At 45.7% G+C, this 72,089-nt stretch overlaps 2 protein-coding genes and 1 long non-coding RNA gene across 3 annotated transcripts; all 3 read left to right on the top strand.

Annotated features, from left to right (window-relative positions):
• The first annotated feature begins 10,131 nt into the window (after positions 1-10,131).
• On the top strand, positions 10,132-18,070 carry LOC140213224 (uncharacterized). The gene is made up of 3 exons (XR_011890168.1): positions 10,132-10,337; positions 15,292-15,434; positions 17,612-18,070. It is a non-coding gene; the product is annotated as an uncharacterized lncRNA (long non-coding RNA).
• Positions 18,071-27,666: 9,596 nt separating this feature from the next.
• LOC140213326 (uncharacterized) lies at positions 27,667-33,143 on the top strand. Its single transcript, XM_072284563.1, has 2 exons — positions 27,667-29,208; positions 32,629-33,143. Exons 1-2 carry the CDS (start codon positions 27,667-27,669, stop codon positions 32,968-32,970), a joined length of 1,884 nt encoding a protein of 627 aa, XP_072140664.1. The 3' UTR covers positions 32,971-33,143.
• Positions 33,144-45,018: 11,875 nt separating this feature from the next.
• LOC126528351 (uncharacterized) lies at positions 45,019-57,155 on the top strand. Its single transcript, XM_050176253.3, has 3 exons — positions 45,019-45,894; positions 49,973-50,138; positions 56,362-57,155. Exons 2-3 carry the CDS (start codon positions 49,973-49,975, stop codon positions 56,694-56,696), a joined length of 501 nt encoding a protein of 166 aa, XP_050032210.1. The 5' UTR covers positions 45,019-45,894; the 3' UTR covers positions 56,697-57,155.
• The last annotated feature ends 14,934 nt before the right edge of the window (positions 57,156-72,089 follow it).

Genomic DNA, 72,089 nt, shown 5'->3' with positions numbered 1-72,089 from the left:
TCTGCGGATATGAAGTAAAAGCAGCGGGCGCGTGGCTGCTGCACATGTGTTACCGTTCCAAGTAGTCCGCCAGCATTTCACAGTGCTTGTGGTTGCTCGGAACAGACGCTGAATCTACGCAGCTTCCACGTGTGACGGTTTCGCATTTGCCCAGACGCAGAAGAAAAAAGCCGCAAAAATAGTAGACCTTTACACTCAGTGGTGTGCTCTGTCTTACTCAACTGTTGCTAATAAGGTGTTTATTTGTTGTCATCCCCTCACAAAACTCACTTGAATTAACATACGGGGCTCTATTAAGAAGCGCTCTCATTCTTGCGCGCTTTGCATCCATAGCTTTCCCTTCATAGCTACAGAAAGTTGTCCGCGAGTATAACTAAATTAACGACCATGGTGTCATGAGCGCGAAAGCCAACATGAAAAGATTTCCCTCGATGACCGCGGAAACTCGCTGTCGAAACGCTGCAGTGAGGAAACGCGGCAGCAGCAGCGAGCGAATTGACCTTCGTGCAGCTGCTCGCATCAACGCGAACTGCGCCTTGGAAACACAGCGCAGCGCGGACTCTGTACCCGTCAAAGATGGCTCTCAAGATACAGCGGCCCAGGCGGACGCACGTGGCCGCCTGGGCCACCCGGAGTAATGCGATGAGCATTCGAGCAACGCAGGTTCGTTTATTTAACATCTGCAGTAGTCATTCTGAGACTTCCGTTGCTTCGGCTATTGCAACATACGGCGGTATCGTCCCACTTTACTATTTCACTCGCTTGTAAAGTTCGCCGGTTAAGAGGAAACATTAGCTCGGGTGCTCCTACCTAAATACATGTAAAAGGGAAATTCGTTTTTCTCGGCAACCACTGCACCAAATTTGACGAGGTTTGTTGCATTCAAAAGAAAAGCTTAAAATCTAGTGACCGTTGGTTCCAAATTTTTATTTAGGTTGTCAATTTTTAATTAAAAATTGGCAAAAATCAAAAATATTCAGAAAGCGAAACTACCCAGTTTACTACTCTCTAGCTCAGCAAGAAAACATGACACCTCAGTTCTGTAAATCACGTTTAATAGTACATTTAAAGCGGACAAAATTGATATCTTACAAATGAATCTTAAAAAATCAGTAATATGGAAATACACCTTTTGGAGAACCCTTGTACACGACGTAACAAATTCACGTAAAATATAAATTGACATATGGAATTTGTCCACTGTCAACGATCTAACGGTAGCCGTTTACAGAACCGCGATATATGTTTTTGATGCAGAGCGATTAATTTGTAAACTATGTGCGTCTCTCTTTGTCGAACTTTCGGATTTTCGAAAATCCTTTTAACAAAATTCACGCCCTAAATCAAAATTCCGCTTGCAACAGTCACTAGGACTTAACTTTCTCTCTCAAATGCAACAAATTTCATTAAAGTCGGTCCAGGGGTTATCTCAGAAAAACGTTTTTGCGTTTCACATGTATTTGAATAGGCCGCGTCGGAGTTTGGCCCGAGCTAAAGCTTCCTCTTAACATAGTGGCATGGCGAATACTATATGGCCCCGACGTAGTGACCGCGATGGAATAAAAAAGAAGAAATAACGTCGATGGAACCACGAAGGCGGTACGACGACGACTGCTTGACGACAATGGGATAACGATTCTTAAAGCATAACCGTTGTTTAACAATGACAGCGTAAGAACTACGACATCATGATGATTGGATGAAGAGGAGGGTATACAACGGCGGCGTGACGACGACGGCACGACAACCCGATTGCGAAGCTGGAATGACCATGACGGCATGACCACGGTGGCATGATGACGATGGTATGGTGGGGGCGTCATAGTGACTGTCTGATGATGACGCAATGGCGCCACAATGATGACGATGACATGACGACGGCGACGTAATCACGATTGAATGACGAATGCATGATTGCGCTGAAGGACGAAAGAGTGACGTCGATGGATCGAAAATGTCGGTATGACACCTAAGGCATGACGGCAATAGGAGTACGACATGAGGAAGCTGCTGTGATGACTGTGAGCCAGTGACATGTTACTGGCTATGAGTCAGCGACATAGCAAAGTTGGACGAGGTCGGAGTATGTGGCATATAGCGAAGGCAAGGAAAGTCTCACAGCTACCCCTACACGTGTTAAATAAACGTGACTTCAGGAACTTGATCTGTTGCCAAATCGCTCAATTCCTATTCACATTACGGTCCACAGTCATCGGGAGAGGAGCTCTGCCGTAATTTTTTGTCAACTACGTATTTACGAAGTCCCAATGTACCAACTCTCCCGAACTCCCACTCATGTGTAAGCTCTGCGTGCTGTAGCGAGAACAACGACATCGAATGCGTTCGATTATTTCCCCGCTAGCGAGTAGTCACAACCGTCACTGTGACCGCGCACCCAACCTGAACATTCTCAAACGGGGTGACTGTTCTTTGCCAACTGTAGCGTAGTTTATCGCTTACTACTGCGTTTGACTCTCGTAGCGTGAAGTAAACGATGCAAACCGACTAAGCTAGTGCAACTGGACGTATTTTATTCACACAACAAATATAGGAAAGTATAAAACAAATAAATCCAAAGTAAACACATATTCAGCGGGATGACGACTACTCGCGTTAAAGTACCTACAAACGAACGTGAAACAAAACGCACCGATTTTGTGCCGACGTTTTGCATAGTGAGTCGAGAGACTCGAACTAAGTACCACGCCCGTAGAGTTGTACGAACGTAACACTTGAAACTCGTTGCAGAACTGGCAGCACATGGCCGGTCCTCATTGTCATGGGACTAGCGATGTTGGTCAGCTGCGTGGAAAACTACACTATGCAATATCCAGCGGGACATCTGTTCTTCGTGCCCCTGACAAGGTGAGGCAGATGTCGCGTACCTTCTGCTGTGACAGCATGTCATGTATTGTTCGCTGGTTTTCGTGTCAGGTCACTTCGCAAGCGACTAGCTCTTGAACATTTATACACTGTGGCTGTTTGCTTCTGATTAACTGCGTATAAATAGGACGGCACGCTTCCGTTAGGCAACCCGCTACACCATTGAAAACTTACGGCTACCCCTTAGCTGATATAACGTACAGACACATACCACATCTGCTCATACCATAGACACGCATAATAAATGCTATAGAAAAGGCAAATACAAATAAGACGAGAAGCTAATTGCAGAGACGTTCTATATGCAGTTGTAGTACATAATAGAACTTTGCGCCCACTGTGCAGTAAAAATAGTACACGCACAAAAGTGAATGTCATAATGCTGGAATAGTCTTTGAAGCAATTACACTAAATGTAAGCAAAGTTTCTGAGAACGTACAAATCTAATTAAACTTAAATACTTTTCTGCACACGAAAAGTACCCGACCTTCGTAGATAAAGAAACCTTTGTTCTAAATGTTCAACTGTTCGCGCAAATTGACTGGTTGTTCATTATAACGCCCGTAATAGACAGATATGAAATATATATGAAACAGAAAAGGAGGTCCCATTGTCAGAGACTGTATTGGGATCTCTGATCTAGGTTATATAGTGAGAGGAATTACTGCATGAAAGCAAAGTAAAGCAAATATCTTGACATTAACATACAGGCCAAGAAGTGGAACAAATATAAGAGAACAAGTTGAGCGGAAATACACAAAAAAATTGAAAAGGAAAGTAAAGGAAAGACAAGTGCCCGAGTATATGCAGATATATATCAAAAGCGAACTACACGCAAATGACAACCACAGCAAGAAAAACACATATATGTATTTCAATACAAAGACGCATCAATTGCAAAAAATACATAAAAATAGGAGCAATACACGTGAAAATATGCTATGGCGCCAACCTATGAAAATCTTCCCAAACAATATTATACACAGTGGCCGAAAACAATAAAAAAGGCACACAGCAACTACAGGAAATTCATGGAAAACCTGTTAACACCATTTTTAATTTTGTATTTGGTGTTACGCTCTTTTATAACTAAAGGCGACGAGTTCCACAATGAAATGGAAAAAAGGAATGTGCATTTACTATAAGTAGTGCGCACATTGGTCAAGATAAATGTTTTTTTAGATGCAAATCTCATAATTTTAGCATTCAGTAAAGATGATCCAGAAATTAGGTCCACTGGGAACTCACTCCTTATCAGCTTATAGAACGATATGCCCAAATCCATCCTTTTCGGCCGACTCAGTGGCTCAACGTGTCTGTACCAGCTTGAGTCACTCGGTATGTCCTCGTGGTCATGATGCTGTCGGAGTTAAACAGGTTTCTCCACTAAGCCGAGTTTTTCGACACCCGGGTGTCATTATATAGCATTATATTATATAACATTATATTATAGCATTATATTAGACTTCGTTAAATGACTTTTCTTGTGTTCAGCACTTCATACTACTGACCCGATAGATCCTCCCCCCCCCCTGTCTCGTAGGATGGGACGCAAGGCAATTGTTACACTCAGAATTGGTCTTCGTTTTTGTTTGCTGCTTTTAGTCACAGCGCTGGAGACCATGTCTATTACATGCCGCACAGCCACATCCCCAGTTATTGCCTCGGAATCCTTGCTGGCTTCTGGTACACCACAAAGGCGCCAAGTCGACTGCCTAGGGTAAGCAACAGCGTTTTTATCTTATCATTGTTTACGCTACTAGATTCATCATAACGCAGAGAAGTGCTACTTATGGCAAATTTTATAAAGGTCGAAGTGCAGAACGTATACTTGCAATGCAGCACTAAATGTAATGAAGCCCTAAAATTTCATTCTCGTTATAAAATGATTGTGCGTTACAAATTAGTACGCGCCACACTACTTTATTGCGAGGACGATTATGCGCACGCTGTAGGATAATTTTGCCGCTGTTGTGCGCTTGCGAATAATGTCGGAAGTTCGAGGAGAATGGGCGGCCTGCACTCCTTATATTGGTGGTCACGTGATGTGCTCAGGGTGCGCTTGCCCTCGTACTTGCTGTCGTCGTTACGTCGCCCAAGATTAAAGGTCAAGTGACCAAGCTCACACTGCCCCAAACCAGGCTACAGCGAAGCAGGTCAAAAGCAGTTGACATCGAAAGAAGACAACGTCTTATTTTCAAGTCTCACCTTTATTTCTTTACCCATACTTTACGTCATACAAAATATGCAAAAAAAATTGTCAAAGGCTAGTAAGCGTCCAATGAAGAAAATATATATATCACTGAATATGACATAGCCACTTTTAATGAATACTATGCAATTTTCCAGTAAGCACATGGTTTATGTGTAACCAAAAGTTCGAATAACAATTTAAGAGCATACATAACTAAGCTTGAGGTTTGCACACAAAGAGTGCATACGACAAAAGCGATAAGCAATAGTATCCTAGAAACATCGAGTTATTTTCTCGTTTAACAAGAAGAATAAATACCTTTTAATCATGGCATCACATGATCACTTTAAAGTGGCACGGTACGTAAATTGATTATAAGGTAACAATTAGAACAGATATGTGAGAAAAAATTGGAATGCAGTAAAATCCATCATAACATTAAAAGAAAATACTGTTGAAATTTGCCAGCAGCTACACCTGATCATCTTAGTTCTGATGGTAAACTATTCTCTATTTTACCTGCTATAAATTGGTCCTGCAGCTGCCCGTAAATACAATTTAGAGAGCTTAGGTCAAAGTTACTTCGCATAAGGTTCCTTGTGGAACGGGAGGAGGCAGAAAAGATGGAAGAGTTGGATGGGCGTTTACGGTTCACTATGTTGCTGACAGAAACGGCTCTTTTCAATTGGGCAAATAATGAAAAAGCATGATTCGCGAGGCACAAAACAGCGACTTGCTTGGTTCATAGGGCTTAGGAAGCGTTATAATTCTAAGTGCGCATTTCTGAAGTCATCGGGTTGGTTCGAGATAGACATTTTACGTGCAGGGCCAGGCTGCCCGCATATCCGCACGTATATACCATACAATATATGAAACGGGTATGCAGAGGGGAAAGGTACAAGATACACAAAAAAATGCCACTGTCGAAATCCTCTCGCACTTGTAGCAGTGCGCAACACCCGGGTGCGAGCTTCGCCTAGACAGAGTTGATGTGGCAGCTGCAGTGTACATGTTTGTCTAAAGCAACGACAAGGTATTTAAATGAACTAGTGTGATCGAGCACGATGTCGTTAATGAGACGTGTGACATTATCATCGCAGAGTCTTTTTCTGTGTGATTGAAATGTAGTATATTTGGTCTTCTTCTTGTTCACAGATAGACTGTTCCCTATAACCAGCTATCTATTTTTATCTGATGCATACTTTTCTATACGTTGTAATTCTGAGACGTCAGCAGTAATCACAATGGGGGTGTCGTCGGCGTACATTACATTTACGGACTTCTAACAAGACTTGTTGCATGGCCAGTTGGTTCATGACTTAAGAACAAAAGTTACGGCGCTAAGCAGACGACGACGTGGTAAGCTTGAGTATATGTCGTATATGTCGTTCGTGTCTCACTTCATCCTCAACTGCTTAGCGCCTTAAATTTTGTCCTAAAGTACTTAACTTCTTTGACAAGTCGTTGACGTCGAAGAGAAAAGGAGTGCTCCAAGTGCGGATCCTCGTGGTATTCCTGTGGTTGTAAATTGTAGTGAGAACGCAATATTGCTGACTGCTGCTACTTGTTGGCGACCGTTATTGTAATTTAGTAACTTTGGCTTTTTTCGCTCCAAGATTCATTTTAACGCTTTCTATCGTCCTGCCGCGTGCACCAAAAGGTGCCTCGAACTGTCTAATTTGACGAGGCGAAAATGGCCCGATAACTAAATACCATCAGCCGGAAATCATTTCGAAGTCTCCGACGAAGACCTGGTCTTAAAAAAAATGAGAACGCGCGTCTCCTCCTCCTAGACCAGCCATGGCTGTCCTCGAAGCCGAGCGCATTGTTACGCGGCCCTTGCGTCCTGTGCCGCAGCTTATCTGGTACGGGTGCCAAGGCCAAACGTGAGCCTTTCATGAGCAAGCCAAGATGGCTGGTGGTTTCACGCGCGCTATCTTCCCGTGCACCTAGTGTCAGAGGCCGAGTGATGTTAGCTTTAGTGAAGCGGCACAGTTGAAATTACGAAGCTAGCGGCAGCACGAAGTGCTTCTTTTTGGGACAAGCGCGCGCGCTCCAAGCTGTTGAACAGTGTTAGTCTAGGCTTGTCAGCAGTGACTCAGAGGACCAGCTCTGAATCGGACGGATGGCCGCTGACGCCGCTAGACTACAAGGAATGGCCGCCGTCTAAGGGAGGGGGCGAGAAGGACTGACTCCAACCCCTCTGGCTACCTTTCACCCCATCAAGGATTCAGTAGAAGTTGTTTCTCTCTCTCGCTGCCACGGCTCTTCAGCACGCCAGCTTTGGGACAGTGGGTACTCGCGGTCATCGAGGCAGATCTCTTCAGGTCGGCGTGCGCACGTCTCAAATTATGCTTGCCTAATTAGTAAGCGAATGTTTAATGGGATTCATACGGCCTATGAGACTACAGACCCTATATCGTGCAATTTATACTTTGCTAAAGCCATCAATGACTCACGTGTTCGGCGAAATGGCAACATTTTGGGTTGTGATCCTGAAATCATTATTAATGAAATTGCATAGGCTCAGAAAAATGGGGCTGGTTCTATCGTAGCCGACATTATCAGACAATTAGCAAAACATTAAAGAAAGTCGCTTTATCTTAATCCTATTACTCCCGCACTTGAAAACTTTTAACTTATGTCTGCGTCATGAAGTCTATTATTATCGTCTTTTGAACGCGGAGATCATATTTGCTTCTAGTATCATTCAATACTCATTAGCCATGATAATAAAACTCGGTGTGCGTATTGAGCTCACCTGCCCGACACTGGAATCACCTTCCGACTTACGTTCTTTTTATCTCGGATCAACGTTTCTTCAAGCAGTCTTGTTCGGGTTTTCCCAATTCAATTGATCGTATCACAGAATCGAATCTGATTTGGTGTTTATTGTGTTATTTTCTAGCTTTTTCACCCTTCCTATGTTTTCATTCTCTAATGTCTATTTTTCTTTCACAATACGCTGTATTTTCGTAGTTCTTCAAGAACTTCGAATGCACTTATCTAAACAATAATCTTGCGTTTGAGTTACATTCTATATATTTAAGATACTAAAGTAACGAAATGCCTGACAAAAGGTAACATAGTTAGTTTGTACAATTTAAATTGACACTCTTGACGGATGTATTGTCAAACCTCTCTCGAACGCTAGCGCGCCTCCACAAGTCTGTGATCTCTTCCTATAAGTCATTTCCCAAATAGATATCGAGCCAACATTTAAATATATTATTATCTCGTGTTGGTTCTGCTTCAGTATAAACTGTTTTCTGCAGACAGATTGAGGTAGGAAATGCCTCGTTTGCTCAATTTCTATCTGTTTACAGAAAAAAAAATAAGGACACTAAAAAGGTCAATGCTCCATGACGAAGCGTTAATTCAACGTCGTCTACGTTCTCGTCAGCATGTTCTTGTGGAGGGAACGTTTAATGAGTAGAATATGCAAAAATACGTATAGGAGCTGTGTGTGTGTGTTTTTTTTTTTTTTTTTTTTTACAAATTGACAACATGCGAGTGAGGTGCTGCTTTTCTATAGCGACGATATTTACTACACTAAAATCATGGGAGTTCCATAGGCCCACAAAACGGGGCACTTATTAAGGAAATGTGAGGTGAAGCATCCGGGCTGCAGCTGTATTGAGTCCCCTCCTGCTCTGACGCACACTTAACTATACCCATGCGCAGGGAGGAGCGGTACGCTTGCCTAACGAAAGAGTTTTCTCAAGGCACTACCTCTCTGTTATATTAGGGCAATAGGGAACGCCGTCCAAAAGGAGCTCTTCGAGGTAGGCCGTCCGAGAATATCTAAATAATGCACATGAGCTGGCTGCATGATCGCTGTGGTTTCGAAAGTCCTGGGAAACAAACAGCCCGTCCCAGGAGCCTGTTCAGTTAGCCTTCGGTGAAATTCTCGGAGCAGCCAACCGCAAACTCACATGTAGTATACTGTCTCCAGACTCGCCGAATATCTGGGTCTTTTTTGTGCACAAGCAGGTAACTCTCCCTTACTGAAAAATGTGTTCCCTCACAGCTTTTGTAATTGGAATCATTAGGCTGAGAACTATGGTGCGCTTCTCAGAAGTTAACGCAATTCTAACCCCCGTATTCAGAAATGCGCCTTAGTTTGGAGACCATGCTTGACTTTGTCAAGTGGTCGGCTTGCACAAACGAGCCGAAGGAACGGCTATGAACAACTTGTGCACGTTCACGCCTGGCGTTATATTGACCAAGTCAAGCATGAGCATCAGTTTAGGCGGATCTCTGAATAGGGGGGTTAGACACCTGCTATACGCGATAAATTAAAGTAATTTGCAGAGCGCGGCCTTCTCATATATAGCAACACGGGAATGGTTCATGAGAATAGGTAACCACTGCATTAGCAATGAAATAAACTTGGGGTATATTTTCTCGAAGGCGTTTCGGAACATGATTCGTACGTTCGATCGCCGAGCAGGAAGAAACAATTGCAAAATAGAGAACAGCATACCAAAGCAACATGCTAATATGTTCTTTGAAACAATGCTGGTATTTATTTATTTTTAGCCATGTCTCTCGATAATTTAATCAAAACACACTTTTGTCAAATCTTTTCTCGACTTAGCATGGATAACCATCGCTTACGCAGACGTAATGAATGTGTTATAGATGACTGCCATAAACCAGGAAATCAAATATACAGAATACACGTTTACTTTGAAAGCTTTTTCTCACATGCATACACACTGAATCATGGTTTGTGTCTCGTTGTTTGACTTGAGCCGGTCGCCATATTATACGAATTGCATTGCTTTTACCGTGTAGCGCCGCGTGGCACATAACAAAGTTTCTGTCATTGGCCGAGGACATAGCACGAACGGCCCAAGACAAAGTGTTTCGTTGAAGAACGCCTTGGCGCGTGACAGTTGTAGTGCTCTCAAGAGCCTTCTGCCGAATTCCCTCTCGACGATACCCTCAACGACCCAGAATCCGCTGAAAGATGCTAATATAGATGTGTCGGACCATCTGGTACATGCTACAGTCTCCTAGGGTCTGCGACCCTCGTAACGATGCATACCATTTTCGATACCGTCGCAGCTCAAGGTCGCTATCTTGTGGGTGACAGCGCTCTGCGGTATCTGCATCGCCCAATTCGGAAGTGTCCTGTGGACAGGACACGAACAACCTTCCAGGCTTATCACGGCTCTGTACGCCGCCACACACCGCGGGCTCTTCAGCGCCGGGATCGCGTGGATAATCTACGCCTGCCTCGCGGACAGAGCAGGTGAGTGCAATGGGGGTGGTTCAGAACGTGAGCACTGAAGCCGCTTCCCGTAGCATTCGTCGAGGGCAATGCAAAAAAAAAAACGCCCCACGCCCCTAAAACTGTCTGCTTTCGCTACCGTTTCAGCACGAAATTGCAACATTAACAATTTCTCGAGCAGTTGTTTCATTCCTTCAACGTTTGATATAATTTCGCTTCTGCGGCTGCAACGTGACCAAGATTCAGAATAATGTTGACAATGTACCTAACCACCGCGGTCATATACCAGGCACTTGCGGTAGATGGGTTCATCTATCGCTTAGTCTCAGGCCTCTTCTATAAAAAAAAAAGTATAAAGCGTGTCTGATGGTAACATCCCGGCTCGGATGCGGAGGAGAGAGCGTGGAGTGCCTTGATCAAGACCCGCGCTATGCAAGGAGGGGGGGGCGGGGGCCCCTAGTACAGCCGTGCGCCGCTGCGCGCAATACTGTAGGTAATCTGCAGCGGAAAGCTGAGCGAATGTAGACGGCTGGTCGCTGCGCATGCGATGTCGTCGCGAGCACCTAGTGCTGGAGAACGCATAATCTCGAGTGTCAGAGATGCGCTGGATGGAAAGGCAGGAGAAGCATTCGCTCCCCTCGATAAAGCGCTTCACCGCGCCAGCGTTGCCACGGAGTGTCTGCTCTTATCGATTGAGACCGGTTCACGCATGCTTGTGCACGCGTGGCACGATGTTTGCCAAATTTACTTAGCAAGCTAACGTTTACTGCAGATATGAGGCAAACAAAACTACGAAGCTTATGTCGAGCGGTTATGTAATACATTGCTATCGCCATCAATGCTTCGCCTTCCGTACGAAACTGCGACTGTTTTTTTTTTCTTTACCGCCTCTTTGTACAACCAGACAAGATGCAATATTAGAAAACAAATCTTTAACCGTGCATGGGCTGCAACAAAAGGAGTACGATTTTTTCACGAGAACCAAATCTTCATGAAACTGAGCAACACAGTTTGCTCAGGTGGTACAGCCTTCTCGCCAGTCCCACGCTTCTTATAAAGATTTATCGAAGTGATCAAGCATTTGTATCTAAGAGTCAAACGCTCATATGTTATGATTTCTATGAACTGTTCGTACACCGCAACATCACTGTAGTATGCGACACTCTACCCGTGCTCTCAGCAGGCAGGAATGAAATTCCATAGTGACCAATGAAAAACTATTTTGTTAGTTTTACACAGCCGGGAGTCACATTGGAAAACCGGGTACCAACAGTCTACAAATACGTGTTACAGCGTGTCAGGCTCTTTTACAGAACAACCATGTTGTCGTGTTGTCGTTCATGGTAGGTGCTAATGGAAGGAATGTAAGTGTGCCTCTTATAGAAGATGGGACGGATGAAAAATGGTAGGCAACCATTTTTAAACTCTGAGTGCTGTAATATTAAAAAAATACACGTATAACGCAAGAAGTGGCGCCTTCATAAACTCCTGAAACGATCTTGACAAAACTCACTATACATCAGAGATAAATGAAAATTCTAGTGGCTTTAAGGACAATAATGGCAATTTAGAGTATTAAATAGTGTACAAAGCTTGCTGAAAATCGAAAATTTTTGAAAATATTTAGCCACCAAGTCCTCTACGACACAATTATGAACGAAAACACACCTGTTAGAAGATAAAGCGGTAAGATATGCTGTATTCGTCTACAGTTTGTGTGAAATTGATCTACCAATTTATAAATCATGTGCACAGCTACATTGTTTACGTGCGCTACGGTACAGTTCTTTACAAATTATTTAGATACATTAGTGAAGCCTGTAATATGTCTTTCTTTTTTCTCTGTATACATTGCAGTAGGTGCCGTTCAAACAATTGCACTATCATCTTAAATTCATTGTTCAGTTGGAAAGTTGGAAAGTTGGAAAGTTGTAAGCTTCGTGCCTAATTCGGTTTTCTGTAATTTCAGTTTCCAGCAATGTTACTGAATAAAATATATTACCTAAATCAAAGCTCGTCTCCCTAAAATCTATATATTCCAACTTTCACTTAAATGCAGCAAATCTCATCATACCTGACAAAGTGAAATGAAAGGTAAACTACCTCTGTTTCCAAGTAGCCATAGCTTGTACTGGCGTCTTTTTTCTTCACTTGAATTAAAGCCTGCAGCGCTTCATTACTGCACGATCTAAGTAACCGACAGTTGTTCACGCTGTGGGCTTCATAAAAGTCAAGGCGAAGTAGGCATGGCACGAGACACAGATCAACCTTAAGGGTATTGCATAAACACTCTTGTGCACCTAGATCTCGAGCAGTTAGTTCCTTTCGCAAATCCAAAATATATTTTGTTTCTGTGTGCGTCCTACTTTAACTTTCGCGCTCCAGTTTCTCTCTGTTTCCATCTGATTATTTATTGTCTCCCCTGCAGGTCCCCAATCCATATTTGTGCAAAGTTGACCCTCTCGGTCCGCTGAAGTGGAGTGGAAGTTCAATATAACAGATAGTATTATAACTGTAGTACAGCACAAATACACGTATTCACTAGCAGATTACAGTTTTTACTGTAATCGCGTACAGTTCATGACGCACTGATTTGTTACAGAATGTGTCGAGTTCCCGGTACTGACTACATGCTCATCTTCAACTCAGCCTGATATAGAATTTCTTGTTTAACCCATTAGGGACTGGTTTCTTTTTTTTCTTGCTATGTTGAAATAAATCTAATATATTAACTTACCTTTGTACTAATAATTCACATGCCAAAAATTATTACTCTTGCCTAATTAGATTTTGAAATATAGCCCGTGACCATATGGTCACACTGGGCCCTTACGCTACAGCAAAATACGCGAATTGAAAAACATTTATTTCAAGCTATGAAATATCACAAAACACATACATTGCGAATAGTCGAGCACTTATTTAGTGTGATATGGTTTAAATCATGGAATACACATGGCTCGTCATACTTTGTGCATTACTTCTTCTGAACACGAGAGTACCTGTCTGCAGATGACATTAACTCTGCGCCGTGAATGGCGCTTACGATCGTTACTACAGAATTGTCCATCCAGCAAACAGCAATTACCCCATTGTCGCTCAGCACGGGCTCTTCGTGCCCGCGAGGTTGGCGCTTGACGAATCGTGGTCGAGCGATAGGGCACTCTTTGGGAACACGGTTCTGCTTCACTGTGCCCGGTGCCTTCATACCCCTGTGCCTTGCGATGCCTGAGTAGCGGCATGCCTGTGAATAAATTATCCAAATAGAAAAAGAAAGGAAGGTCGTGCGTCTCTGCTGCGAGTTCATTCACCATTTGAAGAAGTGGCGCCGCTGCTTTTCCGAAGTTGTTTTCATATTTTTTAGATGTTCCGGGATCCCCTGCTTGCCTTGATAAACTTTGAAGTTTACAAGGTATCCGTTCTTGGCATCTAGGCACCATACTTTATACCCTAAGCGGATAGGCTTTCCGCGTATAAACTGTTTACAGCCATTACGACCATAATACTCAATCATACTTTCGTCATAGCTCACGTGACGCACAGGTTGAAAGTGCTCCAGAAACCTTGCTTTCAATAGTGCCATCAATAGTGCCATCGCATTATCTGTACGAAGCGATTTCTTCGCATAGCTTTGTGTTGCTCATATCCAAGCCGCTGTCCCAGTGGCACTTTTTCCCTGGCAAGCGGTTTTAGCCGGACAAAACGAGCACTCCAAGAAAACCTAATTCTTCTTTGGTAACCTCCGGATCGGGCATATTTAAAAATAAGCATACTTCCTTGTTTGTTCGTCGAGCAGCTCCACGACGGCTTCGTCAAAAAATATTTCGAACAACTCAACCGGTGAAAAGCTCCTGTAAGCAGCAAAGTTTGGGTAGGGAAATATGCCAAGGCTTTTCTGGAGATCCCCGTTCGTCCACTTAGAAGCAGTGGATAATTTCGCAGGAATGGCCACATCAACTATACAGCAGAAGACACCTCTCATGTTCCGTCACCTAGCCCGCCTGGGTTGTCATCGTCCGAGTCGGATCCACCAATGCGGCGTCCTTCAGAGAAAACAGTTTCAGCGCCGGCTAATAGCTGCCGCCCGATTAGATTGTCAATGAGCCCGCCAGAGTCTTTATCGGCCGAGCCATCATCCAAATAGGTGCTAGCGTCTCGCGGTCGATATAAATCACTGACACGTCGTCATCGTCTTCTTCGAGTATCTTCGCTATTTATTCCAACGCCAACCTATTCACACAATAAAATAAGAAATAACTACTGCGGGAACATGCCAGCAGCCGTGCAAGAAATGAGAATGCAGTTTTTTAAAAAAATAAGAAGTTAGGTAGCCTAAAGGCCCAGTGTGACCATATGGCAACGCGCAAGATAACACGCTCGTTCATGGATAAACCAAACATTAATCTTTCACAAATGCTCATCGAAGGTCACATATTCAAAGAGCAATATGGAGGTAAGGATATCCGACTATTGCTCAAACAAGTAGTGAAAAAAAAAAAAACATTATCCCTTGGAGTGATGCATGGCGACGCTACTCGCAGAGCAACACTTATTCCCGCCCTTGCGAGGGGCTCCCACAAAACGACGGACACCTGCTGCCACTTGGTATCCGTAAAGGGAACCCTAATCTGTGTAACGGCACGTCAAAGGCGAGTTTGGGGCCGTTTTGCTAATCTTAATTAATTGAAATCCATTGTGTAGACTAACGTGACCATATGGTCACGCTGGTCTTTAATGGGTTAATGTTCACGTTCGAATACCTTGCAAAAAAAAAAAAGACATCCATTATATTCGCCTGACCAGCATGGTCATGCACAGCACCGCGAGCCATTTAAGTTGAGTACATTAGCCCGCTTCGTTAAGCCCGGATCACTCAATTATTACCTATGATAATTCAAACGCACTATGTGGGTGTATTTACACCCTTCATATTTTTGCCAATGAAGCTTTTCTTCTTGTCCCTCCTAATGTGCAGGCTTTCTCGGCAGTCTACTAGCATGGCCTGGATGGGCACCGTTGAGCAGGCTTTCCTTCTCCACATACATGATTCACGACATTATGATCCAGTACCAGTGGACCACTTTTACTAGTAGAGTAGACGGAGGCTATTATTTCATGGTAAGTGTTACTGTCTTCCTTTAATGTCATTCAGTATGCCACCAATAATGTTTAGTGTGTCCATTTCCTATATAACTCCAGCTTTCGCTTTTTCGAATGCGGATTAGGTTTGTCTCTATGCAACGGTACTATACTTCCTTGAAGATCACGTGCCGTCTTCGATGGCTATGATAGACACCTGCGCCGCGCTGGATAATCGAAATATGCCGTCGTAACACATAATTCCGTTTTTTAAATGAATTTTTCAGAAGGTGATTGACTATAAAAACGTAACACGACAATATAAACACCTGAACACTTATGGTAATTAGAAAGCAGAATTGTCAACTGGTTATATTTGGGGTGTACTTTTCCACACACAAATAGCACTTTATACTTATAATATCCTTGCTCATCAGTAAAATGTCAACACCAGCGATATGTTTGGCCTCTTGACAGAAGTTATGATATTAAATTTCTATGGAACCTAATTTACGCGTAACGGAATGCAATTCGTAAAGGAATGCATAAATAGCATTAATAAAGAAAGAACACCACATTGAAACCAACACTGCAACTAGCAGCTTTGTGAGCTGCTTATCGTGACGTCAGTAATGACGGTAATGACGTATTGGTCAGGAAGAAGAGCTATAATAGCCACATACGCGGGAAATTTGTTCCCCGCTGCTGAATAAACGCCTTCTAAGACGAACTCAAACTGTTAAATTTTTTTGTGTTATCACAAGTTCGTAACAGAAGTGATCTAAAAGAAATCAATATGTATTTTTCTTTGGGTGCCTAAATATTTCCTTCGAAAACTCTATATAGATAATTGCATTAAATCCAAGTGGATGTTACAAAAGTATGTCTTTGTAGCCTGATGCAATGCGTTGCTTTTTGCATATTTAACCTAATAATTCCTAGCCCATACTGTACAAACCTCTGCGCCGTTGCAAATACTTGAATATAACCTAGCTGGCTAAAAATTTATTCAGCATCCTCAGTTTGTTCGAAAATAATGCGCTATAGCATTCAGAACATTATCAGCTGCATCATGTGCGAACACTCCTGGGCAATGTCCTTGCCTCGATTGTACGAATTTTGATGTCAACCCTGGGGACTCGAATCTTCATCGACGCTGGGGTAACGGTTTGTGTCCACAAAAAAGCATTTTGCTTCTAGCGCCCAGAGTCGCCTTCTCCAATTCTGCTGATCCGACTTCTTCGTTCATTGAGCAATAGAGGCGTCAGTGGCTGCCGCGCAAGTTCGCCTCAACAGAATTAGTGGTTCGTCGTAGGCGAATTGCTGCTGCATTGGACCGATGGTAAACCAATCATAAGTTGCGCTGCGCGACCTGAGCTGCACGACTCTTCTTCGCGAAAGGATAAATTAACAAGGCTACTTGATGAAGGTCGCGTTGCTACCCGAAGCAGCAAAGGGCATAGTCGCGATGGTCTCTCATTCAATGCAGTTTTGCTAGGTGCCGCCACCAGGGCTGTCATATGTGTCCCTGAGGTGACGTCACAAGCGGAGAAAAAAGGATGGCCAGTACAAACCATTCGTTTGAGGCGCGAATCACGAATATGCTGTGCGTGCTTAAGGTCTACAGTAGGAGCGTCAGCTGCGGTCCCTCCCTGAACCTACTGGCCTCTTCTAGTACACTGTACGTTGGTGCTGACGCCGTCCTGCAGCGAGCGCACCAACTCGCCTTGGCGCCTTAGGTGCTGGAAGCATCTGCATGTGCGGGGCTAATCGTTTGTGGGCATATCGATCACATCGCATCCTAAAGCAGCCAAAACAATACTGAATTTTTACTACGTCACAGGAACCGAAATACCACGATACACTTTGAAATCCGTCACTCTGACATACGCCACTGAGGTTCGGGCGCGCAATTCAGAAAATGAAAGTTCCGCCTATAGCTTTTTTTTTCTTTTTCAGTAATAAACCTCTCGCGACAAAATGTAATGACAATAGACTATTTAAGCAAATTATCAAAGTGTCTATGAGATATTACTATGCAAATTTTGTTCAGATCCGTATGCCTAAGAAGACGGTTTGTCTGCGGGTCACATATCATTCAATTTCTTTTAAGTCGAGGTTCAGACATTTTCGAATAGCAGTAATACTACACTTTTTCTTTTGGGTTTTGAACTGTCTGCAGTCTTTACTTCCTGCATCTTTTCGTTTATGCTCAGGCCATCCTGACGGCTGGGAACTGCGTCGCTTCACTTGCGGCCGCATTCATGCTGCACACGCTGTTTGAAAAGCCCCTGGCTTTGATCGCCGCTTTACTCGAAGAGCACTTCCTGCCACGACGACGGCCAGTGTCCAATGGGCTCGCCATGGGAACTGGAAAGGACGAAGATGTCACCGGAGGGTTCACCACCAATGATGACGGCGACCGCATCAAGTTATTGTGACAAAGCATGTATCTTGACAAGTAAATTAACAGCAGCCCCGCGCCAAACCACGTGTTTTTGTGCCTTCCGACCTGCGCCCTGTCAAACTTTTTGCAACAAAAAGTTTCCTTCCATTGCGAAACATCACCGGTCAATGTGCGCGTGCCTGTGGAAATAAAGTCACACACTACCTCAACTTGCACACTGACACATGCTACTTTACCTTTACTTCCTTCATGGTTGTCGTCTATACACTTGACCACGTCAGGTTGAATTGAAGGCTACAAAGTGACTGCGTACTTCTTTCGTCACAGAATACTGGGTTTTTTTTTTATTGGTCACTTTCACAGAATGTTTGTTCTTACGCGAAAATGTATGTATAGAGAAAGAAAGCAAGGAGAGGAGAGGCAGGGAGGTCAACTAGTCGAGTGGGAAAAAAGTAGAAATAAAAAAATCCATGTCCATTCAGCCAGGCAGGATGTTTCCTTGTTTCAACAAATGATAGCTTCATTCGTGTTTACTTCCATCTTCATTTGAAAACAATTTTTCACACAGAATTACTGGTGGTTCGCTTAAAGGAAGCATAAGTATTTAAACTGGAGTTGGTTCAAATAGTGAATCGTTATTTGTTTTTCTATTTGGTATAACAGTTTCTTTTCGCATACCGAGTTGGGGACCATATATCCTCATGCAAGATAAGCAGCAAAATTGAGGATTCCCTCTCATATTTACCAAAGTCTTAGCAGGCATACTCTTCAGTAATTTTTTTTCCATACTAACAATCAGCAAACTAAGCGTTCTAACATCGGACAAATCTGCGAAGGCCGTGTCTGCGAGAAAATTCGTGCGTTCTCATCGCGCTTGCTTCAGTCATGCTGCGCTGTTCCTTCTTTGTTCTCGCGTAAGTACGACAGTAATTTTTTTATTCATTACAACGTGTGATACGCTCAATATTACCTTATAGTAGAAGAGTAAAAAGGTGACAGAGTTGATTGCTGTTCAATTTGTAATAACTGCGCAGGGCACGACAACAAGGAAACCAGCGAAAACATGGAGAAGGCGGGAGAAGAAAATTCAAGGCGATGAGCAAAACGAGAACAAGGTGAAAGCAGGAGCCAACGTTTCGACAAGTGGACTTGCCTTCTTCAAGGCGACATATGGCATTCCTCGCAACAGTATATATAGGTTGGGTTCTTTTGAAGGGGAGAGGGCGTAAGGCGGGTGGGTGCGGCAACGAGCGAAGGTGCGTTAGCATTCTCGTTTTGTTAGCTTTCTTGTTCTCGTTTTGCAATAAGAAGAAAAGGCACATAACTGATCGCTTTATTGAAGAATACGAAACACTTATAAAATGAATCCCTGGGCTACTGCATTACGCGCTCCTTCATTTCACTTGTGAATGTTTTTGTAGCCTTTTATTCCCGTGACGCGACCCGATTCTTGATCTATCCTTTAGAGTGAGTTTGTGCGGTTGCATCATAAACGTTTAAAGGTCCTCAAAATTACCTCTGACATCATGAACCTATTTTTTTTTTTCAATGTCGTTCGCAATCATCGCAGCGCAATTGGCCGCGAAGAAGTCACAAATACAAGAGTTACGCAGGTCCAACGCTCTCCGGGATTCTATTTTATGCGAAGCGTTTTGCAGTTACGTGGCAATCCAGCATCGCTTGGGGTCCGTGAAACGTTGCCAGGCGGATGAACACGCTTCTGTGCCACTGAAAGTTTAGAGCGGTGAACGTCTTCTATTGAAAGGCAGGCGTGCAAACAAGGACACATAAATGGATGGCAAGGCGTCTGTGCCGTTCTTCTCGTTCTTTGTGAGCGTGCTTGCATGTTTGCCTTTTGAGTGAAATATGTCTGTGTACAGGACAGCATTCATTTGGGCTAGATGGTGCATACTTGAATTAGGAAGGAACAGCGCCAACTAAGACGATCACAAGATGGAGAACGACATGGCGCTTGTCCTGTGTCGTTCTCCCTCTCGTGATCGTCTTAGTTGGCGCTGTTCCTTACTAATTCAATGTATGTGTAGGCGAGCAATTTTCCGCGTGACGCAGGCGAGTGCATAACAGTGTCAATGCGACAGCGAGGACGATAGCATGACGGCGGTCGCATAACCATTTATTTGTTACACTCTGTAGAAGAACGTTATGGTGTCGTGCCTATAACAGACTATTATATCCCTATCACGCGAAGTTAACTTTTTCGCAATGCACTGTCCACATGCTACGCCAAATTCGAGCACGAAATTAGGCGGATGCAGAATGTGAGACGAGGACGAAGCGATGTCGCGAAGAATAAGCCAATATGAGATGCTTGTAGACAAAAGGATGGTGATAAAGTATGCCACATAGATTAATATAGCTAGGTATTCTCTACCTCTTGTGTTACGTGGCATATACCGTGTGGCACATCGCCAATGGCGCATGCCTAGAGATATATGCACCCTGTGATGCTTACCTAGGCTGACAGCAAAAAAAAAATACAAAATTCACCGTCTATTACGATACTCCCCAATGCGAAATCTGAGCGCTGCTCTATACGTGTCTTCATTTCGCGTGTAAATATTTTGTGTTATGAGTATGTAGGTACACGGTTAATATTAAGAAGAGAACGCTGTCAGTAGCGTAGTTGGCGCGGACAATCTGTCTTGTGCGGCACATTGCAAACGGAGCGAAGTATGGCCCAACCGCCACGCTTATCGGGAGATAGCGAGATGCGGCGCGTGGGCGACGCGTGGTCGCGTATTGGCGCGTATTGGCGCGTACAGTGGAAGTGTCCTTCGATTGTTTGTGGTACTACAGATTTGTCATAACATTTATTATCAATTTTCCCCATACATAACTGTCTTACAAGAAACCTGGCTTTCTAATGGTCGAAATGTTTTACTAAAAAATTACCGATTATTTCGTGTGGATCGACTTGACAGAGATGGCGGCGTTGCTTTCTCGATTTCAACTAAATTTAGTCAGAAGGCCGCGATATCGTATCAACGTATGTCTACTGAATGCGAAATTTTATCATTAGACATAACCCTCTAAGAGAGCTCTCCTTTTACTTTAGTTATTTCTTACTTTCCAGCAGGAGTACAGGACACCCGATCTCTAGAGAGGGCATTAGCTTCCTGCAGAAAATCCGTAGTACTCGCTGGTGACTAATTCTCATCATGTGTCTTGGGGTTTTAATACTGATTTCGGTGTAAAACGCCTGTGGGACTCGACTCTTCATAATAATCCATCCTGTCTAAATTCAAGAGATGCTACGTTTGTTCGCGGCCGGTCTCAATCGGTCATAGATCTCACTTTCTGCAGCTCGTCTCTAAATATATCCTCGTGGAATACTATAGACTGCGCTACAAACAGCGATCACCTTCCGATTATCGTTGATATCGATTTCCCTGTGAATTCTTTGAGAAGAAAAAAATGCCACGTTTGTAAACTATGGCAAATTTCAAAAGAACTTGAAGTCCACGATGCTTTCACGTACGGATATGCAAGGGAATACTAGGGCTATGAGGCTCTGTGCAGGTTTAAAACGTTCCTTAAAGAATGCAGCGCTTAATTTAAGCCCCGACACAGGTAAATCTTTCAGTCCGTGGTGGAATTCAGAATCCACGTGTGCTCACCGAGAACTAAAAGCTGCTTGGAAGAAATTTCTTTGTAAACAATGTCCAAAGAATTGGAGTGATTACCAATTTATTGTTGCATCTTTGAAGCATACGATAGCTAAAGCAAAAGATTAGTATGATATGAATATAATTCACTTATCTGTCTAAATCTAAAAACAATAAAGCCCTCTTTAGATTTTTACGCCCTCGAAAAATGATTCTGATTCCAGCGAAAATTTACACTTTTGTCCTTTCGCCACGTAAATCGTCCAAATTATTGCGAAATATTGGAAATTGACTCGAAAACGCATTCCCCTCAATAGTTCCACCACACTTATTGAAACTATTACCGCTGGAGTAATTTAGGGAAGTCACATTACAAGAACTTGCGAATGTTGTTCGCTCTTTGCCTTCTTCAGCGCCAGGTCCAGTTGGAGTTACCACGGCTGAAATGAAAATTCTGCATGAATTATCCCCGCAACAAATTTTGAATATGGTAAATTACTGTTTAAAGAATGCCTCTATACCTCCAGAATGGAAAATTGCTAAGGTATTTCCCATACTTCAAAAACGGGGAGATGGATATATTTTAGATAATATTACACCTATTTCTCTCACATCCAATTTGGTTAATCTAATAGAAAGAATTTTGAATGGCCGAATTACAATGTACATTTCTGAAAACTCAATACTTATCCCCAGTGAAATTGGCTTTAGATCTGTGTGCCCCATATGTTGTGCGCACGTAGACATAGATAGTAGCATACAGCTAGGTTGTCGCCGAAGAGAATATTTAGCATTAGTGACCCTAGATCTAGCTAAAGCTTATGATTCTGTGGAGCATAGCATACTGATAAAGCAACTAGAGAATTACAGGTTTCCGAAATACATCACGACATGGGTTTCATAATTTTTAAGGGAAAGAGAATTCTACTGTTTTCAAAGCGGATGTTCATCGTCTAGGTATAAGCAGAAACGAAGGGTACCACAAGGGTCAGTATATTGTCTTCTGCTGTATTTAATGTGTATTTAAGCTCCATCCCTTTGCTTCAGGAAAATCACGTATACGCTTATGCCGATGACATCGCTTACTTTTCGCATCGAATGATGATATACCTTCACTTTATCAATCGTTACAAAATTACTCATGTACTTTCGAAACTTCGATTGAGAACATACGAACGTCTCTGAGTGTCACTAAACGCGCACTTCTTTTCTTTTCTTTAGACATTTACGTTCACATTTCACTCATCTATCGTCAAGAGTTCATTTCCCAGTTGTATTCTCTTAAATACCTGGGAATCACTACGATATTGCCCTAAACTGGAAATGCCACATTGAAAAAGTTGCGTTTAAGGCAACTCCTGCCGTAGGATGATTGCGTAAGATCACTAACTGACGATATTGGTCGCGAGGACGTACATTAATTATGATATATATTATGTATATCCGACCCATCATAGAATTTGGGTGTGTCTTGTTTTCCGGTGGCCCAGCTTACAAAATGCAGCCTCTGATTTTATCAGAAAAAGAAGCTGCGCGATTGTGCCTTGGAATCATTAAGTTTGTTGCAAACAGCGTGCTCTATATGGAAATGTGAATACCTTGTTTAAACAGAAGATTCACGATCCTTACAGTTCAAACGTATTTAAATATTTACAATTCTTCTCAACGAAAATCAAAGTGTGTTTTCATTAATGAACCAAGTTAATTTTTAATAATGATTGGTCACGATTACGCACAGCTCAAGTTGTATTTATACAGGCACAGTTAAAACCATTCAATGAGCAAATTCAACGTATTCAACCAACAGGTCAATCCAAGATAGAATTTGACGATATTTCCCCCTCAAGTTCTAATGTCATACCAATATTTAAATGACCAATTACTGGATTACCTTCCTCGCCTAGAAACAAACAATATAACAGCCACTGATAGTTCACTGTCTTAAGAGAAGGATGGCGTAGGCATTTTCTCTCCGTCTCTTTTTTTGGTCTTTTTCTATTTACCTTCCTGGGTACACGCCTATTTTCGTAGCAGAATCATTGGTGATTGTCCTAGCACTGCGCAAACTTCCCGCTAATCAATCGTCAGCTGTCGTAGTTACAGACTCTCTATCGGAATGTCTGTCGCTTTCCACGGCAACGAATACAGCTATCTTAAGTATGATTCAAAATTTATTCCCTACAACGTTACAAAAAATTTATTTAATGTGGGTTCCTGGCCACCGCAGTTTATACTAAAGCGAAATATGGTCTATTTATTAGCCACAACGACTTCGAGTGGACCTTTCATTCCGGTTTTACCGGATACAGCTTACACCACTGCATCGAGGTGCCAAAAATTTTGTTCGCAAAATGATTTAGTGTAGTTATCGCTGATACCATCTTCAGACGTTCAGCATTTCGGTTTTTTGCTGGAATAAACAAGGGTGTCCTTCTCGGCAATTGTAAGTTGCATACACAACATTACGCTGTAGCATCCCGCATTTGAATTTTTATTTACATAGAGTTGGTCTGACGCTGTCCCCTCTATACTACAATTGTAAGGAAATTGAATCAAGAGACCACTAACTTTTTGTCACGTAGACGATATTCACGCCAGAGAAATACATTATTGGAAGCTCCACTGTGCAGAATTAGATTAGGGTTGAGTATACCAGCATTATTATCATCTGGGGCCTCGACACTGGACTATAGTTACAGAGACGGGTGTTCCGCAGTATTTCATTATATAACTGAAACAAAACGCTTGCACTGCTAATTATTGTATCTTTATTGTAAACACCAAATCTGCATTAATTTCACCTAAATTGATTTCTCTATATTCCTTATTAACATTAATTTCTCCTTGGTTGTAGCTTCCTTTAACATTCCCCTTTTGGTCAGTCTGACTGCTGACTCGCATGCTAGTCTAGTTATTACAACATTTCTTTATTTGAGCGCGTTACTTTTACTTTGCGTTTATCGTTTTCAAATAAGAATTTCCTTTAGCTACATCCAGCCGCCCGATTCTTGGCCTATTATTCCTAGTGGGTACGAGCCATGGGAAAGGTCTGTCATCATCATCATTGATACTAAAAGCCTGTCGCTCTATCTCGGGCTACACTTCCTCGCCATCAGTGACCACTTTTACATGTCATTAGTACTCCACTTGCTGCACTGATTTCTTTTCTATGTAACTAGTTGTTTTTTTTTTTTTGCCTTTGACTTCACGGGGTCGCAGGCAACGTCCTCACGGTTAAATAACAATGAAATAACAACTTCCCCTTAAAATGGTGCTTAGCCGGTGCTATTATCACGCGCTGGCCCCGGGAAAAGATGAAGATATGTCATTTCTACCCTTGGCCAGTTACTGCAAGCACGATTTACGCGTTAGCAAGTGCGGCATGGCCCGCATCTTGGTTCGGACCACCTCCGAGTTTCACGGTTTGCCGTTAGCCTGAACGGTAAGCGTTTTCCTCCCGGGTTTCTATTCCGCGAGTTTGCTTTTTCAAGGTTAGGGAACGCGTTCACGGTGGGACAGGATCGATATATTCCGTCAGTACTGAACTACGGAACGAGAACTTGGGTGGATAAAGAAAGGAAGACAGGAAACGAGGACCACACAACGAGCGATGGAGCAAAAAAAAAAGGAATGACAAAAAAAAAACTGATTATATGTGCATACGCTAGCCGATTGCAAGGGGGCAGTCTGAATAAAGGGGTTTTGAAAAACTTTTCATCGAAGTCGAGAAATGCATTTGAAGTTAAAATAGACTCTTTCAGAAATATCTTGCCTCAAAAAAGTACTTAGATGCATTAAGCATAAGGCGGAGTTATTGGCAATCGAACGTCCAGGCCTACGCGGTTCTTCCGCTCCTTCTTCAAAGTCTTGCACAGCGAAGGCTACGGCTCGAGCGAGGCGCACCTACAACGCTCCGCCCGCCGTGGCGCGAAGTTCAAATGTGATTTTCAATGTTCACGTAGACGCCACTACTTCCGATTTAGGCACCTACGACACGCCAAACGTATGCAAAACGCGGTTGTAGTCAGGGAGCCGCAGTGAGCTCGGCCTGAGGACTTGTCTTGGCACCCGATAGAGGCCGCGGTATCTACGCTACGTAGCAGACGGCAGCTGCGTCCAATTTTAGTGCGCATGCGCAGTGTTTACTTTCTACACGACAGGGATTGAGTGCACGCTCGTGCTCATGTACCCCATTCTGGCCATGCTACGTGGTGCGGACCGGCTTTTGTCCAGCACAAGCTTGCCTGACGGACATCACCCACATCCACCTTGCGCATTTCGAAGCGCTATCAATAATAGCACGATACGAAGCGAAGTCTGCCAAGAAGTCTAACCATGGTGTGGCAAAGGTTGAGAACGCGCTGGCAAGCGTGTGTGTGGTCTTACCTCAAATTCCCGTATTTCGGGGCTAATTGAGCGTACGAAACTAGTCAAAAATTGTCGAAACCCGACGGCTATGCGACACCGATACGCAGGATGGCCAGAGTTTTAACTCCTACGCGGGCGGCCGCAACCAATTGCGTGAGGAGACGACAGTCGGGTTCTTCCGGAAGTACGTAATTATTATCGAAATTCGAAAGCAGATTTTCGCTTAATTACTTCACCCAGTTTATTAAACTGCTTCAATAATTGTACGCGGTAGCAGCAGGAAGAATAAGCGCACTGATTCAAACACCCTTCTTGATTGTTGTCGGCTGTTGGTCAATATAGCAGCCACGTATGCGAATTAACTTATTGTCAAGAAAACAGTGGCTTCTGTAGAAAAGAGAGCGTTCTAGAAAAAGGTGACTTCGCGCTCCGCTTGCGAACTACACGCGCCGTGTACGACTGCAAAATATGGCTGAAATGTTCACAGCTGTGTACGCTATCGGCGGACAGAGTTTTTTTTTTTTTTTTTTTTTTTTCACCAAAGCCGAGGGATCGTTCGGGACCCGTTTAAAAAAGCCGCGTAGCTGATGTCACTGAGATTAAAAGGACGGAGTGCGGTCTCATGGGAAAGTCGTAAAATTCTTAGACGTGGTAGACAGCAGCCCGTATTTGATATTGGAGTACCAGAACCATGAACCGAGGGAAATATAGCGAAATGCGCTACGACATGAAGTTGAAATATTGAAAAGTGCATGCGAAAGTCAGTGACAACTGCATATCGATGCAAAAGGCTCTTATTCGGCAATTGACATCAATATAGTGATTATGATGATGACCGTTCATCAGAAAAATGTTTCAAGCCAACAGCTTTGTATATAGGATGTCGTGGGTTGAATATGTGCCAAAACTTTTTTCGGTGCGAGTTCCGAACGCTACAAGTAATATTTTTCGCGTTTAAAGTTACCAATGCTATAAGTTCCCTAAAGCAAGCGCCCTCGTGTTTGGTGTACCGCACACAGGCTTTGACAACGAAGAAATACATCATCTATTGTTTTACGATTTACGTTAAATTATTTACCTACGTTTGTTGGTGCTGCACAATGTTTAATCACACAAAAAAAAACGTCGTTATGTTTGTTCTGATCTATATGCTTTGGCATACGATATTTAAGAATTTGCTATAATGCCTGTTTTCACTGAGTACTTCTTATTCCATAATATATTATGGTTGTCGCAAATTTTCAGTCATTACATTTGTACCAACTCTATGGAATAAGCTAAGATGAGTTTGTTTCTATATTGCTTAGCCAGACACCTTCTACCTTCCACGCATCTTTAAGAATCGAAGTTAAAGTGGGGACAGAGCTGCACTTCTCTCTCATGACACTGGCGCACGTTCCGATTCCTACCTTTCACCGATTGTTGATGCCAGAAAATTGACCTAGTTGAAATGTAACGTCACTACGTTTTCTTCTTTTTCTTTATTTTTTTTTTTTGGGGGGGGGGGGGGGGGGGGGGAGGAGCACACGCACAAAGGGCTTGTGGCCTATAAGTGAGATGAATAATTACGTCTAGTCCAGCAACGACAACTTTGATTTGCAAAAGTGAGGCAATTCTACGGTTACTGACCCACACCTCAAAGCAAAGGTTCGGTAGCCTAATGACACTAGAGTTTTCGAAGTTCAGTTCCCGACGCTTGAAAACAGTCACTATGTTTCATTTTCTGCAGTATAGACCCTCCTTTGCGAATCCAGGAACAATGCAGCAAAGAAAACAGTGACCGTGTCAGCGGCTTCAACAAAAACACCTAGTTTGCTGCAAAAGTCCAGCACTGGATAGCCAGCGCTTCCGCTCGCGCAGTCACGGCGCCATGGACTCGGCGTGCGGCAGCCACACCATGGAAGCTGAGGTGATCCATGACGGTTCGCCGAGCTTTCTGCGGTCAGCCGTTTTGCCGCACGATGACTACCTTCCAGAACGAAACCAGTCTGGAATCCCCATCGACGCCAGCTGGTGCTGTTACAATATCAAGCGAGATGCGAACAACAATGACAACTGGGTCAGCCCACGGAAACCGTACTCAGACGTTTGTGCATGCGGCATTCGTTCGTGTTACCTGGAACAGAGCGAAATAACTTTTCTAACTCGTGATCCCGTCAGCGAAAACATTTCGTATCCGTCGGAACAACTTCACTATGGCCCCGAGCGCTTTCGACCAGGCGCCTCAAGAGCAACGACGCCGTACCAGGACATTGCGCCAATCTTGCCGGAACACAACTACGCCCTGAATCCAGAAAAACTGCGGAGGGCGTGGAGCCTGTTCACGAAGCGCAATTTCAGCAGCTGGCAGTTGTCAAGTCCACCTTTCATTCATTCTTTAGAGACAAGGGACGCATGCTTTCCATCGAGGCTTTCGACAGATTCACCCCCAATATGGGCGCCTATAATTCACGATCACGATGGAAACGACCTTACTTCACTGGTCCACACTGGCCAGCACTGGTCCGACAGGCATCAGCATGACTTTCATGACTGGCCAACATCACAAGTGGGCACGCGACAGACCAATGTCGCACCTTACGGCCTATTGGATACTAGAGAACTGTATCAGACACTAGAGACAGCTGGATGTGACAAAAGCCTGGAGGAGCAAGGAGGCGTAAGATCTACGCCTGTCATCGAAGGCTTTTTACCGAGTGATGTCGAGTTGGGCCAAGAGCCCGAGGCGATTCTTCCAGACATCAGTGACCGCGACGGTCAGAGTTGGCATTTGAGACATATCAAGACCGAATCTGACAGCGTCGACTCTTCACCAACGCCGGAATGGTATCAACGCCGGAATCAATGTTTGGTCAAGTCCGCACCCACCACCGAGGAGCTGCTACGGAGACATGATGAACTGGGCCAGGAACCTGAGGCCATTCTTCCATACATCAGTGACGACGGTGACCAGAATAGGCAACTGCGTCACATCAAGATCGAACCTATGAGCGACGACCCTTCGCCGGCCCGAGCTGAGCCCGAACAGCCGGAATGCCCTCCGGTTGTCGACGAAGCATCGGCGGGAGCAGTGGAAGACGCTCAGTCCGAACAGCGTGAAAAGCTCTTCCGGTGCCCGTTGTGTGAGACCATGTTTCGTGCCAAGCGCTCCTTGGTCGTCCACATGAGGCGCCACACAGGCGAGCGCCCCTTCAAGTGCCATCTGTGTCCCACTGCGTTCATGTCGCAGCAGGGGCTCAAGGGCCACCTGCTACGCCACTCGAACGCTCGTCCGTGGAAGTGCGACATCTGCTCGAAGGGCTACATCAAAAAGCATTTCTTGAACGTCCACAAGCGCCTCCAGCACCAGGGCGCAGGGCTGTTCAAGTGCGACCTCTGTCCGCAGGTGTTCGTCGTATCGGCAAGTCTCCAGGTAAACTTAAAGTTGAGGCGCCTGACGTGCGAAAGGAGAGTGGTCGTGGAGGGAAGGGCGAGTTAATTTTCCCCTGCAGCTCACAAGCGTATTCCGCAACGTACTATGCACGAGAATTTCGCATTCCGCACCCGCGCGAATGCGGCGGTCGCGGTAAGGAATGGAAGCCGCGACCTCTAATGCTGCTGCAGAAACCCATACCCACTGAGTAGCTGCGGCGGCTGTCTTCAGGTAACGCTTCTAAATTAACATCCAGGGCCGCCATAAGAATTTCTCAAAGATCGCTGCATCAGTTGAATTATGGATATTTCTTTGTTCTTCGCCGCTCAATGATCCTGATGACAACGTTGGCAAATAATCGCTTGCGCGACTGACGAAGTGCGCAAAGAGATGGAATATTGAAATTTCCTTGCCCCATATTTCAGCTTCGACTCTTAAACCGAAGCTTTTTATATATATATATACGAAGGGTATATACGGTATATAAGCTGGCAAACCGGCTTATATAACCAGTATGCTGACCGACAAAGTTAGCGCTGGTAAGAGCACCTTTGCCCTACGTGAAAACAGAACCCCCTACCTAATATACAAATATCTAATGTAAAGTTCGCGTATCTCTAACGCTCACTAACCGCTTAATGTAACAGCGCATCATGTTGAACAGATTCTTTGACTGACTTGACTTGCTTTGCTTTGAACATTCGATGTGTGCCTCTCGAAGTGTGCCTATTCTTGGCCAAACACCCAGAAAGGGTTTGTGCCACTGGGAAACACGAGGTACAGAATCCTGAAATGCTGCTTAGTAGCTGTCGTACTTTTCTGTGCCAAAAATCATCATCACAATTTAACCCTTGACAAGCAAGGAAGGAAGCAGAAATAGAGAGAAAGAGCATCACACACCGCCTTCGCCCTCTGAACATGGCTGTGGTGACGTCTCACACTGTGCACCTGCCCGGTTTGGTGCTCTCACTTCGGCATATCTTGTGAACTGTGTAGTGCATAAATATAATCTTCCCACAATGTTAAAGTTGTAAATTTGGAAGGGCATAAACGTAAACATTGCATAATATAACAGTTAGCACTGAATACAGTGAACGAGTGTACGCAACTCCGTTAATTTATAGAACTTATTTAACCACTTTACTTAGGCGCCCTTGCACAAAGATACCAACATATGCGTTGGATCTGCATAATCTTTCTTTTTTTTTAAGCGCCCAGCAATAGAAGCGTCAAAGCTAACGCTGTGGATTGTGCTGCAGGGGTAGTCAATCAGCCGTCTTGTTCGGGCAAAACAATGATCGCACTAAACGCAAGAACAAAAGTTAAAACATAGGACGCCCGAGCATGTTCTCCATATGGAGGGCTGCTATTTTAGCGAATTTCGCGCTATACATTGAAACTCTTTTGTCACGCGTTAAACAACAAAAATGCGCTTTTACCGAGTAGCAGACTGCGTACATGGGCCCGAATTCAGGAAGCTTTTCGTTTGTAAGTGGTCTTTGCCGTTGACCGGCGGCCTCTTCTAATATGTACAGCATCAGTATTGGCTAGGATTTGCACTTACGAACAGAATTATATTGCAAGAACATTTTGTGAATACGTGCCCTGATTCTTACGAAATAAATACCATATCACGTAATGAGGATTCGCCAGAACATTTTTAAGTATAGTAGCAGACTTGCAAACTTCTTCTAGAAGAATATTCCGCTTTTCAGACTAGCAATCATGATTTGCAAAGCCCGTATCTGAATGGTTAGGCGTTACGTAGAAGTCTTTGTTAATATAACTCTCGCGGTACGCGATTTTAAAACGTGGAGCGTTCCTAGAAATTTCGCCGATAAACGCATTGCATTCATCGTAAACAAATGACCTAGGCTTGCCTTTCTGATATTATCACCCTAATAGCGGGTACATCCGGGCCTTAAGAGTCTATCTTTACTTACGCCTGATCCTCCTCGTCGAAATTCCTGAGTGGATATTTAACGGATTCTAAGCGGATTTGTTCCGCTGCTTAGACTGAACCTTTGCGACAAAAACTACAAGTACGCTAGCGCCATCTTGGGCGTTTCTATAAGGTGAACGCGTTATCTATAGGAGTTCATCATGCAAAAAGTAAAACTTGAACTAGTGGAACTTAACTTCCGGAAACTACTGAGTGCATTACGAGGGACGCCGTAAGAGAGAGCTCCGATCCATTTTAAATGCACACACGTCATAAACGTGCGCATAGAGAGCACGGTACACGAATGTTTTACATTCCGCCCCATCGAAACGGGGCCGTCATGTCCGGCAGTCGAACCGGCAACCTCGCGATAAGCAACGGGACGTCAAAATGATAAGGAAAATAAGCGACCTCTCTAAATAAGGAAATGCGACCGGATCTTCAAGAGTAGCTAATAAACTTCAAAAGGAGTCAAAGATCGCTCATCAAGCGACGGAACGAATAATGGTGGACGTAGCGTTAGGAGATAGGAAGAGAGCAGCACGCATTCACGACCAAATGTGGCTGCCTGAGGTTCCACTCGAGATTAAGGGGAAAACGGAGACGTGGAATGACCTATGCTTGACCAGACCAGGTAACTCGCGGGACATTAGAGCAGGGCAGCAAAATGATAACGCGATGGGCATTAAAGAAGAAAAAAAGCACAGTCGCGTTAGATGACTACATTAACAACTCAGATAAGTAAATTTGCAGCTACACAGATAATGAAGGCTGACGCGGGACAGACGTAATGGTGAACCTCTGGAACGAGACCGTCCTAAAGTACGCTTAAACAAGGCTAGGACGATGATGATGGTGACAATCATCATGACGACGACGATGGCGACAGTGGAGTTGATTGCTATGGAAGCGAAGGAGCTTGTGGTGCCATGAATAGAAATGATGATTATGATGACAATGGGACTGCGGAAAGCACACCCACCGTGGTAGCACACCAGCCGCGGCGGCTGCATTCCGACGGCAAAGGAGTTGAATTCTGGAGTTTTACGTGCCCAAACCACTATTCGGTTATGAGGCACGCCGTAGTAGGGGGATTTCAGAATGATTTTGACCACTGGGGAACCTCTAACGTGCCCCTAATGCACGGCACACGGGCATCTTTTGCATTTCGTCCCCATCGAAATGCGGCCACCGCAGCCGAGATTTGATCCGGCAACCTTGTGCTTCTCTCATGCTTAGATTTAGGTGCACGTCAAAGGACACCAAGTGGACAAAATTACTCCGGAGCGCCCCACTGCGACGAGCTATCAAGACCGTGGTTATCGGCACGTAAATCCCCAGAATGGTTTTTAGGAGAACCACGCCTTGGAGCCCCTCAGATGGGGCAAGCCGCCCGAGCCAGAACAATTTCAGCTTCCTCACATTTGGCGAAGCATTCGGGGACACTTCTTTTCTCCCTCGCCGCGTTCGAACCGCAGGTGCACCGACGCGCCCACGACGAGGACAAGCCGTCGCAATGCCACGTCTGCCTCGCCCAGTTCCCCGACAGGAGCACGCTCCGGAAGCACGCGCTCGCCAAGCACTCGGACCGGCCCTTCATGTGCGACCTGTGCGGCAAGACGTTCTCCATGCGCGCCGCGCTCAAGAACCACCGCTACGTGCACGTGAGCTCGCGCAGCTGCGCCGCCCAGTGGAACAGTTCCCGGCCTCCACCCCCGAAACTGACGACGCCGTGCGCGGTCCAGCTGTGCAAGGTTGAGCCTGCAGACGACACCTGCGTGGAACAATCGCCGCCGGTGACCGGAGCTTCGCCCGTCTGACGTTGTCATGGCAACTGCGGGACACGTGAGAAGTTTCGGTATGACGTAACGGCAATGGATGTAGCCGGACGGCGCCAGTGTGAGAGGCCCTTTACCGAATGTCGAAGCAGCTCCAATGAGGCGTCAGATGTGCTCGTGTTTGTTGGTCGTCGACGCTTTACGCGGCTGTCGCAATAAAGCGCCTCGCTTCGTTTAGTCGGCTCGATGAGTACGCACATTCTCACAAACTTGTTAAGTAGGTGCCGCGGTGCTCCAGACTGAAACTACTACAGTTAAAACTCGATCTAACGAAGCCCGATTTTACCAAGTTCCTGATCTAACGAAGGAATTTCCATTCCCCAGAGGTACCCATAGGGTTCAATGTTGTCATCAACCCGAATTACCGAAACTAACTTGGCCGAACTCGATATAACGAAATCTCTCCTGAAACAATGAGTAAGGAAAGTGGGGACTTCTTTGTAATTTTGACGCCGACGATTTTTTCTTCGAGCCTGAGCTCTGAACCTAAGGCGTTTAAATATCTAGGCGCCCTAGTCGTGGCTAGCTTTATTTTGACGAGGCTGCACGCCACGCCCATGCACGGAACTGGGGACTCAACACCGCCTCGGTAGGGGCGGCGGTGGTTGCTTTCGTTATTTCATGATTTATGTAAAAGATGGCCGAATTAGCGGCAAATACGATGCAGCGGAACCTTTCGCGCGTCGCTACGTTACAATCCTAAATTTCTATATATTATCTATTATGGAGTTCCACGTGCCAAAGCCACTTTCTGATTATGAGGCACGCGTAGTGGAGGACTCCGGAAATTTCGATCACCTGGGGTTCCTTAACGTGCACCTAAATCTAAGTACACGGGTGTTTTCGCATTTCGCCGCCATCGAAATGCGGCCGCCGTGGCCGGGATTCGATCCCGCGACTTCGTGCTCAGCAGCCTAATACCATAGCCACTGAGTAACCACGGCGGGTTCCTAAATTTCGAAGGACCGAAAAAAAAAAACCCTTCTCGATTCTAGAAACTTCCCAATTTAACGAAATAATTTGAGCGTAGTCATCACTTCGTCAAATCGAGTTTGAACTGTATACCGGCCAACGTTAGCGAAGCTCTTCAGTGAAAAAAAATATATTTAAAAAACAAGGCGGACGATTAATTATAACATCTAGGGGGGTTCGGTCGTAAGAAGTCTGTGGAACGAACACCGTACGTTTTAAAACCGTATCTTACACCGTGTTTTCTTTTTCTGTAATCCTTTTTTCGTTGAACAGCTTGGCTTAACGTTAGCTGTGACACGCTACGCAGCATGCGGCAGCTGGTCGTTCTGAAATACGTTACAGGGAGACAGTCTGCGCCCGCAAGCAGACGTATACGGACCACTGACATGCCGAAAAAAAACTGAATTTATTCGTAATTCAGGCGCACATACGTAAATGACGAGTGCACAGGAAAGTGTATAGAATGCTAAGTGCGGACTGAAGTCCTCAATTTAAAGTTCCATTCATAGGCGGAGACTAAAATCGTCTTTGTCGCAGAATCCTTGGTCCGTATAGTTTTGCTCAGGGGGACTATAGAGTGCACGAGCTCACCACTGACTCAAAAAGAATGCGCGCCGGACGATGTACAGTGATCGATAGTTTTTAAAGACGAGTTCCTCGGCCTTTACGACTGCCTCCTCGTCGACTCGACAGCCCGCTTCCCCATCACCTCAAACACTTGTGCGGCATCGAGTTAAAATGCAAATTCTGCCTTCGAATCTATGTAAAAAGTAATGAAGAAATTTGAAGTATTCTGCTGTTTAGATGCATCGCGGAACAGCGTGGGGGCTCCAGATTAGGTGCAACCGCCTGCGATTTCTTGACGTCCACCCAAACCACAGAACATGAGCGTCATTGTATTCCACCGCCATGGGCACGCGGCCGCTGAATCGAACCTGCGACCTCTATCTCAGCAGCGCAACATCATATCCACTGGGCTGCCGCAGCAAGTTTACCGTTTGCTTCCTCCCCAACTACGCCAACTCTCTACCTCACTTAAGTCCAATGGTGAGGACGAAGACGGTGATGAGGAGGCACGTGATCTGCGGCACGACAACGGTTATAGTTGCGCACTGGAATGGAAGGACTGCTGTCACAACGAAATCTTGCTTTCGCGTCAGCCAACTAGGGTGCCTGCGCACGCAAACAGGCTTCAGAACACCCACTATACGAGCGCGTCCACGAAAGACCTATAGTTTACAAGGTGTGCCTTCGCCGGGCCTTATACGGTAGGCGGCATATAGAGGGTATCCCAACTAAAGTTAGCCGAGCTGTTAAACAAAACATCTAAACATACTGTGCATCATGCGATTTTAAGACCTATACTTATAGCGTTCGGAAGTGGGAATAACCCCCAGGTGGGAGTATAATGCTTGTCCTCTAGCGACCCCCCGGTTGGGAGCTTATTATGCTCCGTATGATCGGAGTAGAATTTTCACTCCGTGCGAGCAGAATTTTCGCGTGGAACCATGGGAGTTTATTTTCTGTCTTTTTTTTTTTTTACTTCGCCTTGGACGGAGTTTTTCGAGGTGCAGCGGGAATATAAAGAAGGTATCGCGTCAGTTTGCGTGAAGATTTTTATATGCGGTGGCTACTGGTCGAATTTCGAAATATGAACACAAGACCGAGTCACATTAAGTGAGACAAGTCAATGAAAGCACATAAATCATGACATACATAAACATTTGAGAATCGCGCTATGCAGCTCTTTGAAAGACATCCAACGTACACGCGACACTCAAGAAGCAACGCTGCCAGTATATATAGACACAATATTGTGTGCCTCGAAACCGCCTAGTGAGCAGCTGTGCTGTTTTCAGAATTACGACTCACATGCTCGTTCATACGAGATCTGCCTCCCGGAATTCATAGAAGACCTCGATCAACACTAAACTGTTAATTCAGAACAGTGAGAAAACAAAGTTGATGGCATAATTTTTCAAATTTAGCATGCCATTATGTGAGTGTTGAAGCGGCTTCACACACTGCCGGCGTTCGCGGCCAAGTAGTGCGTTAGTTACAGTAAGCAAGAAAAATGTAAGCGCGTGCGCTTCATGGCAAAATTAACTGCGCGAAATATTGGTAGCGTAGCAACTTCTTAGGTGTGGACATGACTCGCAGCAGCCGACGCAACAGCGAAAAGTGCGTAGTCATACATTCTTTAGACCGCACTACTCGCTTAGCGTCCAAGCAATGTCTCTCTATTGTGAAAAGGAGCTACATCACTGATCTGTCGAGCGAATTCTCACAGTCGGAACCAGCAAGCACGCTTCTAAATCAGTGTCTGAGATGGGGCATAGTGTTAATGCAATATCGGAAGCAACGACGTTATCAAAACAGAAGTGCGCGATAACAATTCGATTCACATCGCTCAGTAAGAAGCTTCATTTATAGTACGCATACTTATGTCCTACCGTTTTCCTTGGGCGAGGATATCCGCTCGCAGATACATAATAACAATTGCTTCCACTCCGGTCTTTCTCACTTACAACACAGCACCGCAACGAAACTTGGAGTATGACATTCATGTACGACTAGCACGGACGTCGTCGCTCGAACAGTGGCTGCTGTTGCCATTGCTAGTTGTCCTTTCAGACATTACATCAGACGTTGTCAGCACGTACTCACAAGGACGTAAAAGTCACGTTTCACGTACTGAAGAACACAAGCCATGGTGACGCAGCATGAAAACACAGTCAGAAACTTGTGTCGACATCCTGAATCAATGAGCAGCGTGGAGGTACACCTAAGCATTTTCCGCAGTTGAAAACGTTGCTCTTGCATTCATCGTTGTCACCAAAGTGATCGCAGCTAACGTACGTGATGTTGAGATACAGTAAGCTTCAGACACACCTATAACACTTTCTGGAAGGAAATGCAGGAAACAAATGACGAAAAGCTGTCACGGAACGCCACTTCACAGATGTAAACAAACCGTCAGCCATGAGCACTGCCGACTCTGTCGAACGCGGCCGGTCGTTGGCGCGGCGCACAGCCTCATGGGAAGACCCACGTGACCAACCTGTCACGGCGGGTGGAGTTCTTTAAAACTCCCTGTGCACAGGAGGGTTATACCTTTGATTACCGGAAACCACAGGTCTTATAATTTTATTTAGCACAGTGATTTTTCTTATATTTCCGTCTTTGAACAGCGTTAGATGGGAAACATCTATACAAAATGCAGGTAAGCCCAGCTTTCCCTTCGAGCGATAGTTATTTTTCATGCGCGTTCGCGGAGCGTATCGGGTATTAAATGCGCAGACGGAGGCAGAGGGGCTAAGGCGAGTTCTTGAGCGTGGTGTATATTTACGGAGACATGCTTTATTTCTTCTACAGATTATTAAAAAAAATATCTGCGTTCAGTGTTCCTTTGTTCTAGCTCGAATTTTGCAGCAACATCGCATAACAGGGCCCGGATGACTCTGTATAAAGGTTGGCACTGTTATACTTGAGAAATTTTCAAAAAAAGAAGAGCTAAGCTGCCTTTGTCCATGCTTCTTTCCTGTCAGTGTGTGTGGTATCGAGAACATGGTGGCTGTGACGTCACGTGGTCACTTGCGCCGTTTCTGCACGGAAAAGCATGGCCTTCGAAAGTATTCGTCCCTACTAGTTGTAAGAAGACAAGGGAATAGGTAGACATCGCGAATGGTGTCGAGAACATGATGGGTGGGACGTCACGTGGTCACTTGCGTCGTTTCTGCACGGAAAAGCATGACCTTCAAAAGGGGTTGTCGTTACTAGCTGTAAGAAGACGGGATTACGTAGACATCGCGAATGCCTCAAAAGAAGGCAAATTTGCCCTTCTTGTCTCAGTAAACAGTCAAGTAACTGGCGCACGTGTCGCATTTAACGATCCAAACCATAAAATGTGATCTTGCTTCAAAATGTGCGCTGTAAGGGAGCAGCGGTAAAGGCAAAACAATTCATTGTGATGACTCAGAAACCGATCATTTGTGATGCAGCCCTTCACTATACTTGTGTCACACGTTTGGATTATGTCTCAGCATCCGGCCTCGTGGCCTCGCGTGTTCTCCGGGTGTCGGGGTGTTCGGCAATCATAAACGTCGACGAGAGACTCACGTTACGACGCCTCTCATGCTACAGCGCTGCAATGGACACACTGAAATTTGTTCATGAATGGGAAAATAAATTTTCCTCTACGCAGTACTCCGTGGTAGTCATTATTGGTGCTTTCACTATATCCTCGCGCAAGTGCTGCCGCGCAGGCCGAAGAGCTGATGTGCAAAGCAATGTAGGTTAACCATTTGCATAAATGCAGTTCATAATATTTATGATGACTAGGCTACATGCTAAACTATCAGTCACTGAGTTCGTGTGCATTGCACAAAATTTCAGTCTGCCATTTCTGGGCTCGCATTTCTTTCTTTTTTTTTTGCATACTATTGTAAGCAAGCGATGGGGCATCTTTCATCAAATGTGCCATTGTATGAGTTGACCGTTTTGCCTTACCTCTGGTCGTGTATTTGTTTTTAAAGCAAAGCTTCCTCTGCCTCTTCTCTCGACATCCGGGCGCTGCTGCTGCTGCTGCTGCTGCGGTCTTGCTTGCGCGCGCCGCTGGGTTTCTTGCAACACCACCAGATGGAGCCCGCCTCCATGCTACCGGCCGGCGCTGCCGCGGCAGCGTTTCACAGTTCGTGCGTAGGCACGTGCTGTGCTTGCTTTCCTCTGCGGCAATAATGCAGGTGCTTTGCAGGTAGCGTGCTGGGCTATCATAGTGTAAACATTACTATCGTGCACAGCCTAAAGAGAGCGCTTGCAGCTGGCGTCTCAACAGCGTGCTGGCCACGTATAGAGAAGGAGCACGTAAGCACGCATCGACAAAATGGCTCAGCGTCCAGGACACGCAGGCCCGAATGAAGCGTCGCGCGGAACAGGAGCGTCTTCGCTAAGCAGCGAAACAGGGTGCAGACCGCGAATGTGCGTACACAATGTACGCACACAAACATAAAATTAATTGAATTACGTATAGCCCCATAATTCAATTAAAGTTTAACACTTCTGCCACGTCAATCAAAGCAAACAGCATACAAAGCTTCGCTTACATCGACTGTCGCAGTGCGTGGGATCCGCCATTTTTTTTTCCTCCATCCACCCCACTAGTATAAAGCGTGGAACTCCTCGCGGAATTTCTGCGTCTCAAAACTGTGAACGAAACTAGGCGACAGCTAACAACCTGCACTAGCAGAGGTGTGTCATTAAGTGTGCGCAACATAACAGCAAGGTAAAACGCGTGGCCTTCAAGCTTTATATTCCGACAGCAGCTCCAGATCACAATCGACAGCAAGCGCAAGAAACCCTATCTTGTTGGAGGCTGTGCACCATCATGATGTCCTACGGCCATCGCTTGTCTTTAAGCAAGCTTTTGCTTCTTTTGTATGTATATAGATCCACTTAGCAGTTCACAATCGCTCCAGATTAAAGAGAAGTTTATGTATACGAAAATAATCTAACACAAACAAGTTACGTACATACCAGGAACTATTTCATGCCTGTTTCCTAGACTAGTTACTACATCAAGCTGGTATTCTAACAATGTCTGTCAGTACCACGCTTGGCAGGTTACAGGCTGCTTGTGTACACCTACTTACGTAGGTCTTCCATGTTCGTCCGGCCAAGAAAGAGAAAAGGGAACGGCAGTATTGTGCCAAAAGAAAGGTTATCACTTTTTCAACATTTTTACGTTGCAAGTAATCAAAATATTACGATTTATTCTAGTCGACAGCAACACGAAACATTATGCACATTAGTCTTCAGGCATAATGCGGCTTGCATTTAATTGAAAACGTAGAAAGAAATTTTAAATGGCACTGAACAAAATTTACAAGCTTTCTTTTTTTCTTCTCGTCATAGTAGGCTGGTAAGACGCGCATTTCATTTCCATCCTCCGAGTGGCCCACGTGACTGGCGTCGGCAGATCTTGTAGGTAGCCGAAACAGCTGCCGAAATAGCCCCAACGTCACGTGGCCAGCGCACCGTGCCTACACCGCGCTCAAACTGCACGGGGTTCAAACTGAGGTTTATTCACACTTCTGTTGGACGTTACGTGAGTACCACCGGCAAAAATGTGTTAGAGCAGGCAACATAGGAATATTAAATATTGCAGCTCGCATAATTCACTTTCTTTTTTTGCACATTCCAGTGATTAGCCGAACGATACACAGCCTCTGTGCACCTAGTGCGCTCGTACGGTGGCACCGCCGTTCCGCTACATCTAGCGCCAAAAGCACGCCTAGCGGAGCGTGATGTGGATGTTCATTCGCAAAGCGCCATAGCCACCAACGAGATAGATCTGCAGTCAGAGCATTTGAAAAAGGAACTGTTTCCAAACAGGCCCTCAGACTTATTGGGGGCAAGGCAATCACGCACCACTTCATTTATTGGTTTCCGGCACATCAGGGTCAGATAAACGGTGCTCCTCCCAACCTCAACGAGTCGGCTCACGGGGCTGCGCGTGAACTTGCCCACCGCGCTACCCTCGACCAATCGGAAGCCGACTACCCAGAGAACAGGGACACGTCCTCCACCTACAACGAGATTACTAAACACTACTATCTCAGCCGTAGAACCTACTTTGTTCCTCATCCGCGCCTCAATAGAGCTCAAGCATTAACGCTCCGTCTACTACAAACGAATACCTATCCGAATCCGTCGCTCTTACATAAAATCTATCCGGATACTTACACCAATGTTACCTGCCAAGTGGAGAAATAGCCACGTTAGACCACATGCTCTGGCGGTGTGCCCGGTCACGCTCTATCATCAATAACAGCTCGGCCAGTTGGAGGGGGTTCTCCGCAGCCCTCTTCTGACTGACCAACTCTGTGCTGTCCAGCAGGCCCACGATGCAGCCGAGAGGGTCGGCCTTCCGGTTCACACGTGGGAGCGGCCCGCTTCGTCAAGACTCACGATCTGCAGGACTTCTTTAAAGTTTCACCATACCGTACCATACCATACCAACGCGATCTCGGTTGAGCCGGCGCTTTCGTGGCAGGGAAAAAAAAATTTGCGCCACCCTCAACGAAGTGCGACGAAATATCTCATCCCTTGTAAAGTCGTCGCAAGCTGCCTCCTCAGATTCCTTCTCTACGTTTTTGAGTCATTAATGCGTGAGCAGTCTTTGGCGAGTACCCCAGCAAAATCTGCCCGTCCTGTGACGCGTTATGTCTGCGAAATAAATGCATAATTGTACAAATTAACGCACGTAAGCGTTATAATAGTATAATAGCATATAATTGATAGCGTTAGGAAAAGAAAGAACTGGTTACGCCGTCGCAGCGTCAAGGTCGTAACAAAAGAAAGTAAAGAAGTTAAGAGGTTTAGTCCTTATACTAATGCAATAGTACATGGCTGGTAGCGCTAGAAAAAAGAAAACTGGTTACGTCGCCGTCATCGAATTAAGATCGTAACAAAACAAGAAAAATAAAGAAGTTAACACATGTAATCATTATAATAGTGTAATAGATTATTGGTAGCGATGGGTAGACACGCATAAGTTAGCTAAACAAGTGAGCAAAAGCGAACTGTAGCAGCGGAGCCAAAGAATGCTTACGCATTAGTAGACAAGCCTCACGACTTTGTTTTTTTATTTTTTCGTTACCATGGTCCCATCGCGTGCCACCGACGGGACACCTCACCTTCGTCGTACGTGGTATTTTGACGTTTATGTTGTGCTAACGTGCTCGCCGCAGGCTAGGACCGCGACCCTTCGATTCGTTAATCCGCTCTCGTGTCGACGCGGTTGATTCGATGACAGCTGCCTCGATTATGCTCGCGCTTTTCCACTCCTAATTAGTACACTCTGTCGTAACGAGCGCGAGAAGGGATGGGAAGATGTCCTCGCACCGGACGGCGTCATTGTTCGGTGAGTGCTGTATCCGATGTCGCGCCCTGTTTGGTGCGTGTTTCGTCGAGTTTTAAAGTTGTTTGGCGCAGTACAGCGCGTTTATCCGTGACAGTGTCCCGACTCAGTCCGACTCAGTTCTTGACGTCGCACCGATTCGATTACTTCAGTGGAGGCGCTGGTATCGGCGTGGTTATCCCCGCGCGTGTCTCCTTACGACTATACTGCTGCGGCAATAGGGCAGGTATCGTCGTTGCGAAGACATAAGACATGGATAATAATTATTTAAATCTGAAATACTGTTGCAAGAAACTGTCAAGGGTGACTGAATGAGCAACTAATTTCTGGTCAGGAAATGGTAAACAATGCAGTTTGAAGATGTAACCATACTGCCTAAAATATTGCATGTGTGTCGCGCTGTGCGAATAACAGCATTTCGTTACAATTACTTGGAACTTTTATTCTATGGTTATTGAACTGGACATTTTGTCCTTCCTTTATCAGTTGTCTGCGTGCCGTGATAAATGTGGGCAAACCTACTCTTCATTATTTTACCGGTTATAGCCGAGATGCGAACAAGCTTAACAAGTTTGCGCTTTCAATTCCCTACTTTTTTATTAATAATGAAGGTTGAATTTAGTTTGTTAACGTTGCCTGTTAATTTATTTGTTTAGTTTATGAGTGCTGTGCTAAACAACAAAAGGCGGATACATCTTGTCCTACTTTGTGTACTTGAAAAACAGGTCTGAAACCGTAATATGCGCGTTTGTCAATGAAAGAAGGCGACTGATGTTTTGTGTTGCACGTGGATATTGTTGTTTTCCTCTTGGCTCATGTTTAATCATGAACGTCAGGAATTGCTAAAAGTGACGAAGCACCTACAGTGCGCGACACGCAAGAAAAAATAAGAAAACACGTAGCGCGCAGGATAAAAACAAAAGAAAAAGAAAGTCTGCAGAAACTCCACTGGAGTCGTCAAAGTAAGCGTAGGCATACCCTCAAATTTCAGTTGACCCACCCCCAAATTCCAAGTTGGCCCACCCCCCAATTTAATTTGGCCAATTTAAGTTGACTCACCCCCAAATTTCAAGTTGTCCCAGCCCCAAGTACAAAATTGGCCCACCCCCACATTTACGTTGGCCCACCCCTAAATTTCAAAGTTGCCCAACCCCAAATTTCGGCTGGCCCACCCCTAAATTTACCGTTGGTCCACACCCAAATTTCGAGTTGGCCCCTCCCCCAAATTGCCGTTTGGCAACCCCTAAATTTCAAATTGGCCCACCTCAAATTTCAAGTCTACCCACCCCGAAATTTCAAGTTGGGCCAGCCCCAAATTTCAAATTGGCCCTGCCTCAAATTTCAAGCTGATCCAGCCCCAGATTTCAAGTTGGCCCACTCCTACGCTTCGCCAATCATATTATGTGTAGCGCTATATATCCCTATGGTTATGCATAAGTTCATTATATGAGTGCTCTCTCTGATCAGCTGTTGCTTTTTTTCTTTAATTATTCCTCATGGCTTGTAAAGCTACCAGTCATCTACATTTACACTATTACAACAATTGCCTTCACAAATTACGCATTCTTGTGCAGATACAAGACATGACACGTTTCGCGTTACGGATCGATTTTGCTGGGGTACTCGTGAAAGAATCATTAAAAGAAACTAAAGCCGCCGCATGCGAGGCGGCAAGCGGCGGTAATATAGAAAAAAATTGAGGAGTCGTTCCACCCTGTGAATGCGGCTGCCCGGCAAAGCTGTTATGGTTGTATAGATTATGTTGCTATAGGGGTTTGTTGGTATATAACTATACACGTATTTACGTATATATAATTTAGGCAAAATACAAAGAAATATCACACGCGCACTACGTCATGCGACATACATGGACAGAGCTACCACCGAGGGGCTTTTACGACGCTGCTCTAAAGACGCAGGTGTTGTCGACGCAGCTGCGACGGAGCGCTGTTTAGACGCAAGTGGCCGTTATACCGAGCCTCGACTTGAGCCACGATACGTACTGACCAGAGCGCAGTCCAAATGAGTGCATGAAACAAAACACGTTTGTTTGCAACTTGCAATTAAGCATACTTCCTAGTTAATTACTAGACTTTTAGTGCGACAGCAATTACGTGGACACTCCAGGCGTATTTCTGCCGTCGCCGTCGCCGTGAGGTTCCGTAGGAGTGAAAGCGTGCGAGGTTGAGCCAGCGAAGGCGGTTCAGTCTTCCGTGCGCCAGTGAAGAACGCGGTTCGGATGCGTGTCCTCTCCTGTGGCGCGTGAGGCAGGAGGGTGAGGTAAGGGAGGAGGGGCGCTCTTCTCCGGCGCTGCTACGGTTCTTCGATGGCCTCCTCGCCCGCCGCTCCGTACAGAGTGGAAACAACCGCGGCAACTACTACGGCGTTGACGACGCCTTTGGCGGACGCCGTAGGAACGCGTTGCCGGAGCTCGTGCGTTTTGAAAGCGGTCGGCGACGTGGCCAATGTGCGCGCCCGCGCGGGCCTCATCTTCAAACGATCTACGATGCTTACAGAGTGCGCGTAGTGCCGGTAGCTTCGTGTGCGCTGTGCTTTCCACGTTTCGTACGCGTTGAAGCGACATACGCATGGAGGTCAACTGGCTCGCGGCTGCTGCCACGATTGCAAACTCCAGCGTTTTCACAGACAGTTTCCGCTGTCGTCGAGCAATGTATGTTCATGTTTACCTGTGCACGCGTGACACTGTGCTGGTTAATTTAGTTAAGACACGTTGACGGGCTAGTTGGTTTCAATCCACGATTGAATGTGTAAGTGCGACTGAACCGGGACGAAGAAAGAAGCAGGCACACAAAGGCAAGGCTGTCTCCATGTGCCTGTATCTACGTCCTCGTGGAGCCACGCGTACGCATTCCATCATGGTTAATTTAGTAAGTAAACGAATGTTCACCAGTTTATACGGCCGATAAAGCTACTATCCTTACTTCGTACAGCTTTCTACTACTTTGCTATCGCAATCGGTGCTTCGGCTTTCCCGTGGAGCTGCGAATTTTTATTCTAGCAGACAAACATGAGGCTGTCCGTTTCCCTCCCGTAGCAGCCCATATATTGGCAGCAAACCGAAATTGCCCAATATTTACAACTTCGCACTACGTAATTATAAAAAGTACATAAAACTCGGCATAATGTTATAGTCGTCTTAGAGCCTAAGTGTCATATAATTTGTATCGGGATAGTTCTGATAAAACAAGAGTTGCAGCCCTGTCCTCTAACCATACTCCCTCCGTAAATGCCCATGTATTGACAGCGGACGGTAATTCTGAAACGTTTACAAATTCACTATTAGCTAACCAATTATGACAAGTAAATGAAACTCGGCATGTTCATAGAGTCGTCTTAGCGGCTAATTAGAGTATGGTTTTTTTTTTCTTTTTTCCAGGATACCTACATTATATTGAGAGCCACAGAGCATTTGCGAGAAAGTTTGCTTTGCAGAGGGTAGCCATTTTTCCAGAGGGTAGCCATAGACATCTTCGCTGTAAAAAAAAAAAAAAGACTAAAGAAATGAAGCACGAAGGTGGTGCTCCAGGCGCTCTGTGCCGCCGCACGCCATACATGGCGCGCCACTTGTTCCGTTAAAAGCAGCAGCGCACGAACATGACCTTAGTCCCACGTAAGGAAAAACCTCGGCCCCAAACGATACTGGCGTAATAGGAACAGAGCTGCACACGTTTCACCTCTACCATTCCTAACACAGCGTCATGCCTCGCCGTGCCTGCGGTGCTTCGCGCATTGGCATTCAAACACATCGAAGAACGCGCTGCGCAGCGTTCGTGTCGGCGCGGGCGTTCAGGCGCACGAAAGACGCCGACCCACCGGGACGCACCTCGCGTCTCTCTCACGTGTAGCCGCACCGGCGCTGGCCAGTTTTCAGACGCCGTGCTTCGCCGAGCGGAGAAGTCGCCCTGGAAGCGCCGTCTTTTCACCCCCGACGTTTTCAGCGAAGCACGTGGAAGCCGCACAGCGCCGAAGCGACTCGAGCGAGCGATATACTAAAGGTACGCATTCGTGTACGTAACGCAATCTGCTGAGGCTGTTTTCGAGGTGTATGATTTGTGAAATGCAACTTTAACGGCGTCTTTCATTCTGTTCGACCGCGTGCCGGAATGGTACCCCAGAAATTTGCGGCCTTCGTGCATGCCACCCTGAGGAGAGCGATTCGCATGTATGTTTACAAAAACGTACATATGGGTTGAACGGAAGTGCACAGCGCGTATGCCATGCGCTATTAATTACCCCGTTTAAACACTCGGTGTTTTCGTGTTTCTTTCCCACTGGATATACAATACCGCCCTCACGCGTGTCTGTAGTGTTGTATGTATACGTCCCAGCTTGGCGATTATTTTCGGTAGAGCGTGAATGCAACTCACTGCCGCGGTGCTAACGGCAAATCTCCGCGCAGCATAGCTCACATGCGAACGCGTTTGCAAATGATTGCGTCCCCCACTAAAGCTCTAGCGTAAGAATTTTAGCACCGCGATGAGGAAAGACTGGAACTACGTTAAGTGTGATCGCCTCACCCTGTATACCACTGTTGCAGTGGGGTCATGACCTTGCGTCGCCGATAGGTCGCAAATAGGCACGCGAAACTGCAGCCGCCTGAGTTTCTCAGAAATACTGTACACTCTCATTAAAGCCTTGAGAGTTCTACCGCAGTAAAGGTCGTTCATTCGTTGACAAGGGTAGCTGGCCTTCGCTTTTCTTTCTTTTTCTTTTCTTTCTTTTTTTTAGTGCAGTGTACATGCTTTGAACATAATTCTTCCCGCATTAATATTCGTCCTCAGCCTCGCATGCAGTTTATTTCTTTGACACTGTGCAGCGTTTTTTCTTTTTTTTTTTTTTTTGCAGCACGCAACCTTAGAGCAAGGGGAAATTCACAGAGCATAGTTGTTCACAACAATCCAAATGTAAGGCTGCCGAAATTTTACAGCAAATCTTTCACGCCATTTCTCTACGGTTAAGGGTAGGTAGTTCCACAGCAGTCTTCGCGCGGTCGTGAGGGATGGCGCGCGGCTTGCTTCTTATCCAATCAACCAAAGAACAGCCATAGTCCCGAATCTTTGCTTTGAAACGTCGTTTGCAATGAGTATAAAATAAAACTCCCCCTGCCACATTTCAAGCAATAACTTAATCGCGCGGCTTCTTTTCTTGAAAGTAGTCACTATATATTGTTTCTTACGTCACGTTTTCCCGGCTACACCCTGGAGGTCAGCTAGAAATTTGGGACGGCGGTGACTGCGCCTAACTGGGTTCCGTGGCAACGCTGTACGGTTGGGGTCAATAGAAACGGTCAGCCAGGAACGCGCTCGAACGCTGCGTGGCTGCTGCCTTTGAGCGAGACCGTGAGCCAGCAAACACGGTGGGATAACTCGGTTGTGCATCTTCACTGCCTTTGATGTATCAGTTGGTAGACTGGCACATATCTGTGAAATATTTTCAATGAATATTCTGATCGGTTACGCGCTTCGTACTAGCCAAACCAGCACTTCGGTTACAGCGATCTGGCAGTAACTTTGCTGACATTGAAGAGCTTGCAAGACGTTTACGGTGCTGTGTGCGCTCATTTGTATGCTCTGAAATCCTTGTGCGAGGCAAATGTTCGTAAAATGGTTAACAAATCACTTGGTGAATCTGTCATAAAGTACGAAATAACAATTTACGGCTATGCCTCTTCTAGTAGATTGAAGACAACCGCATCCTTAAAAGAATAGCCTCTAGCCTCTCTCATGGCACACTTGGTCATGGGAAGGATGTCTTGTTAAGCACGTACCAGTCGGACATGTTGTTTGTCGAGCAGAAAGTATTGCGTCACGCCATGTGTAAGAATTGTTTTTCTAATAATTTCAAAAACCCCAATGCCAAATCCTTCTGCTTACGTCAGATAAAAAACTATGTTGTACCTCGAGCGTACACCAACTACAGCAAGAGGACTCGAGCTCTGTACGTGCCAGCAAAGTTTAATAATTTGTATGACCGTGAGATCACAGGATCATTTAAACAAATAAAATTATTTCCAAGGTCGTGGGTGATACGTATTACGCATGTTTGTTCAACTTTCCTCCCTCAGATTTTTGTAAGCATGAGGCAATGATGGAGCACATCCGACAGAATGTTTTATACTACGTGCCATTTTGCATTTCTTACTATTGCATACAGTTTGTGCGAACCTAATTTCTATAGTTGTGTTTCATGTCAATGCATTTCTGTTTGATCTATTTCAGAGATATAGTATGTGTATGCCTTTTCAATATTACAGTAACTTTTTTTAGTTAAATCCGTTGTACACGTATTGGTACTACCTGCCATACTGCTCATCCTCGCACACAAGCACTGTTGTTTATGCGGGCTGGATTTGTAATTGTGAGAAGAGTGGATAAAATTATTATTATTATTATTATTATTATTATTATTATTATTATTATTATTATTATTATTATTATTATTATTATTATTATTATTTATTTATTTATTTATTTATTTATTTATTTATTTATTTATTTAAATTTATTCACTGCCTTGGTGCGGAAACACCTCGACATGCCTCTTACTTTTTTTTCCAGGGAAAAGGGAAAATAGTCAGTGAAGGTGTTGAAAACAGTGTCAGTCACGGCGAACCACAACGGCGAACGAGATTCGCGTAGTTACTGTTTTAGAGCCTTAGAGCCGTTAAAGGAGACCGCGATGTAACTAAACGTGACGACGACGAAAGAATAGCCATCGCATCTCCACGATTAACATACGTGCGTTTCAGAGCCAGTGCTGCGGCGGCCTCCCACTCGCTGCACTTAAGATTGTGTGCAGTAAAACTACCTTCACTAAAACGCACCCGCAACGGCAAAAACGCCGGTGTTTCGATGCGTTGTCTTACTGCACAGAACAGCGGCACCTCTGCGAGCAGGTTCGCAGCCCGGCAAGAACAGTGCATAGTTTCGAAATAGCGTTCTGGATATGTCAAGGCATTATGCTAGTGTTGGCATGTTAAACCAGAATGACCACAGGTTATCGAGGCGCGCACGAAACATCCATGTTTCATTGTAACTGCGCCTGAAGCTGCGGCGCTACCACAAGAGCTGAACGGTAAAACAAAAAGGAGTGCTGCCACGCCCAGTAATGAGCTACAACGCGCGATCACTCTGGCACGCGCTTGCGCGTTGTAGCTCAATCTGAGCGTGATTGCGCAACGTGCAATGTTTCGGTCTTCGGTGGGCTATACTTTAGGGGAACGCTGAGACATTCTCGAGGCTCGCTAACGGTCACTCTTCTCACGGTGCGCGATTTCAACAGGCTTGCTCCGAAAAAAAGGCTCAAATTACCAATACTTCACCGCAATAGCTCTGAATCAGGAACTTGAAATTCGCCGTACGCGTGCGCATCTTACGGATGTCTGCGAGCTAGCCGGACCGGCCAGTGTTCGCTTTGGTTTGTGTGGTCGGGCGATTAAGTGAGCGTGCTTCTTCTGCGAGTCAGTCAGTGTCTGCGTGTGCGTACCCGTTCCATATAAATACGCAAGCAGCAGCCTGTGCGTCGTCAATCCAATGACCGTGATGCATGCTTGCGAATGAGTCGTGTTTTCAGTCGAGTGCTGATGTTCTCGCGGCCGTTCTTGATCATGGCACCGATTGTACTGTGCCGCCCAATTCCCATACTTTAATATCTCTTTGTCCCTTACGTCGCTGCACCATCTTGATTACACGTATTTCTCCCGCCCTTGCCGCGAAAGTGCTCCGCCGTTCAGTCGACCTTCCACTGCATCATTACACTGACGAAGGCAAGCTCCCTTGTCGAAAGGTCGGTGCCAGTCTGAGGCTTTCCTTATTTATTTACCGCTGATCACTGGCTGTAAGCATGTGTTCTGTTAAGATTTCTTATAATAGCGTATTTTGTTCCTGTTGCGTATGGGCATTGCTTTAAAGAAATATGTACCTCTGCTGCTTCTGATTGCAAGTTCTCACGATAGCAGTATCGCGTTCGGGTGGAGGCCAGCGGAGTGTGTTTCGTAGGGATTGCTCCGCAGAACGTTGGTGTATCGCCGTTAGTACCTTTCAGAGGGCAAGCATGCTTCTGTTCGGTGCGCAGATGGACCCCGTGAAAAAGGAAGCGGCTGCCACAGCGTCGTCGCGCGCTCCCGGAGACGCGAGTGTGAGTCAGGCCGCGCGCAGCGCCGACATCAAGCCGCTGGTGCACTACGCCCGAAAGCGCCTGCAAAATAATAAACGCTGGCAGAACTGGTGGTCTTGGATGAGTAAGTAGGATAGCGTGGCTTCGCAAGCGTGCGGCCACTCGAAGCCGCTGCTCTGACTCGAACGCGATGAGTTCGCTGCTCACACTTGACCTTCATAACATGGCTCTGAACAGGGTACCACCCATACAGTTCGTACCCTTCAGTGAGAGAGTGGTGCGCCTTATCGTAACTGCTAGAGCCGAGCCGGCTTGGTTGTATTGAATTTTTTTTAAATTTTATCTTAAGGTGGCATCGATGTTCTTCGCGTGTGCTGGTTAACATATGTGCTGGTTAACGGTTTCCCCTGGGGTTTACGCAATGAAACAACACGCTACTAAAAAGCCCTCAATGCAACCGACATACGTCTTGAGGTGGGTCATTCCTTTAATGGCTTTTTAGAAGTGTTCAGCCATTGTCTTAGAGTGGCGTCGATGGTTTCTGCACATTATTTTTTTACTAGAAAGCTGGCAGGCGATGTATTAGAAGCAACGAAGTCGGCAGCCCCGCCCCCTCCCTCCAGACACACGGGCCCTTGTGCCTCGCGAGATCGGACAAAGATTAACACACACACACACACACACAAGCGCACACAAGCACACACACGCGCACACACACACGATCGTGAGGCTGCCCTGGACCCACACGCGGTCACAGTTGTATGGTTCGTGATTTGAACCTGGCCAACGCCGATAACTTTACTTCACGTCTGTACAAGTTTGAGGTCAGATTACCAAACTCGGGAATGTGGATGAGAAAACGCTAAGAAATGTTCAGAAATATGGCGTCTGAACTTTTCTCGGCAGCGTGTGCTTGCGCCAACACCTTTGAAAGCCCGGATTTGACAGAAATGGGTCGGTAGCGGGCAGAAACCCCCAAAAAAAACGTGAAGTCAGCGAGCGTTTTTAGAATCGCTAACGAAGGTTGTACCACAGTACATCGGAAACACGCCTGCATTGCAGGGCGAGGGTTTCGATTAATCTTCAGTGGCTCAGAATATCGATCGGCGAGAGTCTTGAATGCCTCGTACTACGTCCTCGTAACACCTGATCGTCCAGAAGAATTTTCTGCACTCAGGCTCTCCCTGGCGTAACATCATGACCGAGTCAGAGCCCCATGTACAACGCGCCAATGGCATACGTGCCAAGTCTACTGAATGTTACATGATGTCTGCCAGTTTGCACTCGTGAAACAATTTTAAGCCTATTGCGCCAATGTTTGCTAAAACAAAGTCTCCTCGCGAAAGGCTCCGGCTAGTCGGTCTCCGAATCTTCCATTGGAAGTCTTCTCAAGATGAAATTATACAGTTTGGGAAGACTGGCTATTGGGGTAGTTCGTCTTGCCCTATAGTTGTGGTAGTTTAGCGTAAATTAATTAATAAGGTAATGCAAAAGAAGAAAGCGCCCGTCCTTGTGCACTTTGTTATTTTGTGTCCCTCTAAGAATTTGCGGCAAACTACACTAATTATAATAACATTTGCTTCGAGAAAGTCTACAAAGGCAAGTTCCCGAAGCTGGGCGACACGGAAGTTACTGGAAAAGGTCCCTAGAATAACGTTGACGACGTAGGGTTCTTTACGTGCATTGAAATGTAATTCACCATTATTCAAATGTGGCCAGTCCGCGACCTCCTCCTCAGCAGCAGACCGCCATAGCCACGGATCCACCGAGGATAGATAGATAGAAACTTTATTGAAATGGAAACGATTTCAAGGAGGGGTGGTCGGAGCCTCTCAGTCCAGGTCCCCACTGGCCTCTGCCGCCTGCCTGACCTGGCTAATTAAGGACTGAGTAATACTTGTTGGGGGGCTAGTTGGTGCATGTTTCCAGAAGAGGGTTATAGCGCCGAAAAAACACAACACACAGCACACAACACAACACACGCCTGTCCCGTCTCGCTTGCTGTGTGTTGTGTTTTTTCGGCGCTATAACCCTCTTCTAATTAAGGACTTTTGTCCTGCCAGGTCGGAGCGGGCGAGCCGTGCCTCACACTGCTCCATTGTGTTATTGGTATTTGGCCTATGAGGGTGCTTAGTGCACTCCCAGGTTATATGTATTAGGGTAGGTATGCCACCGAGGAGGTTCGGGCGTTCCTTGTCTATAGAAACGGGAATAGATTTCCCAGACAGTCGGGCCTGGATAACATTCCCTGCTTTCAATGGCGCGCAGAAAGCCTGACGACTAATTATTGTTTGGAAGTGTCATCCTGATGTGCTTTCGGACAATACTGCGCGGAACGCTTCAGCGAGAATTTTTGGCAGACAAACGTGTATTACTAAAAAATTACGCAGACAGAACGCGCGTGTTGAAATTCGTGCGAGCTTGCACTACCCTGCGCACAAGCTACGACGATATGCAAACGCCAACTCAGGCGAAGCCCCAGTCAGGCAAATCTAGGCAAAGGCGTCACGAGGGCGAAGGGTGATGTACGGACGCTTTGTTTTTTATTGCGATAAAGGCTTGCCCTTAAGGCATAATTCTTGGAGCGTATATGTGTATTATATGTGTGCTGTGAGGCCTGTGCTGTGTATGAATTGAAGCAGTGTTTTGTGGAATCTGTTGTCATGTATCCAGCGGTCATAGCAGGTTGTCACACTGTAGCGGAGGCCGGCTTGCAGTAGGAGGCGCGAGCGTTCCGATTGTAAAGCCGTACATGTCCATATGAGGTGGTATGCATCTGCTTCCACCACAGGAACGGAGCAGTATGGACACGTAGCACCCAGTGGTAAATGCGACCAGTTCCACCTTGAGACAACAGCCGGTGTAAGGGCCACCCCGGCCCGAAGGCTCCTAAGCACAACTTCCTCCGCCCTAGTAAGGTGAAGGGGGAGGGAGCAGACACACGGTGGAATAAGAGCGCGTGTGTCCTGCCGGAGAACATTTTTACGGGCTCGCAGCGTCCGCAGTGTACGGACGCTTGTCCCCATTCCTCTCTCAAGGAAAGACGCTGCGGGACAGCTTCACATTCTAGCACGGACACTCTCGTTAACCGAGTGGAATACCGCAGACACAAAGTGCGCCGCACTGCACAGACTAAGCCTAAAACCCCTCCATTCGCGCGCCACCGTGATCGAGGAGCCAATGTGTACGGAGTCGGCGAAAACGTGTATGGATGGGCTTTAAATGGCAACTCCCGCGACTTTTCGATGTCAACGGATGTCACTGAAATTCGTTGGGTTCGTTCCTCTGCACACTTCCGTCGTGTCCCCAAAAAACAGGTTTGAGAGTTGTGTGGGTTAGATAGATAGATAGATAGATAGATAGATAGATAGATAGATAGATAGATAGATAGATAGATAGATAGATAGATAGATAGATAGATAGATAGATAGATAGATAGATAGATAGATAGATAGATAGATAGATAGATAGATAGATAGATAGAATGAGAGAAAGAGGTTGCAACGTGAAACAAGTCTTTGTGTTTAATAGAGAACATAGGTTAACATCAGTATAACCGAATTAAACAAAATAAGTCCAACATCAAGTTACACCACAGGTAGAGAGAGAGAGAGAGAGAAAACAAGGGTAGGAAAGGCAGGGAGGTCAACCAGAACAGCATCCGGTTTGCTACCCTACACTGGGGGTGGGGGAAAGGGGAATAGAAAGAGGAAGAAAGGGAGAGAGTAAGCACTGAGTCCGTGTGGGAGGGACATGATACACAAGGACACTATAAACGGTCTGTTAAGCCCGTGCACTTCAAGTACCGCACTAGTGCACGAATCGTTTTTAAACTACAAGCGTAGCCATGCAGATATTACTTTCGCAATTGAACCAGGCTTAACCACAGCTAAACCACAGTCAATTTTATTGTGTTGGTTCAGTAGCTCCAATAGCTTTGCCTTTAATTGATCCGGGGAAAACACGATGTTCTTCTACGTGAGCCAAGATCGAATAACCATTTTTTCGTGTTGAAGACGTTGGAAATTTCTCGAGGCGAGCGCTACGGTAAGTGGTATTGCCATTACTATGACACTGCGCGGTTTGCTGTTTTGCAAAAGCTATTAAATGAACCAATTCTCGAAGCGCGGCCCATCCATTTCCTTGTGCTAGTCAGTAGTTCCTTTCGCTGCTCGGAAAACGAGGCACGCAGCGTTTAAGAAGCCATCCTCGCTACCGGCCGGCAACAGGATGAGCCTGCCACTTTTGCCGCGTGGTGCGCGAAGCCCTGTTGTCAAACCTTGCCGAAAAGCATCTTCCCGTGTGGTGACGCTCACGTCCTCCCATATTTTCTCCTTTGTGTGGCCGGTATTGACGCAAGTTTCGTAAAGGTAGATATCGGTCTGCGAGAACAAAACAAACAATAAAAATAAATTGAACCATGTCATCAGCTACAAACCCCGCATTTTCGCAATATAGGAGAAGCAATGAAAGAATCGGCACTGTTAAGCTAATATGTTTAAAAATGCGTAGAGACCGTTTGCTCGTGCTAATTAAACATCAAGGCATATCGTTTAAAAATAATCTGGCCAGGTTAGTGCCGTGTGTTAAGCGAAGTGTTATCCGGGGCAACAGCCACGGTCGACACTGAAGTGGCCTGAGGAGGGGATTGGCGGGTGGCTACGCGTTGTTTGTGTAGTTCATCGAAGGTTCGATAGAGACTGATGAGTTCAGGCACTGTTGCCGGATTTTTTGCCAACAGCATCTGGAGGGCTTCGTCTTCAACGTATTTTAAGATATGTCTGATCTCCGCATCAGTCATTATGACGTCAGCGCGGTTACAGAGGTCGACAACATATATGTAAGTTGTAACTGTCTCCCCCCTCTGTTGCGCACGACTACGCAAGCGTAGCCCGGCGCGAAGCTTGCGAATGGCGGGGCGCCTGAATACGTCCGTCACGTTAGCTTTGAAGGCCCCCACGTCGTGCGATCACGTTCGTGGTTTCGGTGCCACACGCTGGTGACACCGCTCAAATAAAACGACGCGTAATTCAATTTCTTGGCGACGTCCCAGTGGTTCTGGATGCCCACCCGATCGTAGTTAGCGAGCCAGTGTTTACGTCATGGTCTTCTGTGCCGCTGAAGATGGGGGTGGGTCGCGTTGACGCAACGGGCCAGGGCAGACTACGACAGTCACAGGGACAGCGGGTTGTTGTTGTGGTGGTCCTTCTTCCGGCATAATGAAGAGGGGTGCAGTATCCGATTGCGAAGTTCCAGACTTCCTGTCGTACCCAGCACCTCCACCAATTGTAAAGGGAGTTTATTCGGGTCGTAGAGCAGCAGCGACAAACGCAGCACCATGCGGGCAGGGCACAGCCAGAGAGCAAACTGGGTACGAGCCACACGATGGCAACGGGGCTTTTCTGCGTGCCGATCTTCTTCCTCCTACCTCGAACATCCTACCTTACCTTCTCTTCAGCTACAGGCCACAATGTGTATATGGTGTGAGGAGTGGTACACACAGATATTGCCGGGATCGTGCAGACGACAGTGACTAGAGCGCAGAGGAGTCCACGATCATGAGCTAGTGCTTGGCGTGAGAAGCTGCTGTCGTGAGAAGTTGTGTTCCCTGTTGACAGGCAAGAGATGGGAGGCAAATGATGTTGCGTTGTAAGCTGCATGAACTTCAGTCCTCATCATCCGTGAACACAGTTTGAGCCGATGCCGATCGCGTTCAGACGAGGTTAAGCCTACGACAGTCCTGAGTTGCCATGCTCGCGTGTTTACAATACCGGCTGATCTCATTCTGACCTAAAGCTAATTAAGCCAAACTATTGGCTCCTTCTGGCTTTGATCCTTCCTTTGAGGACTTCATTCTTTTTTCTGTGCTTCGTTAGTCTGTAGAGTTTCTACTTCTCTCTGTGCTGTATTTTCTTTAATGAATGGCTTGCTGTCTAGTAACGAATGACTTCATCACTTCATGCGCTGAGGCTGTGCCTCAGCAACGATTAATTCATTGAAAGAAGTTCGTCACACATTCCAGCACTCTGCGTAACCTGATGACCTTATGGTGAACCAAATGGAATTGGGTTAAACCCTCTAGCCCACTGAATCAAGTCATCATTAATGGAGTGGAAGCCGTTGTGGTTAGCTGAGCCTACAATATTGAAATTACCCCAAGCAGAGACCTATATCGACTTCGTCATCCGCATGCTCCCCATAATTGTCGTCGTTGACGCACCCAGTAACCATCGCAACGCGGCCAGCTATCGAACTCGCGATCTCATGCTCCGCAGCACAACGTTGCAATTACCGCTGCGCCACCGCTTCGTGTCCATAAAACAGTTTCCTCCTCTGACGCGTCGCAGGCGAACAGAAGCGCCGCTTGAAGCAGCAGAAGCCGCAGCAGAAGCCGGCCGGCGAGACCCAATGCAGCGTCTGCGAAAAGCCCACGGCCACCAGGAGCGAAGAGGTGCACCACGCGATGGACCACGCGTTCGAGCTCTCCTACCGCTGCGAGGAGTGCCACAGGAAGTTCGCGCGGAAGTTCGAGCTCGAGTGGCACCTGCGCCAGCACACGGGCGTGCGCCCCCTGCCGTGCGGCCTGTGCCCCGCGGAGTTCCTCAACGGGCGCCTGCTGACCGCGCACCACACCAGGCACCACGGGCTGCGCTCCAAGTGGCACCGCTTCAAGACCAACTGAGCCGAACGCCTAGGCCTTTCTTTTGGGAGCGAACTGCGCTGAACGCGGCACGCTGAACGGGAGGACGTTAATGGACACCGCGCAGCTTCGTCGCGACGTGCTATGTCCCCTTAGCTATATAGTACAGGCAATCGACGTCCTCGTAATGCACTCGGTACTGGCTCCTGCATTTGAAAAGGTTGCTTGCACTTGAGTGCGGCTTTCGTCGTGACAGGCACCATGAGATGCAAGGATATGACGTCATCGTATTGTGTGCCCAGTGCTTAGCGCTGTTTGCTCTCAAAAGATGCATGACTAGCTCAGCAGGCCTGATAACTTACTTGTTCTGCGTTTCTTGGCTTTGCCACAAGAAGATACAACATACGACTCGCGAAGCGTTTTATTACGATTCGTTTGATATGTACTCGATTTCACATTGTCGACTCAAGTTTGTTTCAATAAAGTTGGAAATGTTCCGAACTTCTTGTTTCGATGGCGTTTCTGTGAGCAAGCTGTAAGAATAAATACCAAAGGTATGATGACAATGAAAACAAAATGACTGCTATAAACACAGTAGATATGGCAGGACGGTCTAAATGTTTTGAAGGTCAAAGATGCTCTAGTTGTTTCACCTAGCAACGAAACCGGGATCTTTCCTGTCTCTCTGACCTTCTCAAACTTCTTTGCCACTCAACATTGTGGTGTAAGCAGGCAGGTACTCAAACCTGAACGTGCCGGCGCTGTTAACTACGCCCAATCGAGCGCCTGTCGCCATGGCTTAACACAAGTTATCACCCGACGTCGCACGCCCATTCCGAACCTTTTGTCCTAGATGGTGGAGATGGTTGACCCAATGACGTCGCACTGCGCAGCATTGATCTTCAGAACCTGTGCACGTGTTGACCAAAAGTGCGGTTGTGTTTTGTCGGATTCGTGTCCCCCTAAGTGCGAAGCCCTTTGACAAATGGCCCTAACGTTCTCATGCGAGTTAATCATCGCTCGTCATCGTCCGAGAACCAGAGGGAGAACTGGTTGCCATCATGACAACGGGACTGACGTCACGTGCGGGGGAATGGATGACGTGCGAGGAGGACCTGAAGAAGAAAAGTCCCTTTTCCCTCTGGCTGGAAGAAATTGTTTCAAGGCAGCAGTGCGGATCTGTAAGGAGATTCCCGAAACTTCTCGCTAGCAGCGCGCTTGTTTTGCTAGCGCAGCTCCCTCAAGACCAATCCATGTTCTTTTCCGTATTTTTCTCTTCTTGGCCTAATGCCTGCAGACGTATAGAATTGAAGTTAATCTGCCCTTCTCGTGCGTCAGCATCCCTTCGGCACGCTTTGGCAACTCTGGGCGAGAGAGCGATAGAGGTTTCCGGACACTGACCTTGTAGAAGGCGTCCAGGAGGACACCTTCCAACCTCTCCTGAAATCCAATAGCGCTGAATGCCCGTAGCCTATCGGGTGAAGCGCTTAGGAGGGATTTTTGAGGAATGACGAGGCACTACCTTGATTGTCATTCAGCTTATAGGGGAGGCAGGGAGGAGGGGGGGGGGGGGGAGAGCTACGAGTGTTGGATAGATATATACGTCTTTGCTTTGCAACGTAGCCTTTCAAATGTAACAGATACGGGGTAGGATTTGTAATGCATAAGGATGTAGCGGGGAATGTCAATGAATTTAACGGAAACAAAATTATGGCGATTATGAAGCGCGTCATGGTAATTAAATCTGACCACCTGGTGTCCCCGAGCGTGCACCAACATCCAAGCACACATGGTTTTTTGCTTATCGCCTCTATCGAAATGCGGCCACCGCCGCCGGGATCGAACCCTCAACCTCGTCCTCAGCAGCGCAACGCCATAGCGACTGCGCTGCAAACTCTGTTGGTCATATGGAAGACGCATTAAATATATCAGCTTTGTTTTTCCTCTAGTACTGTTTCATTTTTCTGGCGAAATCAAGCCCCCATTAGAAGGGGGGCTTGATTGCGCTCATGTGGCCCGAACTGGTGTGTCAGATGATGCGATACAGTGGGTATGGCCGTGCGAAGGCATACTGCGGACGAGTTGCGCTTGGACTCATACAAGAAACCCCAGAACAAAAAGATTAATGTAAGATTGGCCGCTCTATTCCGCAACATCTCACAACCCGAAAGTGTCCAGAGAGTGAGCAGTTTAATGAGTCAGGAATTCATCCGCTTGCGAAAATTCAGTTATTACAATTCCCTATTCTTTCATGACCTGTGCTAACACACTGCTTACAACGTGCGCCGGCGCCTATGGTGCTATACGCCTCGGTCACGTGGCCTCGGTGCGCGCATTCAGTCACACGCCAGATGAATGAGAGCCCACGCCGGCGCTGGCCACACTGTAAAAAATAAATGTGAATAAAACAAAAGGAAAAAAGCAGAAAATTTTCTATTTTTGCTACAGCAAATTTCAGTAAAAGAATACTGATTCGTAGATTTTGTAAAGGGATTCTTTTTCTTGATTGTAACAGAAATGGTCCCCGTGTACGGTTAAAGTTAAAAATTAGCAGTTGGAGTGTGAGTTCCATAGCCACTTGGCGTCGCTTTTGGACCTTTACAAATGCGGAACGCTTGGAAAGCTCTTCCAAGACAACGTAATTGTGAGCCACGGCATTAACAGCTGGTATGGCCGGGCAAACCAGCCCTATACACCGTCAATTTCTTTGACAAGAGTGTACATGTGATTTTCGGACAAAACTGCGACAATCTTGTGAATTGTCAAGAGCTCTGCATACTTGTCTCATCTCAAGCTCTTCAGAGCGGTGTGCACGGAATAACCAGCCACATAGGCAATAACTGGGACAGCATCCTTCAGCTTTGACAGCCCCTATTCGGTCACAACACGGCTTGACACCGTCACAGCTTGACACGGCTGCTTGCGTTTAGAGTTCTTCCCTATTTTCGTATTTGTCATCGTCGATTGTGGAGGCTGTGCCGATTCGTAGAAGTGTTCTCTGTAGTCGCAACTTGTTCTCACGCTCATAGATTTCTCTTACGGACAAATTATATTGCGAGCCAGCCTGTCATCGGTAACATCTGAAGCGGTCTTTTAGAAGGTCGGTCTGGAACTTCCCAAGAAGCACAAAGGACATCTTGAGCTCCTCAAAAGAGTATCTGACAATTTCAATAAATGCTTGAGTCGTTTCGAACAGAGCGCCATGTGTCTGATCATACAACTTACAGGCATCCGCCCTACTTTCCTTCCATTCCCCCAAGAAATAGCCCAAAAAAGGAAATTCTGGAGCCAAATGATCAAGGGTGGACGGGCTTTTGAAAGTCACCCCTTAGTCTCAGTCCATTTAATGGAATCTTGACGCTGACCACTTTCAACTACCTTACTATTATTTCAATGAACCTGGTGGTTTCTTCATGGTGTGTTAGGTTGGCTCCAATCACTCGAAATGCATTCGGTCCAGACTCACTGCTGCAAAGCAGGTTTAACATTGCTTTTCTCAATGTCTGTTGGAGAAACAGATTTTCTGGACAAAGTGTAGATATATGGAGTAACTGCTCGCTCTCTAAATTATATGTGTGTTTGATTGTCTCAAAGTACCATTAATGCATGCGCGCTGTCCCGTTTTGCTTGATTCAAACTCAGGCAACCAGAACCACTGGTCTATTTGCTTTAGCAAATTGTTGCGCACGCAGTATGGTAAGTGCACTGGATCGATGACAAAGAACTTTGGCCTGTGGGGATATTATAGGTGCGCAAACACAAAATCATTCGCCCGTGATTTTATCGGTACGGCTTGAGGGACCTAGGTCAGAGTACTTAAAAGGGATCATCGCACTTCGATATACAGCGATATACAGTCAGTTACAACGCCAATGACTTTGTATCCAATTTTTTCTAAGCCGCGAATGACATCTCCCAAAACCTTGTGCAGGAATTCCCCATTAGCCTTATGCATTGCTACAATGTGTGCTGCCTCCTTAAACTTGTACATGAGGCTGTGCACCATAAATACAAATGCTCTGTTTGCTGTTTCTGCGTTGTTCATTGCGATACCAGCGATGTTATCTCCCTTGGTGTCAACAAAGGGCTTTAGGTGAATTTCATCCACCATCAAAGTCACGTAGCGCTACTGCTCATTCAACTCCGATATCTTCTCGGCCATGTAGCTGAGGAATGTACCGTCTTGCGGCCCTAATTGGGAGACCATTCCGAGTGATGAACATATTAGCCGTATGGTCCTTGAGTGTGGCATTACGAAACTCCCATTACTGCGCATGTGTTTGTGCGCATGCAGCGATATTGTAAAAGATACGTAGCAGTACACTATGAAGTCAAGAAAGTTGCGCCGTCGTTCTTTTTTTCTTCACATTAACTGTACTTACTCGGTTAGCAGTTGAATGAATGCGGCGTTATCGTCTCCTCTTGCTGCGGATGTATTGCTCAGAAGAGAAGTTGACAGTCTTGCAGATGTCCATGTCTGAGTTTTCAGAACTTGAACACACGGCACTGTCAAACCCCTCGACTCCCTCAAGCAACTCCAGCAGCCGTTGTTTAAAGCTGTCGATCGCGTACGGAACTAGCATGTTGGGCCCGAGCCGCTTCACTGGTGATTTTGCGACGTGTACTTTGAGAGTTGGATAGGTTTTCCCAACAACAGAGTATGTAATCCAAGGAGCCTCATCGTTACAAATGTGAGCCAAAATGAGGTCTTCGTTGCATTCGATAACATGCCAAATATGTCAGCTGCTGGCCTCGAACGAACTTTGCCAAATCTTTCAAATAGCAAAGCTTGCCTGCTTCGTCCTCGTTTTGGGCAGTGAGAATTGTCTCCGCGAGCACTTTCTCAAAGGCAGCGGCATCTAAGCGCATTCGCTTGCTCTCTGGGTCCTTTCACGGAGTCCCTTCTCTGGATAGGTAGCTTGGTCAATAAGGGAATACCATCGGTACTGTTTCACGTCGAAGCTGCAAACGTGAGAGTGACGCGCTCACATTTGCGGTTATAAATATATATAGAGAAAGAGACAAGCTATATATCAATTGCAACGTAGCACACAACACTTCTCAGGCATTCCGCAGCTGATTCTTATTTGTACAACCCTGTTCGGCACACATAACACGCTAAAAACGATGTCGGTCGCCGTTGCCGATTCACAAGCTGAAATAAAGATTCAAGCAAACAACCACATTTTTCAGCAACCACGTGCGTTTGACGGCGACCTGAACGGGCGTATAAACGTGTCTTTGCAGTTAGCATGGAGGAAGGAAAAGAGTAGCAGTGAGCGTCACGTGACAATCTTGAAGCCTAGACAAACATTTAGAGGAGTGGGATGATGGGAAATAGGCCCTCACGTGACAGGTAAGCGGTAGACTTAGTCGGCTTGTTTTGGTTGCGTCTGCTGCGGGGGTTTCAGAATATGCGCACATGGTAGGCATGGCAAACTCACGCCGAGGTCATTTAGGGAATTCAAGCGTGTGAAGCAGTCGAGTCTGTGTTATGTCAGTCAGATAACACACCGAACCACCACACATTACATCGACGCGACTCGCCACACACAGGCGCCGAGGCTGTAGCGAACCAAGACGTCGGGTAACCGGCATTGGGCCCAACAAAGCGGGAGGGCCACCTCAAGCACGTTATTTTGGCACGTAAAATCCCATAATCTATTTTTTTTATAACCTCCGGGACTATTGGTCGCGTTTCGGGGCGGTTTCGGGAAAACGAGGAAACCTTTCGCCCTGCAAACGTGCGCAGGCAACCAAGCCACCCTTCCGACGGCGAGTCTTCACGTTTGGGGGCATGTTCTGGGAACCAATGTGATGCCTTTCGCCCCCGCAAACTTTTGCAGGCAATCAAGCGGGCGTCCAGGGTCCGCAGGGACTGCTTTACCGAGGGAAAAAAAATTCGTCCTTGTTCCCAAGGGTGGACTGGCGAGACTGGAACCTCGAACGTATTTAAGGTCGTGCCGGCCCATTTTTAAAGCACACGGTCCCAGTCGACGCTGTCGTTCTGCTCAAACAATTCGGCCTCTTAGCAGACCGGCGAGAACTCAACAGACACTTCTCAACAGCGTAACGGTGCTGCACCATAGAATATTACACAATAGTGCACGTAAATCAGAAAGAAAGGCGACGACTTCGGCTTTCAGAGTGCAGGCTAATGCTATTTGTTTCTCTCACAACAAAATACGCTCAGCAGAACAATTTACGAAGCGAAAACGCGACAAAAACATCCCGCAAAACACTGCGTCTCTTCATGGGTGCAAGAGAGCGGGACAAAAATTAGCAAGAAAATACGCACCGCAGTTTACAGTGCAGAAGAACTGATTTGACGTAACAATAGACCACGCTGGGGCATTCTGTACGGGTCCGGCAACCTCGAATCTCGAATGCTCCGGCAACCATGTGGGCCTATTCCTATTCCTACAAAGCCCCGGAGAGTGGGAAGGGCGGCGTCAGAGTAGGTTGGCTTGCCGAGGTTAGTGGAATCGCGTGACGCTCCCTCCTAGTATTTTCTTTCCTACATGACAATTAGCGTCTTGTACACAAAAAAGGCGAAATGCATAATCGACTAATTAACAAAAAATCGCTAATTAAGCTTTATACTAATTACCTCATGGCCCATGTTGCAATTTACAAATCCTAGCCGTGTAGTTCGCGAGGCGGATCCACTTGGAACGAATTCTCAGGATGACACCAGTCTCGAGATATTAATTGTCGAACTTTGTGGAGAAATGGATTGGCGTTCCAGTTGCTTTCTTAACAAAACGTCGTTTTATGCGTTGAAGCACAGTATTACATATTAAATACCAGACTAATCCTTGTTCGTAACTTTAACATACCAGAAATAGATTGGAAATGCATGCATTTCAAGTCCACTAATTCTCACCTAATATGTGATTTAATATTCAATTTCAACTTACATCAAATGGTGACTCAGCGCACGCGAGTACATGTACTTAAATTTTATAAGAGATCATTTCCCACGTGACAGCACTAAATCGAAAATTATGCCGAGCATCTTGTATCATCAGTTTATCTTCTGCACTGTAAATGTAAATGAAGCGGAATTTCATCAGCAATCATGGCTTTTATATTTGTATTTCAACCATGCAGATGATTCAAGTATAATCGACTCTCTTTCCTTCGGGTGTGATTCCTTCGTAGCGCTTTCACATTACTTAACCGCAAATATCGGAACGCTGCGGAGTAGATTTACAGCCATCGTGACGTCATCAATAAGAAACTGCATACGATCAATAGAAAAAAAAAAGGCTAGACCCCTGGATAACGCGTGACGTAGTACATGCGAAACGAAAGGTAACGCGATTAAGAAAAAAACTCAGTGCTCTTCCACTCTGTGAAGAAGGCTGACCAGCGAAGCTGTGTATGTGGGCCCCTTAATGGCGAAGTGCACCTCCGCCGTGGGTCGGCTCGGCATTTCACTATTTTCGGGATCGGCCCACGTATTCGGAGTGCTTAACGCCTGCGTCACCTCCGCCGTGGGTCAGCCCGGCATCGCACTATCTTAGGGTGATTTATTTTGTTTTGTTTTTTCTACACGCGAACACGATAGTGGGAAAGTATCCCTTAACAGCTTCGCTGTAAAAAACTGAACATGAACTGAAGAAGTTCGACTTGAAATCATATTGAAGTAGCCGTTAATCATATTAGGTGTAAACTAAAGTATGCTAAAAACAATTACATTGCAAAGGTTCTTCCAAAGTTTTTGAAAAATGCTCCAAATAATTTTTGAAAATATCTGAACGGAAAGAAAAATGACGAGAGCACGCATTTGTCCGAAGACAACGACCCTCTTGTTAGCTCCTTTAACGATTACTTCCAATCAGTTTTTACCGCAGATGATGGAAACGTACCGCCCATGAAACCTTCCGACCGGACAGAAGTAAAATCACTAACAGTTACTCAGCAAAGAGTGCTTAACCTTTTATTAAACAATAATACAAAGAAGGGCGCCGCTCCTGACAACTTACCAAACATCTTCCTTAAGAGGTACTTATGCATAATATTTAATAAATTCCGATATCTTGCAGTGTTCCCACAGAGTGGAAGACTGCCAAAATAATACCCGTGCATAAATCAGGGTGCAAAACCGTGGTCTGAAATTACAGACCAATGTCACTAACTAGCTCTGTGTGCAAATTACTAGAACACGTAATATAAAACACATAACTATATATCTGGAAGAAAAACACAACTTTTCTGCAAAGCATGGTTTCCTTCAAAGCCTTTCAACAATCACTCAACTTTTAGAATTAATACATGATGCAGCCCAGGCCATTGATAACCACAAGATATATTTAGCTTATTTTTCTTTAATTTTTCCAATGCATTCGAACGCGTTCGACATAAACAACTAATAATGAAATTAGAGTTAACACTTGGAAATGGGCCCATAGTTTAATTGGATTAAAGATTACTTTAGTACCCACTCACAGTATATGTACAAATACGCGACGCTGCCTATAAAATAACATCAGTCATGTCAGACGCACCAGAAGGTAGCGTTCTTGCCCCAATCTTATTCACAATATTTGTTAATAACTTGCCTGTCTTCACTGATGTAAAAATCAGGCTCTTTGCTGACGATTGCATTACTTACTAAGAAATTAATACCCTTGCAGATCACCTAATCCTTAATAGCGGGCGAGAAGCTGTACACAAGCAGTGTAAAAACTGCCAAATGTCTCTCAATGTTGGCAAATGCGTTTCCTTTACAAAAACCTGCAAGAAGTAGAGGTGTAATTTTTCTTAAACTATTGACGACTGTCCCTTGACTAGAGTAATAATCACAAATACTTGGGAATGACAATTTCAAGCGGTCTAAGATGGGAGGCTCACACTGATAACATGATTAGTACAGCCCGGAAGCAAATGTTTGTACTCACAAGACGTCGTAATCTTGCACCACCAAATACTAATATGTTATAGGACACCTGTCCGATCTGCACTGGCATATCCTAGCCCAGTCTGGTCCCCTTTTACCCAGCAACAGGTCAGCAAAATAGAGGCAGTGCAAAGAGAGCGTAAACTTTATTTTCAAATCAATCAGATTTGAGTCCGGCGTCTCTTTAGTGGGTCTGGGCACCCATCGCGGACGCGGTTCCGAGACCTTGTCTCGAAGTGGCTTCCTCGGCTCGCTGGACGGCCCAGAGTTGTGCTGTCAGGTTCGAGCTGAGCAGTGCGGTCTTCCAGCGCGAGCGGAGGCTGGCGGTGGAAGAGGCGGAGGGGTAGGCACTGCCAGACTTGTTTGTTAAGTGCTGACATTCCCATAACATGTGATTTAGTGCGGCAACCTCGCCCCACTATGTGCATCTGTTTGTAGTGTACATGTCTGGATACATGGCGTACACGAGTCTGGGGTTTCTAAAAACAATACGGTTTGTTTTCGATATGATAGGATAGGAACAAACTTTATTTGACCAGCGGTTATTGCTGTTGGTGCCCTGGGCTAGGCTGCCAGGGGTCCATCGCCCGAGGAAAATCTTCCGAGATCCTCGACAACGGCCCTGACCCGCTGGACGGCCCACTCGATAAGTATAGATTTACGGACTCACCAACACAACTTCTTAATAAAGCTGGCATGCTAACGCTACAAAACTAAACCAAACTAACACGGCTAAAACTGATGTTCCAGTTTCTACATAACATAATAAAAACTAACGCTTCAAGAATTATATCCTACTCAAATGGAAGCACGTCTCCTCATGAGCACGCCCACACACTAACCGAACACTCGTTCAATGCTAATTGCTTCAAATCTTTTTTTATCGTCTAGCAATTAAAAAGTGGAACTCATTGAGACCCACTGTAACTAAAAGATCATCATTAAGCACGTTTATTAGTAGGATTGAGAATGAATTGCTTGCTTCACAGGTAGCCTGAATGTCATCGTAGAAACATTAAATTTATTGAGTGTTGAGCCTATGTCATTGCTACACGTGTATAGTTTTTCTTTTTTTTCTATGTGGATGGTGTAACCGAAACCATTTATTTCCAATTTATTGTTCAAATAGGAATATATAAGGCTATGCGTCTATGACTCTGTGCAAGCAACAGACATTTCATATACTTTCGATGCTATAATCCCAGACAAGATTGGCAGTATTCTTAAATTATTACATAAATTAATTAATATGTGCGAAAGCTCACGGCGACGCCGACGGAAAAGATTCGCTTGGAGTGTTCATATAATTGCTATCGCAATAAAATCTAGAACACAAGAAAGATATGTTAAGATTGTCAAACTATTTATGAATATTTCAAAAGGAAAAAGTGATACAGTGCAGTTGTCAACACTACTTGCCGTGCGGAGAGGTTCATCTTTTCCCCTCCTACGTGTTCATGAGAAAACACGCTGTACTAAAGGTGACCACTCCAATATAAAGTGCACTGCACTTAAGTTGGTTTTGAGGCATTCAAGGTAAGGACTAAAACTTTATGGAATCTTTGATTCTGTGCAACCTCGTGCCGGAATGAAGCTCCAAAAATTCAGTAGCGTCAACGCGTTTGCAAATGCTTGCGTCTCAAACTAACGCTCGCTACATCGGTTCACTTGCTGATGTTCACGTTTAGTTGCCTGCAAGTTTAGATTCAGACGAGCTAATGTACACTACCATGCGTTTATGCAACGTTCTTGTTACAATTCTTGTTGTGAGCCTTTGTTTCGTATTATGACGTTTTTCGTAGCTATTCTGTAATATGAAATATTTGATGAATTTCACTACCATGCTGTTATTTGCACTTGATATGCATGTGTTTTGTTTTAAGAGGTTCCCCCATCACTTTCATACCTCTGGCACCTCCGAATGAAATAAACCTTATTATAGATGTTATCATGTACGGAAAAAATGGGCTCCAATCCACGCTGTGAAGGTGGTTGGCCAGTGAAGCTGTGGTATCACCTGATCCGATATACCACTGTGACGTAGCCTTGAACTGAGTTCTGCCAAGCGCGAGCACGACGCCGTTGTGCATGTTGACGCTGCTGTTCATTTTGTCGCTCATCATATTCGCGCTGCTTTTAAAGCGTCCTATAGCTGTGAGTGGCTTGCTTTGGACAGGAACCGCTGCGTCCGACCCAGCCTGAAATAGACGACGTTGTTCATATTGATCCTGCTCTTACCGCCACCGCTCATTGTGTTCAAGCTGCTCTCCGGTATATAGTTCTAACTATGCATGACTTTTCCATAGCGCTATCGAAACACACATGAAATCAGTTGCTAGGCGGGTTCTCCTTTTACATATGAATGTGTGGTTACGTCACTGCTTCGTATGCTACAGTTGCCGCTTGCCGGCAACTGCAGTTATGAAACCGTAATCTTTACCAGGAAACGCTTGCGGCGAACGCTACGCGCGAAGGCGCACTTTCTGGTTCTCTTTGTTTTTCCCTCACGGCCGGCCATTCCGCTGCGGCGGTAATAATGATGACTCATTGGCATCCCCTTTGAAACGGGGTGGTTGGTCACAAATAGTCAGCTAGCATGCTTCAGTTGCTCAGGTTTGCTGTACGTGTTTTTTGTTATAGCGTTTTTGTATACTTCTCTTTAATCGTTTTTTATCTTCCTAAAAACTTCTGCGTCTACGTCGTACCACTACCCATATGCCTGTAACCGATTCAGTCGTATCAATCTCTTCCCTGCTTTTTTTCTCACCAATACTCTAAACATCTCTTGTTTATCTCGATTGCTGACCGGTCGATGCTTCCGTCCAATTTAAATCCAAGCGCTTCTGGAAGGTGGACGTTACCTACGGGTCTGACAAGCTGTATCCTTTCGCATTCCATAAGAATGTGCTGAGTGGTCTCCGGTTTTTTGCCGGAGACCTATGTCATCTTAGCTAACTTTCATTTCGGCTAAAACTTAGCTAAAACTCAGCTCACGCTTTTCGACCCCATGACTCGGAAATTACAGGAAGAATGGCACGTCAATCCCCCAACCCCCATGCTTGCGGGTGCCCATGATAAAAGTAAAGATGACCAGTATAAACAGACATCAGCCTGTTGTCCGGCCTACGCGCGCTTTTTCTTTTTTCGTCCCTCCTCTAGCACGGCCGTGATTCGTTCTAGTCACCTCGGCCGGAAAGGGCTAAAAGGATGTGTGCATAGATGCTATGAGTGGTCCCTTTGAAACGGGGCGGTCGGTTGCGCCACCACGCTATAGATACGATTTTGCCTAATTTTCCCTACCTATTTTAGAAAAGGGAACACAGAATTCCCTGCACCAAATTTACTGAACCACTATTGGGAACTCTGTTTCTGCACGCCTCTGTTGTTTGTGGCCTCCCTACTTCTCTGCCACAAAACCTTCAATTGCATTTTATTAATCTGTATTGCTGACGCGTTTCATTTCCCCTGCTACACCTGAACTCAAGGGCTTCAAGGCGGCCAGCGAAGCCTAAACCGACCACTGGGTAGATATAGTCACATTCTAATAAAACATGTTCCGTCGTTTCCCAAGCCTTCGTCTTGGTTTAGTTTGGTGCCTGCGGATAAGACTCAACCCACTACGGGGGACCAGCCATGAATCGCGCAGCAGCAGGTAAAAAGGGAAGAATACTGAAATAGAATTTTGTAATTTAAAAATGATAGGCTTACCGCCGCAAGCACATGTTTCTTCTTCCTTGGTGTATCTCGCTTTCTAACTATGCATTCTAACATCCTTATCTCGCTTTCGAAAAGTAAGCAGCTTCCGCTTGAGTTGTCATCAATTGTTTCTTTCCTAATTTCGTTTTTACCTCTTAGCCACAGGAAATTTATTTTCCATTGCCACCCCCCAGAAGATTGTCTCATCCTCTCTGTTTTTGCTTTTGACGTTCTTGTTACCATGTTTCTTACTACACCGATCGCATACTTGCTGGCAATGCTTTCTAGTTCTGTTCCTCCACTGTGAGTCAATATATTTCCTGTACGAATACTTGAACACTCTCGAATCCCATTTACTTTCGTTCATGTTTCTCAGCCATTCTTCGAAATCAATTTTACTCTGAGCTTCCCTCCCTTCAGAACTTGTCCAGCCCGTACCGCCCTGCAAGGCCTCATTTGTAGTCTTTCCGTGAGCGCCCACTGCGAGGCGTCCCACTGACCTTTGGCTGCCGTCGAATCCTCATTGTAGCCCTAACTTAAAGAGAACGACCACATTTCCAAATGCTGTCAGTCCTGGAACCATACGCATTTCCACATACCCTGGACCACTTCATACCTCTTGTAACCCCGTAGGGGTAAAGCCCCATAGAGGGACCTTACAAAGGGCAGGGAGACAGCACCGCGAACCATCTGCGGCGAAAGGTGGGAACTAGCACTGAAGCGCAGGCGGTATATGAAGAGCGCGCGTTCGTCTCCAACTCTAGCCTGGCCGTGGACCATGAAGCGCAGGACTACTTCTATCGAGGGACGCCGCAGCCATCTACTTTCTCGAGAGAAACCAAAACGGTGGCTTGGATCCCAAAATTAGGAGACAAAAAAGGCCGTATATATTTACAAACATGGCAAAAAAAAGAAATTAGGTGTGAAAATCTATGTCATAATGCAAGTAGCAGTGCTTTGCTATTACAGGTCCGAGCTGGCTGCCTGAGGACAAAAACATACGTCCCAGTATGAGGCATGTGCGTGCAGCAAAATGAAAAGCCCGGAAATGACTCAGCACATGGCAATATTCCCTCCGCGATACCGATAAGGAACGTCCACTTTCCAGAAGCGTTAGGATTCAAAGAGGAGGGAAGGATTAACTGGTCAGCAGTCGAGACAAGCAAGAAACGCTTATAGTATAGGTGAACAAGCCCGGAAGAAATTGATAGGACCGTAGTCGTTGCAATTCGGTTACGGAACGTTATAGTGGTAGAGGCACTAAAAGCGAAAGTTAAGATTGAGTACAGATAGTCAAAAGCCTAGATGGCGATAGAGGTCGTAAAAGCTGATTAAATCAAGCACGCTGGGTGACTATTTGTTGCCGCCCCGTTTTAAAGGAAACGCCAATAAATATCATCATCATAATCATAATCACCATCATCATCGTCGTCGTTCAGCAGAAGCACTCGCCTTTGTCGTCTGCTGCGCTCTAGCTAGAACAGCTGTATTTCATGGGTTGTTGCGCGCACTTTAACTGCGTGCTTACGTAGCACGGTGCTCTCCAATTACTTACGATCTTTATTTTTTGCAGCGAAGTTTGCTTCTAGTTGGTCGGGATTTTTCCTCGGCTCGCGCTCACTCAGAAACAGTACCGTCACCCAGCGGCCGCGGCCACTCAGACACACCTAAAACGGCAGTTGCATAAGGGCTTTGTCTGAGTTTTCACGTAACAGAATCATGTTTTCTCGTGCATTCGAATTACAATCCGAAGCTATCATGTCTGAATCTTGTGTGTAAGTCGTACATTACGAATTTTCTGATGCAATTTACTTTGAAAAATTTCATTACTTCAGTAAGCCACGTGCGCTTGGCGGAGGGCCTAGAAGAATGAGGACGTATGCTGCACTTCCGCACACGTGCGTGCGTGCGCGCGGGACGTAAGTCGCTTGTGGTTGGGGTGGTGACGCTTGCCTGGCTTCGGTTTGTTCTTGTCTAACGGCGGCAACAGATTCGCTATACATCCACTTTCACAGGGTAGAATGGAGGCAGACACTTAAGAGCGCAGCTCTTCCGCGCTCGTTCCTGGTTTGAGCGTCGGCGTCGGTGTAACCGACGAACTCTTTCGTGCTTCTGCTCGCGCGTTTGTCGGCGTCGTCTTCCACAGCTGGCTCCGTTGCCGCTCATCATGATAGCGTTCCCATACCGCTCCTCCCACCGCAAAGGCGCTGACGGCATTGGTCCATTGCCAGTCGGTGCGGTGACCTCCGTCTCAAATTCTTTGCGTCAATATACCGTGAAATGAAAACACGTATAAAACTGCGTTCAAATTTTGCATTAGTAGGAGTACCGTATTCGTCGGACATTTGTTGTTTTTGTTGCTGCTGTGTTAGTTTTATGAATGACAGCGCAAGAAGGAAAACAAAGATTATATATTCAATGTATCTCCCATATGACCACAGGAGTTCGCCACCCAGTTGCTATGGCGTTATGCAGCCGAACTCGAAGTCAAGGGTTCTGCTGCGACAGTGGCGTCCGCATTTCTATGGGGGTGAAGTGTAAGAACACGCTCGTGTATACCTTCATTCAGCTGCAAAATTTTGCCGGAACATTTAGCAGCATGTCAAAGAATCCCAGCTGGTCAAAACGAATCCCGAGTCTTCTACAGCGGCGTCCCTTTTAATCATGTATCGATTTTGTCACGTAAAACACCTGAATTTACTTTTTAATTTATTCATTTATTATAGCTACAGCCGTCGCGGTTAGAAACGCCATCTGGTGTTTGTTTCATAAAACACCCCTCCGAGCGAGTAAGCGATATGCTGTGTACCTAGCTTTGGAAACGAAAGTTCATG

This window comes from Dermacentor andersoni, chromosome 9 (genome assembly GCF_023375885.2).
Source record: "Dermacentor andersoni chromosome 9, qqDerAnde1_hic_scaffold, whole genome shotgun sequence".
Lineage (NCBI taxonomy): Eukaryota > Metazoa > Arthropoda > Arachnida > Ixodida > Ixodidae > Dermacentor > Dermacentor andersoni.
Note: the sequence above shows the minus strand (reverse complement) of the source record. Positions and strands in the feature narration are given on the sequence as shown.

Bases quoted from the DNA above. Each gene is read 5' to 3' on its own strand.
- LOC140213326 (XM_072284563.1), top strand. From the start codon at position 27,667: ATGGACTCGGCGTGCGGCAGCCACACCATGGAAGCTGAGGTGATCCAT. The intron at 29,209-32,628 runs GTAAACTTAAAG...TTCGAACCGCAG, and splicing joins TCGTATCGGCAAGTCTCCAG to GTGCACCGACGCGCCCACGA.
- LOC126528351 (XM_050176253.3), top strand. From the start codon at position 49,973: ATGGACCCCGTGAAAAAGGAAGCGGCTGCCACAGCGTCGTCGCGCGCT. The intron at 50,139-56,361 runs GTAAGTAGGATA...GACGCGTCGCAG, and splicing joins GAACTGGTGGTCTTGGATGA to GCGAACAGAAGCGCCGCTTG.